Source organism: Vigna unguiculata, chromosome 4, assembly GCF_037176805.1.
Source record: "Vigna unguiculata cultivar grain cowpea cultivar isolate G323 ecotype 2 chromosome 4, ASM3717680v1, whole genome shotgun sequence".
Taxonomy (NCBI): Eukaryota; Viridiplantae; Streptophyta; class Magnoliopsida; order Fabales; family Fabaceae; genus Vigna; species Vigna unguiculata.
In genome coordinates, this window is record NC_140795.1 from 44,836,526 (window position 1) to 44,897,010 (window position 60,485).

A 60,485-nucleotide genomic window follows, 5' to 3' on the forward strand; every position below is an offset into this window, starting at 1 on the left:
GTAAAACTGTGCCTAAAATTAATGCCACCGTTGTTGTTGTTGTTGTTTTTTTAGACAATATTTTTAATTGTTGTTTAAATTTAAAAAATGGTGCTGTGATTTGCTTTAATAAGGTGTTGGTTAAAAACAAGAAGTTAACATTGTAATAGTAAAATAAAAAATAATAATAGTAACAGAAAAAATAAAATAAAATAAAAATATTATTTCCATTAATTTTTTGAAGTACAATATTTAATGAATAAAGTAAATATTGAAAATAAGATTATCATTACAATAAAAGTATAATAAATAAATATAAAATTATTTTTTTATGTTAGACAGAAATCATATGTAAAATTGTGTTCTATTATCATCTAATGGTAACTGTTCTTTTACCATACAAATACAGGCATTATAACATGGAAAAGACATTCATCCTTAGGGCAGACTATTATTCTGCCATTCGTTTTGTATCTCTATATTTCAAAAACTTATGATCTCTACTTGGTTAGACGAGAGTTCAGAACGGTTCAGAGTTCTGAAATAATTCCTTCACGAAAGCTTCTTGTTGAATGTTTTCCACCGTCAATGTCTCCAGTCTAACAAAGCACGGAATTGGAATACTTGGAGGTCGAAATAGCTGACCCTACACAATCAGAGAAAACTCAACACATGTTTTAATGGATACTATGCAACGTAACTAAAAGGATTATGATCATATTAAAAAAATTGACTTAAGAATGCAAACAAGGGGAGAAAAAAGCACAAAACAAAAGTAACTCACGTCTAGTATTACTGTAAGGATATACTCAGAGAGTGCCAATATCTTTGCATAGGATAACATTTTCAGCAACCCATGAACGATTGCATGAGAATCAGACCAAGTGATGTCGATGTTGGCTTCTTCAAGAAGTGCAAGATCACACGTGGAGGAGACTTCACTAAAGAATATTGAACTTTTGATAGCAAAATGGGTGAGATTCGGAGTAGAAAGCACAATCTTGTACTTCACTTCAGAGTACCTTTTCATGGTGAAACGAGAAAGGTTTGGATTTGATATGCTGAGGACTTTGGCAGGGTTGCTCAAAGAACACCTCACAAGGACCAAACTGTTCAACAACAAACAGGACGAAAAGGGTTCAGCGCACTCATCCCTTGCGGTGAAAGAGACATTGGTGAGATTCAAGGTTTTTAGTGCTGGCAGTTCTAGAGAATGTGGAAGCTTAAAGACACGACGAACGCATTGGTTTGCGAGAGCGAGAGTGAGAGATGTGAGAGAGTGTGAAGCAAAAATTTGAGGTATGAGACAGTAAAATCTTTTAGAAGATATGTGATCGAGATGGATTCCCAAATGTGGCACAGAATGCAGAAGAGGAACGACAAGGTTGAGAAGATCTTGTGCTATGATGCGTGCTTCCAAATCAAGACGGTTCAAACGAATGGAAGTGTCTCTCTGGGAGACAACGTGGTAGATAAATTGGTTGTAGCTGACTACGTTGTTGAAGTCGCGGCGTCGGAAACAGAGAGTTTTGAGACATTTCCAAAGGTTGTTCCATCGTTTGGATAAGAAAGAGGTTCGAACTGCGGTATCTGTGTCCATGAAATGCATAATGTGAAGAAGAACATCGTCAGGTAACAAACTCAGCAAGTCCCTTTCATCTTCTCTCTCTCCTCCAGTTTTCTGTTTCTTGTTGGGTTGTGGCTTCAACTCTACCATGGTTTCTTCTGCTGCCATGGATGAAGAGAAAAAAGGTGTTAGATTCATGATATACCTTTCGTATATAAACTCCCCAAACCGAAAGCGAGGTTTTCTGTACACAGTAAAGTATATTTTCGAAGATTCAAGGTGTTTATATATTAGATTATTGAGAATATTAAGGTAATTTGGAAGAGGTTTCTTCTGTTTAGATCTTCACTTTGTTGTTTTAGAGATTATTTCTTCTGTTTAGATTCTGACCTGCAAAACGGGATTAGGATTTTCAGGTGGAAACTGAGAAGATATAGTCGAACTAGCTAAGAGCCTATAGAAAAACGGTATATTTGAAAAAAAAAAATCTTTTAATTTTCAAAAATAAAAATATATTTCACAATATTTAAATACGTAACACAGATGACTGTAGCAATTACCTTTTAATATTAAAAAATATAACTTTGTCATTTATAGCAATTCATATCTTTTTTGTTTTGTTTTTCTTTCTTATAAATTTATAGCATATGAAAATTGGTTGTTCTGATATTAAATATGGAATGAATGAACCCTTACTATTAGATTAAAGTTATAGGAAATAGTTAAAGAAAAATTATTTTTATCTACGAATGTAATTTTTAAAACTTTCTCTTCCCAAATATTCTTCTTAATTATATTTTAAATTTCTATTTCTTGTTAATATATAAATAGAAAATATAATCTTATTTTAAATGAATTAAAATAATAAATATGAATTAATATTTTATGAATTTTTTTGGTTAGTATGATTTTTATAAAGTAAACATAGTTATTAATTATTTTAATTAATATATTTATTGATTTTAAATACATAAATTTTTACAATTTTGAATTGTCTGTCTCGTTACTTTTAAAATTGAATATTTTTATTTATTTTATTTGTAGATTAATTATTTTAATTTATATATTGTCATATTTTTAATTATATTTTCTACTTTAAAATGATTTCAGTTGTCTCGTTAACTAAGTTGTTGGTTAAAAACAAGTAGTTAACATTAAAATATTCAAGAATAATAATAGAAAAAATATATATTATTATTAATTTTTTGAAGTATAATATTTAATGAATAGAATGAATATGAAAATAAGATTATCAATACAATAAAAGTACAATATAAAAATTGAAATAAAAAAGTTAATTTTTTTTTTTGTGTTTGACATTTGAAAATAATTTTTGTAATCAAAATTTTGCTGAAAAACTGAAATGATATATAAAACTGTTTTCTATTATTATTTAATGCTAATAGTTATCTTTTTTTATACAATTTAATGCGTTATAAGATAAGACATCTATCTTTTGAAAAGCAGTACACTGTTAATTTGATAATTGGCAGTTTTTTTTTTCTACATCTCATAAATTATTGTCTTTTGGTATGTAATTTAAGATGCAAATATTGTATTTTATGAATATAAAGTTTGGAATACACTTTTAATTTTGTATTTTAAAATGTGCAATCTTAAATATGAATATATTCTGAATTATATAATTGAAAATATATATTTTATTTTATTTTTTGGTAGAATAAAATTAGAAATGCAGAAAGAAATAACATTGATAACGTTAGCAGAACATCACAGTTACATGAACCACGACTTCTCCAAAATTTTTGAAATTCTTTTTATATATTTATATATATATTTTTAATTATAATTATACATTATTTATATTAAGTTTATATTATGGAAAATAATAATAAAAAATAAAATAAAAAATTTAATGAAAACATTGATTTATAAAAGAGATTAGGTTTTGTTTTTACTATAAGATCTTTCTATCATAGTATCTTATAATTATTTATGTATGTTAGATTTATGATTCTTCTTAGGATGTTTATCCCTTATAATTTTAGGATTCTCTTATGAAATTGGTATGAATCCTACTTATATTTTTTTTTTCAAATTAGTATAACCCTTAATTATGAAATTTAGGAATTTTGTGTTCTCTTCCCTATGGTAAATTTTTTAAAGTTTTGAATTTATAGGAAGAGATGATGATAAATTTATATTAGAAAGATTATGATAAAGAGCAGAAGAATTAATTCTTTTTTTAAAGGAAAAAGGTTTGTGATAAAGATGAAAAAAATTGCATTAACTAAACTTGAGAAATTTCATAAGAACCTAGAACTTAAGATAATGAAAAACAAATCTCTAAAGTTCCTAAAATTATATATAATGAATTTAAAATTTCATTAGAACGTGATTCCCAAAAACATCCTCAGATTTCACAATACCCACCAAATCAAATTGATAAGATAGGAAAGGCTTATCTAAAATGGTATTCAATGATTTGGTATCATGATATAATAGCAAATGATAGTGAAATTTTTAAGCAGAGAAGAAATGTAGAGAGAAAATGATGAGTTTTTTATTAATTAAAAAAAATTATATATAAAAATCTAATTTAGCACCCCTAAATTTTTTGTCCAAGTTTCGCCACTAAAATTGACCTACCGACCCTTAGTGATGATAAATACAGAAAAACTAATAAATATTAGTTTGTAGTACTTACTTTTTTTTATCATTTAAATAGAATTATATATATATATATATATATATATATATATATATATATATATATATATATAATATAATCAAGACTAAATTTGTTTTCTCTTAATAATAATTGTTTTATCTTATGATTGCACTTGGATAAGAAATATTTACTTATCAAAATTGATTATTTCTTAGAATTAAAATCATATAACATCTTATTAAAACTGTATTGAATCCTGAAGGTTAGACTTTCATTGATAAAAATATTGATATAAGACTCTAGCTAACTTCGGCTTTCATTTTTTTTATTGTTTGTTTTTATTTTCCAATTTTGATAGTATTTTCTATCTCTAGACTAGATAAGATAAAAGTTGTTTTCATCAAAAAAGGACCAAATTTATAAATATAAGAAATATTTGGGTATTACAACCCACATATCAACAATACAACAAGACACTATACCTATGATAAATATATGAAAATAATACATATTAGGAAATAAACAATTAGAAGCCAAACCAATCAAAAAGTCAAATAAAACCTTCATACTAGATTAAATAAAAGTAGTAGAGAATAACATACCATATATCTATCACTTTCAAAACCAGACCAATGGATAAGTCAATACAAAATAAAATGTGCAAGATAAAATTTAATATTTAAAATATTTTTTGTTCCATAAAAAATCAAACAAAATAAAAAACACATACAAAAATAATAGGTTAAAAACAATTTTTTTTTTATTTTTTTTGGCCAATGAGGATTGTACCTCACTCCTACGTATTTTTATTTAAAAATCATCGATAACATAGTTCTTTATAAAAAAAATAGTTTGATAATTATTATTTCCTAAATTTTAGATATATATATATATATATATATATATATATTAATATTAAGAGATCCTACATGATAAGAGATTTAGTTATCAAGCAAATCTGAGACTTGATATGATATTCAAAAATAATTTTATAATTTTTATTTTTTATTATTATTAATTTTAAAAAAAGAATAAAAAGCCTATGAAGGCTGTATTTTGATTATCAAGCAAGTTTGAAACTTGACATAGTATTCAATACTTATAAAAGAAATAATATAATTTTTTATTTTTTTTATATATATATATTTTTTTAAAATATAATTAAAGTCTACGGAAAAACCTTTCTAATTATTAAGATAATGGCATCCCAAATAAAAGGAAAGAGAAGTGTTGAGCATATCAATGACAAATCCAAACCCAAAATCACCGAATGACAACATATCAATGGATCATACATTTGATATTATAAGAGAAGAGAGTATGAGCATGAATAACATTAGGAGCAGAGAGAATAAGAGAATTTACCTTTCAGGAGCAAGACAGTCTGAAAGGATATATAGAAGGATAGTAAAGTGACTCCTTTTGCATGTGTGCTCTGGTAATAAAAAAAAGAGAGGTTTCCAAATTTGTTTTGTTATGTGTTTTGCATTGGAGATGTTTTGTGCTTACATAGGCTCTTTAAGATACCACTGAAATCCTAGTCTTTAATTATAATGAAATATATGAGGAAGGAATTTGTCCAGGTGAAACATAGTATAGAAATTAAATCGTTACATTGTAATTACTAGAATCATATTTTCCGTCACATAAAGATTTTGATCAAATCATAATATATTATTCATATTATTGATGCTAATTATTACCAGGAATATTTTTGTTAACTATTAAGATCGTATCATTCCCTACAAAAATATTATTATTGGGAACATTTGCTTCTAATCATTAAAATAATATCTTTCCTGACAAATCATTGAGACACGTCATATAAGCGTAAATTCAAGGTATTTATTCAAATTATTATAAAAAAGTGCTCCTAATATTATACCTTCTCTAACAACAAAAATTATAAAATGTCCTTTTCTTATTTGACATATCATGTGAAGAGTGTAAATAACACACTGGAGATGAAAATATGTACAAAACATTTGGACTCATGAGGAGGGTGTGATAACAAATTAGATTCTCCCTTCTTTTCATGGTATAATTAAAATAAAAAAAAAAACTACCATCAATCAAAAACATATTTTTTATTTTATTTTATATATATATATATTATTATTATTTATATTTATTTAGTTTTTTAACAAAACAACTGTATTTAACCGGGCGAAATTGGATATTGACCCTATCCACAACAACCACATTGATATAGTTATCAACAACAAATTATGATAACTTGGTATCTAAAAGATTGATTTGTTTTTCATTTATGTTCATTCCTTTGATCCAATGTATATATGAAATAAATTAATCCAAAATAAAATTTTGGCTTTGAAATTATTTTATTTTTTTGGAGGAGTGCAAAAAGATAAATGTTGAATGAATACTCAAAAACATTATTCACGTTTGATCGGAACTCTCGAGTTCATAAACACACAGTAAAAAAATATGTATTTTAATACTTTTAATATTGTGCCTTAATAAATAATTGATTGGTATGCTTAATAATCTCCGGAACTACATAAAAGCCAAGATAGCAAAGTGAATCTCATGCCATTGTGAATAACAAAGTTAGCTTGTGTTTGCTTTGATATGATAGCTTCTTCTTTTTTAATTCCTTAGCTTTATATTTTTGTGGTTGGTCAATTAATGATTTCTTTAATGGAATAAATTGTTTAATGTCCTGATATACAATATTGATGTAGAATTTAGTGTAATGGCTTGTTAGGTGATGAGTTTATATATATTTTCATATATAGGGTTATGGTTATAGGCATGATTATGGTCATTGGGAGATTGTGGTTTCATATGGTTATATGACATTAGTCTTATATATATAAGACCTTAGATATTACTTTGATACCAAAACTTTAAGATAATATTGTTATGGGTCTTTATTTTTATATAGTGTTTAACTTTGTCTTTTCTATCCAATGTAAAACTTTTTGACTCACACAACTATTCCCGATATTCCCGATATTAGGTATATATACGATTCAGCGAATTTATTTTTCATTCACTTCATACGAGTTTTTACTCTAGCGGTGTGTATTATATATACACTACCAATCACCATCACCATTTGATGTCGATTCATTTGTTCCAATATTGGTTGGTTGAGCACACTTTTTTTGGTATTTGGTACCTTTCTACACATCTTGATTCTTTTCATTTGCCACACGTCTTTCTTTTTTTATTGTTTCTGGATTCATCTTGAAAAATATTTATAGTTGATTGTTGATATAATAAGGAGTTCGAATCCTAGGCAAGGTTTCAAATTGTCATAAATTATGTTATTTTCGGAATTACTAAAAATCTCAAGTAATTTGTTAGCATGCTAGTATTTCCAAAAAAAAAAATATCAAACAGTAAAAAATATCTTTAACATGTTAAAATTCCATAAATGTGAAATATAATCTCAGCTAAAAATAATTACTTTTATAATAATAATTTATTTCAACTAATCAAATTAAAAGGATTATCCGATACATCAACAACTTTGGAGCTGCACATTAATTATATGAAAAAACTTTGATCCATCTACATGTCTATTAAAGCTTACATAAGTTTTTAATCTGTAATATGATTTTTTTTAAACTGGTTCCTATGTATATTTGATTTCTTAAAGAAGAAAATGAATTTAGTCTTTGATCGGGAGTTAAAATGGCATATATTTTTTAAACATGTTAAAAAATATAACTAATTTTTAAATAAAGACTTAAAAAACAATTTTTCATTTTTAAGTTTAAAAATCGTTTATCGAGAAGAAAAAAAGAAATGCTTTGTTGAAATTTATAATATGATATCAGATTCCTATCATAAGATGATCATAGGCTGGACGGCAGTGAAAGTTCATGCATAGCATATCCAAAGTTCAAACAATACAAAATGATAAAGTAAAGAAGTTTGCAAGAAGAAATATATATATATATATATATATATATATATATATATATATATATAGTTTAATCTGGTTTTGATATTATGTTAGAAGTGAACTTTAAGTCTAATTCAATTCCACAAAATTGAATTATAGAATAAGGTTTGCTCCCCCATTTATAACCTTATCTATGATCGATGTGAAACTTCTAACAAGTATGGTTAAAATTATATTATTTTTCTTTAATAAAATTAATGACGAATTATATTAATGGAAATATTCTAAATTTTTCGCTTCACTACAAAATTCTCAGATTTCATACAAAATTTCAAAAGAAATTCTCTATAAATTCGAACACGACGTAAGACTAAAGCCAGACTTGAACGTATACTTTAATTTGAAGCTATTAAAACTTTGAATCACAACGCTAAGAAAAAAAAGAAAAAGACAAGAGTTCTAATTTAAGAGCATTTTAATACCTAGAACCTTGATGAATTTTCTAAAACTGCATGCGTGCTGTCATTGGAAACAAAATCTAGAAACGTAACCTTCACAAATATACTTTCATAATCACCACATGTTAGTTCAGATACAAATAGATAATTATGGAAACACGTGTTAAAAAATAAGTGAACGAAAATTCAGATAGCATGTCATTCTTCATTACGTGACTTTCTTTTCTGTCTTTTTTTTATTACTCAACAAAATTTAAAAAGTGTTCAATAATATTGATAATAAATGAGAAAATAAATAATTGATCAGTAAGACTCTCTCCCATGTATTTAAGAAGGTTGGTTAATGTTATACATCGCTTCAGATCTTTAAAGTTGAAGCATGAGTTGCTTATACAATATGAACTTCAATTTTTTATTATTTATTTCTTGTCCTAAAAGAAAAGGACCATGTTATAATGACACTTTTTTTGTATACTCCCATTTAATAATTTAAAAAAAATATTATTTTAAATTTTATTTATATTTATTTGTATTAATTAATTATAATATTTATTATTAAAAGGGGTTGTAAAGTAGAAGAAAAAGAAAACGATGATGTCAAAATATAATTTTCCAAAAGAAAATTAGGTCGTGTACGTAGCACAGTTACAATCCCTGGATTCAAAACAAAAGAAATTGCATGCAGATTCAGCTCGTGTGTAAAAATCATGAAACGTATACATATTTTTCACAAATACACGTAGCGTATTAATGTTGATGACTTCCAACGCTTATAAATACCACATTCTCTGCATTACTAATTAATTACACAGCAAATTAAAGAACAATGTCCACTTCTCTGCATGAAAACTCTTCAATCTGGTTTTTCCTCCCAATCGCTACCTTAATCATCCTCTTTTTACGTACTGTCATCAATCTTTTAGCCAAATGTAATCATAATTTCAGTTCTTCAATGGCCAGAAAAACATCACCACCATCTCCTCCAAAGCTTCCAATAATAGGAAATCTCCACCAACTTGGCACTCTCACTCACCGCACTCTCCATTCCTTTGCTCAAACCTATGGTCCTTTGATGTTACTTCACTTTGGAAAGGTGCCAGTTCTTGTGGTCTCAACGGCTGAGGCAGCTCGTGAGGTTATGAAAACCCATGACCTTGTTTTCTCCAATAGACCACATCGTAAGATGTTTGATATCTTCTTGTACGATTCCAAAGACGTGGCATCTGCTCCATACGGCAACTACTGGAGGCAGATAAGGAGTATATGTGTGTTGCATCTTCTGAGTGCAAAAAAGGTTCAATCCTTCGGTGCAGTGAGAGAAGAGGAGATCTCCATAATGATGGATAAGGTTAAGCAGTGTTGTTCTTCTGAGATGCCTGTGAATTTAACTGAATTATTTTGTACAGTCACAAATGACATAGTGTGTAGAGCTGCTCTCGGGAGGAGATACAGTGGAAGAGAAGGGAGGAAGTTCTGGGGGCCAATGAATGAGATGATGAAGCTGTTGGGTGCTCCGTTTATAGGAGATTATATAACTTGGCTTGATTGGGTGGGAAGAGTTAATGGAATGTATGGTAGGGCAAAGAGATTGGCTAAACAGCTTGATGAATTTTTTGATCAAGTTGTTGATGAACATGTCAATAGAAGAGGGCATGATGTGCATGGTGATGATGATGATGAAGAACAGAATGATTTGGTGGACATTTTGCTGAGGATCCAAAAGACAAACGCATTGGGGTTCCAGATTGATAAAACAATCATAAAGGCTATAATCCTGGTACGTAAGATTGAAGAGTTTCTTCAATAGACAACCACTGTATAGTTTCTAACAAAATCTTAATACATGTTGAGTTTATTTTCCTTCATGGAATTTGAAAGTAGAGAATGAAATTGACAGTTGATGGGTATTTGTTTCAGGACATGTTTGTGGCAGGCACTGAAACTAGCTCCACAATCCTAGGATGGATAATGACAGAACTCTTAAGGAACCCAAGTGTGATGCAGAAGCTAAAAGATGAAATAAGGGATGTGGTTGGTGGTAGAAGTCACATAACTGAAGAAGATTTAGGTAGCATGCATTATTTGAAAGCAGTGATTAAAGAAAGTTTTCGATTACATACCCCAGTTCCCTTGTTGCTTCCAAGGGAATCCATGGAAGATGCGAAAGTGATGAACTATGAGATTGCAGGAGGCACACAGATAATAGTTAATGCTTGGGCAATTGCAAGAGATCCTTGTCATTGGGAGAAAGCTGAGGAGTTTGAAGCAGAGAGATTCTTAAAGAGTTCAATAGATGTGAAAGGACATGATTTTGAAGTGATACCATTTGGAGCAGGAAGAAGGGGTTGTCCAGGAATAATGTTTGCCATGAATGTGATTGAGTTGGTGATAGCAAACCTTGTTCATCAATTTAATTGGGAAGTGCCTAGTGGAGCAGTGGGGGATCAGACACTGGACATTACTGAATCTGCTGGGTTGACCAGTCAGAGAAAATTCCCTCTCATAGCAATTGCATCCCACCATGCATAAGTTGATGTTAAAGATAAACATAGTAACTTAAAAGCAAAATATTGAATATATTCTCAGTCCTCATGGTAAAATGTAGGGTTATATAGTAGGTTGGTTTATCTAGTTATTGTTGTTTTGATATTGCAACTATTTTTGTTGTCCTCAATTTCTTCGTGTAAATCATATGTACGCAATGTTTGATTAAGTGATATTTGTAACTCTATTTTAATATTTTGACAACTTTCTGTTACAACATTTAGTGTCATTTTCTAAGTGGTTTTGGAATATTGAGAATGAAAAAATGAAAAATCACTTAAAAAATGTCACCTAAAGTTGTAAGAGAAAGTTATTAAAATTTAGTAATCAAAAAATCATTTTCCTTTACAAAATTTAGTAGACCGAAATCTCTCTTAAGGAAAGTTTTCTTTTCTGCACAAAGGATGACTTGCTGCTTCCTTCACTTCAATACTCTTACAACCCTCCTGATCTGGAAAAATACCAAGCCATTGTAGACAACAAACTCTATGTTGAGAAAAAAATTGATTCACCTCATGTTCTTGGGTTATTCATGTAATCAACAATACAATTTATTGACCTATAATTTTGTTAGTGTTGTGCTCCAAAAAGACAAAAATGACTATAATGACTAATTCATTAACTACCTAAACTTGAACAACTAGTACATTAACTATCCACAATGGCTAGTTACCTACAATGATTAATTACCTGCAATGGCTAATACCTCCAATGCAGCTCTCAAATCCTTCTCAGCTTGCAACTACTTTTGCAATCTTGATACATCTTGTTCAAGTTCCAAGCGTTGTTTATAATGCAAAGCATGTTTTCTTCTCTCTAAACTTGCTTGTAACTCTACATTGCCTCTAACCTCCTTTTCAATTCCATGTTACAAATCACCTTTTGCAAGCTCTAAGTTTTGAATAACAAGCTCGTCTTTGCACATGTCCGAGCTATATGAGATGTCCAAAGCACCACTGAGCTTTCTAGATGCCTCATCGAGCTATCTGAGCTTTCCAATGACTTATCCAAGTTATCTACATGCTCTGTTGAGATACCTAGGCTCCCCACCAAGTTTTTCAAGATGTTTACTTACTCCACCAAGATATTTGGGCTATTTGGATTCCCTACCGAGCTATCCAAACTTACCACTAAGCTATCTAAGTTGTTCACCTGCTTCACCGAGATACTCAAGCTTTTCATATGCTCCACTGCATTGTCTGGGCTATCTGCATATCATACCAACCTCTCCAACCTACTTGGTTGTCTAGCCGACCTCTCCTCGTTACTTGGTTGTCTAGTCGACCTCTCCTCGTTACTTGACTGTCAAGTTCTCCACTCTACTCAATTGTCTTGCTAAGTTCTCCTCTCGCTTGTGCTCGACCTCCAAGCTACGTGTCTACGTGTCACCATCAACATCACTGCTTCAATTTCTTATATGAGGTTTGTTGTCTCTTCTCTTCCATTCTCAAACCGGAAATCTTTGGCAAAATGTCTGACCTTACCACAACTAAAAAACTTGTCTAAGTAATACTTCTTTGCATAATGGTCATACTTGCCATACTTAAAGAACTCAACATTTGAATTGCACGACCAATCTCCTCTTCATAGACCTCATCCTCTTGTGTACCAATTTTGTTGACTGGATTGCTCTTTTTCTTCTTTTTATCCTCAACTTCTACCACCAAGTTCGCTTCTTATACCTTCACTACTAAAAAAACTCATATTTCCTGCTAATTTTGTTTTGAAATTTTTTTCGTAGGAAATACTTACAAATTTTGTTGTGAAAAAAAATTTGCAAGAAATTACTACCAATTTTTTTGCAAAATATTTTGTATTAAATACCTTTCACAACAAATTTTATAAAAAATACTTACAAATTTTATAATTTTGTAAGAAATGATTACTCACAAAGGAATTACCTGTCAATTAAAATTTTTAAGAAAAATGACAGAAAAAAATCTTTTCCTGTAAATTTTTTTAACAGATTTACAAAAAAAATCTTATATAATATAAAAATTTCTAATAGTACTCCTTGATATCATCCTCTACTTGAGTGTTAAGAACCTCTCCCTTCATGACTAACTAAATTTATAAATGTTTCTATTTATGCCTACAAATCAAAATTTTGACAATAAATGTCAAGTAATTAAAAATAATTGTATAATTTTGTATATTTATAAAGACTGTATATTTTATAAAGACAGTTCAATATTGACCGCCCACAAGACAATTAATCACTATTAAACATTACGATAATCTCATAATTCTATTAATCATATTTATATTTATATGTACTCATATATAATTACAATTATAAATTAGGGTATAATTAACTATATTTTCATATGTAATTTAACCACAAGCTTACATGTATGAAAGATACACAAATTCAATATGATCAATACTCGCTTTCCAAATCTGATATAGATTTATAAATTGGGGCATAAATCTCCCACACAAGTTGCAACAAAAACAATGAAATAAGAAATGCAATGTTGTTAACTTTAAGATTATACCCTCCCTTTCACAATCCAACTTCAATTACTCAGAAAAACCAGGACGAAATTCACCAATAAATCACAAACCAAGTACAAAAAGTGTAAGCGGTGCAAAATAAACATGGTCAAGAAAGAAACTATTTACATACAATGATACAAGAATACAGTGGAATCATCTAGCTTTTTCTCCACCCACAAAATAAACTATCGAAAAGACAGGTTTTATTTGTTGATAACTATCTAAGAACCATTAGCTGGAGACGTTGAAGACTTCTTTCCCTTAATCTCCATCTCTTTAACACTATCACTCAGTGAAGAAGATTCACATTTCTCCGCCTTACAACGTTCAGAATTACTGTCCTCATCACTTTCATCCTCAAGAAGAGAACCCTTCTGTCGCAGCTCTCTGACTTTAAGAAATTCATCATAGTGGGCCTTTCTGTGTTCTTTAAAACTTACGCTCCTATCTGTTTCAGAATCTAACAGTATAGCCAACCAGGAAAAGTCAAGTTAGGTTACTAGAAGAATAATACACTACAGCAAATTTACTCGATAAATTACTCCGAGAAAAAAGGGAAAAAAGCTTTCATGTTCATCCAAATGGAATAAACTCCATTCGTAAGAGAAACACATGACAAGATTCCAATACTTTTTGCCTTTTCATTCTATAAATAGATCCTAACACATTACCACACAATTTACTGAAATTTAAGAGAGTATAATGATTGGATATTATAGTAACCATCACTAAGTCCAACATTTTGCCCAGGCCAATGTATCAGAAGTAGTTATCAAGTTTGGGCAGAACATGATCAATTAGCCAGTTAGTCACCATCAATGAAGATAAAAAAACCTTCAAGATCTGACAGTGTGAATGATATGCATAAGAAATAATTAATCCTGTCATGTTCAACCCAGAAATGACTCACTCGTATAAAAGCATTTGTAAAAGGTGGCTTCCATAAAATGTAGAGTTAATCCAATTGAAGTTAATATTATATATATGGTCCATGAAAGTAACAACTTGTAATCATGTATTGGTTTGGTTCCTGAAATATGTGTTATACGAATTAGTGCCATTGTAAGATGAAACTGTTTGCTCACTGTGAATATAAGGTAAACTAATTAGAAAGTTAAAACTTTTGGAGAACAAGTTAAGAAAACATACACTTCTACAGACCAAAGTTACAACACAATTTGCCACTTTTCCAGGACAAAATGACATTGTCACCCATTTTCTAATAATATTATGTTTACATACGTATAGTTTCTGATTTAGAAATATAAGAAAAAATTATAGCAGTAACAAGCGACTTTATATACATGTTTATGATATTAAAACAAAACAACACAAAATAAAAACACAAGCAGCATCAACCAAATTCATTTATAGCTCTATTCCACATTGTCTGTCAGAACCCCTGGTTCCAATATTATCTAGACAGGAATAAAATAATAAACGTCAGATCTAAAGGAAACAACCTGACATCTCAACTTTATAATCCTTACATGTTAAAATACGCAAATTAAGATAACACTACATAATTATTTAAAGATTTCAATTGTTTGAATTAGAAATCAATCATTGAAACTAAAGTTCTCATAAAGGAGAAGCACAAGCACCCATCAAGAGTAACAATCAAAATAAAAAGAAACATGATATAATAAATGTGTAAACAAATGAAAGTGAAATAATAGTACACCATACCATCATCATCTTGCTCCATTGCTTCAGACTCGTCCTCAGATGATGTCCAACCACCAGATTGCCCAGTGCCTTTTTGGCTACTGGAGGCTACATCATTCAGAGCAGTCCATATTGCTTCAGCATGCATTGTGCGATTTTTATCATCGATACATGCATCAAAACTTCCTCGTACAGGCGATAAAGAACCTAAAAAAAGCAGGTTCTTTCAGAAGAAAAGTTGCTGCATATGCATTGGCTTTATATTTAAAAAATGACCATAACCACGTACTATATCAACAAAATTGGATTACTATGTTTCATATTTACAACCCAGACCTTGTTGAGCTCCAGATAAATGTTTGAATTTAGCTATGAAATGAAACCGTTTTAAAATACTTAATATCCAGCCCAAGAAGAATAAAAGCAAGATCACAGTTAGAAATCATATATACCTCTTAAAAATAAAATCAATAAATTATTTGTATGAAAGGCCTAACAAGCAGACATAAAAATAGAAACACGAAGTTTAAGTGATATTTACATACTGTCATCATCAATCATAGGATGATATGGAGTCTTGGGCTCAGTAATTTTTTGCCTCACAGGTTTGTTTGCCTCAATTTCTCCAATATTAGCCTCATCCCACCTTACACGTCCTCTACAACAAGATATCAAAAGGAAGATTCATAGCAATAAGAAAGGGTAAGATGATGAGATTCAAAGCAGGACTGTAACAGATCTATGGAATACTTAATAGAACATATTGTCAGTAGATAAAGGGTGGAAGTACAAATGCTCCATCAAACATTTTCATCTTTCAATCAATAAGCACACATTCACTCAACAGGCATGCAATATCCATTTAAAACTTCAAGTCTGATCAAGAAGATTTCTTAGACAATAAAAAAGAAATTGAACACACAAATGTCAGTCCCTTTTTTTCCTTTAGTTTGATGTCAGTTCGATGCAAACACGTTTATCTACCCATCCCTTTAATTTTGCCTTTGAATAGGCTTTCTCCGTAAAGAAAAAAAAAAAAAAAACAGACTCGAGAGTCATTGAGAAATTTTCTGTGGACTGAGAGTTATTTGGAAAATCAGAGCTCTATTGTTGGAAGAAAACAGAGAAGAGGGATCTAGATGCGTATAACTTGGTTGGTGATTCATATACAAACATACTTTCCCTCATAACCTTTATTAAGATAATGGTTTTGGTAAGACACTCATATTTTGCACCATACTTTTGGCACTAGTTTCTATTTGTTAGAAATATAATCATAAGCCTCCATCTAATATTGTTGCTTAAACAGTCACACTCCCAAGAATATGAAATTAAACATAAAGGGATCTGTGGCTGGTACAGAATGTCATTTAGCATAATTTCTCGTTTGCAAGGTTTATAATAGCATTACTTTTCTGTAAATAACACTGGACCAAGGGTAAAGTTCAACCTCAATCTACTGATTCAATTCCGAAATATATAAAGAAGAACCTGAAGGTAAAAGGAGGGTTGCAATGTTCAGAATAGTATGGTAACAAATTCAAGATCACTTAAGATAGGTTGTTTTTATTTTTCAACTACATTCCTGCTAATGCATTTTCCGCACAAATCATCTAAGTGACACTGAAAAATAAAGAAATTTGGAAGGAAAGATTGTCTTGTTGTCTCCTATTCACATTTCCATCCTTCTCTATGAATGTCAACAATGGGTACTTCTCCTGGCCTTTCACGGTATTTCCTTCACCATCAAGTTATCCTTTATAGAACAAGTAAGGACCAAAGCCACTCAGCATGCTGATGTTTTCTAATTGAGCAGTTGCATCTACCACAAAAATATAATTCAACACTGGTTATTATGATCCGCCTGAAGCCATCTTGGTTGGCACATTATACCAACAATCTGGTGAAATACTGAAATACAAATAGATTTCTTTTATAATTCCCAGGATAGTATACTCCAGGAATCCAAAGCTCTCCCTTGTAATGAATTCCTAAAATACAAGCTTCCACTTTCCCTTGGTTTCCCTTCTTTTCAATAACAACTTACCCTCTAACTTACATAAATATAGTTAATATTCTGTAAACCATTGAATAAGGCCCATTGATTCCCTGCGGTCCAATCTTTTCCTCCTCCTATAGACATTATTTATTGGAGGTACTATCATAATCATACCAAACATAAAAATGACACGATTAATTAATCATCTGAACTGAAGCACCTTTTACCTTGAAAATAATTTGCATAAAAATAGGCTTAGGACACCACAGGAACAACTATTAACAACCCAATCACAAACTTCCAATACCCAAAGTGGCTTCTAAACAACTCTAAAACCAGTGGAGCAACCCTATCAGTCCAGTCCAGGCTTCACAATCAACACAACATTATTTCTATAGACCTTGGACTTTCTATTTCTGAAAATTTCAAGACCAAGAAAAGAATGATTTTGAAATGTTATACAACCTCATTCTAACTTAACATAGGCTGTGTCTAGTTACCCATTGGGAAGTCACTGCATGTATTACGAAGAAAGAAACGTGAAAGGAAAATATTTTGCATTGGGATAAATATCCGTTAGGCTGTATGCTAACAAAAATGAAACACAATAAATAATGTTGAACCAAAAAGTGTTTCTTTCCTCCCACTTCAAAAATAAATGTCCCAGAGAAACTAAGCCACCTCCCCAGTATTTTAGGCCTAAGAAAAGGAAAAGTGTCCACAACTTGTGCTACAGCTTAACATAGTCTACCTTCTTATTTTTTATTTATGATGTGTTCCCTTAAATATATCCATGCTTCTTTTCTAATCAACCAAAAAATAAAGCAGAAAGCACAAAAATATATGAACTGAGTATTTGACCTCTATTTTAACAATATACATTTTGAGACATGTGTTTAACTGTTTCCAACAGCTCATACTGATAAGAAAGAAATATAACTATCCGAATACTGTGTTTGTATTATTAATACTGTAAAGAAAAGAAACATGAGAAAGGAATAATTTGCCCCAACCCAAAGAGACTTTCTCAACCCACAACTGAATTTGCACCAAAAACCATACACCCAACCTCCTCACTCATTCCTTCATAACAAACTTGGCTAAATATCTCTCTCTATAACTAACTTCCCATTCCCTCTCTGATGTAGTTTTCCACAAATACAACTCAGATAGACTTTTGGACCTTCACGTAAAAACCTTAAGGGCCTTAGCGGGCTGTTAAGATATTATTAGCCCTAAATAACTCACACATTCATCAATTGAGTCTAAAAATTTTACAGCATAAAAAGTAGACTATTATCCTCGTAAAACTTCCACAGTCAGATTACATTATCCCAGGAGAAGAAGAGATTCTTTATTTTATCTCTCCATGATATATAACATGCAATAAGCAGGACCATTCAATTCCAGTGAGATTAAGAATTTTCTTGTCACAAACTATCTAAGCAAATGAACATATATATTTTTGCTTGCATTACTTCATTTTGGTAGACAGATGAGCTCTTCAAACACCAGATGTATGCAAAGAATCCTCGAGTCGCTGATCAACTGGGAAAACCATATGTTATTGCAGTAAGTTATTGAGCTTCAAGACCACAAACAATTAAAGGGGGGAAATAATCTAAAGGAGAAATACCAAAGTGAAAAATCTACATAAAAACATCCTCCAAAACAAGTCAAAAGAATATGTCTAAACAACTAGAAAACAGACAAAACAGTGCGAGTTCCCGGAAGGACGGTAATTTCATTTACAATCAAAAAGTTCAAAACCCTGAATTTCACAACCAAATTGAAAATCCACAAATTAATGCGAAAAGACTTCGTGATCGAAAATAAACAGTTTCAATTTTTGATTGAATTCTGTGAGGAATAATTTGAATAAAATGAGAATAAAAGGAATCCCTAACAAACAAAACCTTTAGAAAATTCTGTTTGAAAATTGTTCATTGAAATGAATCAAGTTGCGGGTTACTAAGGGAGTCCAACCCATCAACAAAAGAAAAACGAAACCGGAATAAAACGAACAGAGAAAATCCATTTTATAGGAAAACAAATAGCGAGTGAAGGAGTTGTACCTTGGAGAAGAAAGGAGAAGAGCGAGAGCTTTAAGCTGTGAGAAGTTGAAAAAAAGTGATTTTAACAAAACCATGTTTTCTATGAAGGCATCTAATTTTTCGTTTTTTCCACATTGAAATTATCTCAACTCGTCCCTTTTTTTTTCTATTTTTTTATTTCTGGTTTTAAAATTTTATAAAATTACATATTCATATACATTATTTAATTTATAATAACTAGTATCTACACTTCTATAAAAAAAATTAAAAAAATTCAATTTTATCAAAATTATTAAAATAAAATAAAAGTTTTTTATTTTATAAAAAATAATTATAATTTTAATAATTTTTTTTATTGTTAATATATATTTATAAAAATGTAAAATGTAAAATTATAAAATAAACTATATTAGTAAAAGTAAAATTAATAATATACATACTTTTTGTATGTAATAATAGATAATAGATGTTATTTGCTAAGAATAAGAATATTAATAATAATAATAATAAATAAATAAATTTGAAAATAATTAGATCCTTTTGAGTTTTAAATGGATAATTAGACCTCTCTTTAATTATCACTTAGTAAACTTACAATTGCTTAAAATATCATAATTTTAATTCAAAACCAGTCAGATTAAAGGACTATAAAACACTGAAAAGACATTTCAAAGCGCAAACAAAGTTAAAAAATCATATTATTTTAACATTGAGCAAATTTAGGTTAAATCATTTTAAGGTTCCATATTTGTAGTAAATTCTTAAGTAGGTCTCCCAATTTTAATTTGACTCAATTGGGTCCTAATTTTGAAAAACAACAACAATTCAGCCACAACCGTTAATGGTTGTCATTGACTATTAAATGAACAGTGACTGGACATGCTGAGGTGTTGTTTTTCACTGACGTGGCTCGATCAGAATTAATTAATAATTAAGTTTTAAAAACTATATTTGAAAAATGAATAATAGAAAAGGACAAGAATACGAGAGGACAACTGTGTTTTGAAATTGATTTGGGGGAAACCATCGAGCTAGGGTTCTTGCACGAAGAGAAGCGAAGAGAATAGAAGGGGAAGAATATGCTGGAATCGAATTGCACTGGAGATTTTCCATCATCTGAATCGCGATTTGCTTTAAATAGAAGGGCAGAAGGTGAGTTTCTCTCTATAGAATTTGGGGATTTGGGAATAAATTTTTTGGTGCATGTTCTGATGTTTGTTGTTTGGGGAACCAGAGTATTGATTGTGGTTTGTCGGTGTTTAAATATGCTTTTTTTGGCCCACCATGTGTAAATGGTTTTGCGTTGTGGTCCCCCATGTTTAAGGTGTTGTTGTAGTGTCTTTTTCAGTGTGTTATGTATTTAATATATGTTTCATATTTTTTTTGTCGGTATATGATTAATATATAGGTTTATGTATCTATCTGTATACGTGTTTGCGTGATGGATGAGGAATTCAAGGTGGTTTTTCACCATAGAGGTAAATTCATAAGTGATGGGAAGTTGCAGTATGAATATGGGGAAAGTACTAGGTTATCGTTCGACCTAGACATATGGAGCTACTTTGTTGTTTTAAGCGTGATAAAAAGGCTCGGGTATGTTGGAGAAAATAAATTATGGTTCTCAGTTGGAGGTTCTTCAGTATTGGATGATAGATTGCAGCTTCTGTGTGATGACAGTGGTGCGTTGCATATGTTTAATATCGCAAGACTGAATGGTGAAGTTCATTTATTTGTGGAACACTCATTGTTTGAACCCCAAGTCATTGAAATGCTGGAGTATTATCCGGATGAACCTGACACACAGGAGGAGGGTGAACCTCAAGTTGAGAATCAGAGTGTTCCTGTTGTAGTAGATGGTATTGAATGTGAAGGTGAATGTGATGTTGAGATAAGGGAAGTGGGAACTGAGGCTGATATTGTGTTGTTTTAAGTGACGGTTTGCAATGTGAAGCTGAAGGTGAGGGTGAGATCAGGGATGATGGAGTTCAGTGTGAAGTTGAAGGTGATGGTGAGATGAGGGAGGATGGAGTTCAGCGTGAAGTTGAAGGTGATGGTGAATTAAGGGATGTTGAAGTGAACTGTGAAGCTGAAGCTGAGGGTGAGATGAGGGAGGATGGAGTTCAGTGTGAAGTTGAAGTTATGATATTCTCAGGGCCTGCTACCAGCCATACAAGAACTTCTGCCTAGAGTTGATCAACGTTTCTGTGTAAGGAACTTATATGCCAATTCTAGAAAGAAATTTCCAGCCAAAAGTTCAAGACGTCTTATGTGGAGAGCAGCTGCAGCCACACACCCACAAGCATGGGAATGGGAGATGAGGAATATAAAAGATGTGAATGAAGATGCATTTAAGCATCTGATTGCAATCCCACCCACGTAATACAATTTCCATTTCCATTGCATTGTTTTCAATGGTCAATGATTTTATTTCCAACCAAATGGGATTGTATACTATCATAATTCGAATATTTATGTTGTACTTAGATATTGGTCCAGATCAAGATTTACCACAAAGGCTCAATCTGATACCTTGGTAAACAATATGTCTGAGGCCTTCAATAGTGTATTGCTACATACAAGGACTAAGCTTGTGATAAGCATGTTGGAGGATATTCGGGTATACTTGATGAGAAGGTGGGCAAAAAACAGAATGAAGATACAATCAATATCAGGATCTATTTGTCCTAGAATTATGAGCAGATTTGAGAAGGAGTCAGAATTAACAAAGTATTGGATTCCTAGGTAAGGATTGCATTTTGTTTAATTTGAAAAAATGAAAGCTATTTAATTATTGGTGTTTATGTGTCATTGCAGCTGGTTAGCAGAGAAATTATTTGAAGTTAGGCACATCTCGCAATTAGGGGAGATGTTTGTTGTCAATATAGACGAACAATCGTGCACATACAGAAAATGGAGTATAAGTGGTATTCCCTGCTGCCATTCACTGTCTGCAATGAAGTTTCTAAACCTCAATGGAGAAGACTTCATCCCAGCAGTCTTTAGGAAGTCCACTTATGAAGAGATATACACTTCCATAATATTTCCTATCAATGGCCAAACTTTATGGGAGACAACTCCATACCCTGATGTCTTACCCCCCTCGAAGAAAATTTTACCAGGCAGATCGAAGAAAAAAAGAAGATTAGAGCAATGGGAGATCAGAAGAGATGAAATAAGACTGAGAAAAGGTGGTTTACATAAAACATGTCGTATCTGTAAGCAAATTGGGCACAATAGAAGGGCTTGTCCTAAAGCAATTGAAATTCATCTGGCTCAATTAAGGGAAGCCCAACAGCAACGTCCAACTGAAGGATCCCAGCAGCCAACACCTACTGATGCATCTGAACAGCAAACTCAACCATCCCACCACCTACCTCCGCCCCAACCATCCCACCAGCCAACTCCAACTCAACCATCCCAACAGCCATCTCCACCTCTGCCATCCCAGCAGCCAACTCCAACTCAACCATCCCACCAGCCACCTCAACCATCCCACCAACCACCTCCACCTCAATCATCCCAACAGCCAACTCTAACTCAACCATCCCATCCCCATTACGAGGTGCATTAAATGCCAAAGTGAAACGGAATGCTAAAAGGGGTCAAATGCCATGAAGCTACATGTGTTGGTTTTTTTTTTGTGCTCTCGTTTTGTAACAGCTGTGAACCTTTAAGGTCACTTTGGAACTTTTTTAATTTCTTTCGTTGCATGAAGACATCTTTTAATACTGCTAATGAGTGGCTAACCTACCACTTTTGTTTTGTATTTTGATATTGCGACTCAGTGGTTGGATCACTTTTGTGATGTACTTTGCGTGAATTCAAGACCTCTTGATATGGAATCTATTATGAATTACAAGTATGATGCTTTTCATTAATTGTATGCAGAATCAAATTTAAAATTAACATATGTAGATACACTTAAAACAGTAAATGTAAATAACTTCCAAATTCATTGATACTCAAATATAAATACAGTACATGGAAATAAGCATTCTAAACAACTAATTATAACCACCAAGGGACACTATAACAACTAATCATGCATTATTTATCAGCATTGATAGCACAATTACATTAACCACACAAACAAAGATAACCATCCCAATCAACACCTTCATCCATTTCTCAAATATGGCAACTGATTTCTCCAAGTTAGTAATCGTTTTCCTATCACCATCACTTTCTTCAGTCTTCACCAAAATTTCACCCCTTCCTTCACAATTCTCACTGTTACCAATCTCTTCAATGGCATCTTTAGTCCACCATTTAAAGTAATTGCATCCACCATCTTCACTTCCACTCTGCGACAAAATTAGAAAAACAATTATCCTATATACCATTTAAAAACACAAAAAACATACCTTCAACCTCTCTCACCTTATATTTTGAACAACCCCAAAATTGTTTCCTCCTATTCTTTGTTGTTTTCGCAGTTCTTAAAACTGATTTCTCTCCACAGTAGCAAATGGGTTGTGAACCTAAACTCCTCGATCCTCCAACACCACGTGAAGATAAACTAGGGTTCATCTTCTCCCAACCATTATAAGTGCAAGAGGAACAAGAATGGCAAAGCGACATTTGAAGATGAAGAAAGAAATGCACCAGTTGAAAGAAGATCACTACAAGGAAGAAAATGAGTTCAACGGAGAAGATGTTGAGGAGAAGATGAATCCATTTAGGGTTTCAATCAATTTATTTCACATTTGACATGTAGGCTACAGAGAATTTTTTAATACCACTGACACGTATCCGTTTTACTTGTCCACTTCATCATCTAAAAACACCGTTTACGCAACTTTAACGATTATGGCTGAATTGTTGCTGTTTTTCAAAATTAGGAACCCAATTGAATCAAATGAAAATTGGGGAACATACTTAAGAATTCGCTACAAATATGGACCTCTAGAATGATTTAACCGCAAATTTACAAGTACACATTGCGATAACAAATTAATCAAACACATATAATCTCAATCCACAGCATAGTACAATTACATAAAATCAACCAAATAATTTCACTTAAAATGATTACAAAGATTCATATAGATAAATCAAATAACACGTACAAACAAAATAAGTTCACACGCAAAACAAAAGCAATTGAACAGAAGAGAAAGAAAGAAAACTGATAGGACAGAAATGCTGAGTTAGTAAAAAAAACAATTTATCATTTTTATATTAAAATAACTAAGTTTTATTATTTTGAAAACATTATCTCTTTTAAAATATTATTTATAGCTAATTATAAATTTTAATCTGTTTTTTAAAAGTAAATATATATATATATATATATATATATATATATATATATATATATATATATATATTTAAATAATAAATAGAACATAGATAAAGTTTTTCGTCTTACTTATTGAAATTTTAAACCTATTCTTATTATGCATGCTACTAGTTATAAATTAATATATTAATATTTTTACATAAAAAAATTGTATCAATATTAAGACCTAAAGACTCAATGACTAAATGAACTATTTAATATTTAATATATATACATTTATACTACAAATTATACAATTTATATGGATAAATTCTTATTAAAATGAAAAAAATGTATCAAAACAATCTTAACAAATAATATATAAAACATTGTTAACAAAATATCAAAACTTTTAGTTGTATTATTGTCAATAAGACATTAGAACCGTGAAGATGTATTAGATAGTAGATTTGAGAGAAAGAAAAAAGAAAATAAACACAGAATAATACTTTTTAGATAGAAAGAAAATGAGTGAAAAAAAAAAGAAATTTTTAAAAATTTTTAAGAATATTTTAATTGATATTTCATTTATTTTATTTTAATTTAATTATTATTTTAATATTTCTTTTTAATATAAAATATATATTAATATAATATTAAATTTAGTTTATTAATTTTTTTAATCATTCATTTTATTATAACCGGTGGAAATATATATATATATATATATATATATATATATATAATTATTTTTATTCTAAAAAGCTTTTTAAAGTATAAAATAATTTTTATTAAAAATAGTTTTAAAAATAAATAATTTGTATAGTTTTTTATTATTAAATAGTATTTTTCATAAATAATTATTTTAATTTAAAAAAAACTAGTTATTAAGAGAATAAAATGGTAAATAATTACTTTAATTTATAAAATAACTAAATTCAGGTAACTATTATTTAAAGAATAAAAATAAAAATGTAATTATTCTAATTTAAAATAATGGTTATTTAAAGAGTAAAATTAAAAAAATTATATAAAAAATGAATTCTCTTATAACTAATATAATAGATTTATAAATTTTTAATTATTAGTTACATTTATATATTGCAATAATTTATCATGTTAAAAAATAGACATTTTATCATATTTTATTTAATTTGAATCAATTAACATACTTCTTTAATTGAGTATGATTGAGAAAAATAATGTGGAACTTTGTTTGCTATAAATAGTAGAAAGTCATAGGTGTAATTTTTTCTAATTTTTCTACTTGTGCATCTCATTTTCTATATTTTAACTCGTTTTTCTGGTTATTTAACTTCTCGTCCTAGTAAACAAATGCACCAATGCAAACTGCAAATTATCACACCATGTTTTTCTAAAAAATCTTATACTACCATATCTCATCGTATATTAATATTTAATACATTGGATATCAGTGAAACTATATAATAAACTAACATAATACATCAACTCAATTATACAGTATCCTAAATATCAATCTCAGCACACACCTCGTAGTGAGCACATCCCCAAAAAATATCACACATCCATAAAAGCTAACATAATCATTAAATTTATAAACTTTATATTCTTTATTCATTTAAGATTTATTTATAAGGAAACCTTAAGTCATATATATATATATATATATATATATATATATATATATATATATATATATATATATATATATATATATATATATATATATGAAATTGAGATTGTATAAAAGGTTTCACTAATTTATTTATTCAAAATTAGAAATAAGAATATAGTTATAAATGGTTTTTATTTATTATTATGTTCATTCAAATTAAATAATGAAAAAAAGAGTACATTTCCAAACACTTCGATTATATTTTGGATTTAGTCCCATATAATTTGTTAAAAGAATAATACAAGTATTAATAATAATTTATTATATTTTTTTTATATTCATGCTCTTTCTTTTTTTTTCCCACGAAAACAAATTATACTTTTAATTTGTCTCATTTTTTTTTTCTCTTTCACTTCTTCTTTTTATTTTTACGATAATAATAAATATGTTCCTTATCCTTTTTCTAATATAAAATATTTATTTATTTAAATAACCTCTATTTTTACCTTCTTTTTTCATTAATTGTTTTTGCCTCATTCAGATTTTTATTTTCCTCTCTTACTAAAATACAAACAATCGCACCCTCGCCAGACAAAGATATTGTACCACACAATCTTCTACCGATTCAGACCCCAACGGAAAACTTTTCGGAATTAAGACGAAACTTGAAGCACAAAGGCAAAGTGTTGCAATTTGAATGATCCAATCCCCAATCACCGCACAAGGTAATATTTTACTCCCTGCTTTCTCAATAATTTTGGATAGTATTTATTCAGTCATCCTAAAACGTCAATCCCAAAATTTCATATCTCGTTGGAAATGGAATGTGTAAAAAATTTTGTACTTGACTTCAAATAGGGTTTTCTTTCGATAGATCCAACCCTAGTATTGACATTTGACAGTTGTTATTTTTTTTTGTTGACAATTTTTTGGTGAAATTGTGACAAGTTTGAATTTCTTAGATCAGGTGTGGTGGAAGGAAAAGGGACATAGGGGAAATTGAAGTTGAAGACGGAAAAAATGCGGAGTGATGGAGATAGAAAAGAGGACAAGGACAGGCTCAGTGACATGCCTGACTTTGTCTTACTTCATATAATGAAATTTATGAGCATGAAACAGGCTGTTCAGACTTGTGTCCTGTCTTCAAGATGGAAGGAACTTTGGAAACACCTAACTGATTTGGCTTTGAATTCCTCAGATTTTACCAATCTTACACATTTCAGCAAATTTGTGTCTTGGGTTATTTCCAATCGAGACAACTCTATTTCACTGCATAGTCTAGATTTGAGGCGTAAAGGCTGCATTGATCATGAACTTCTGGATAGGATTATGGTGTATGCTGTGTCTCATGATGTTCAGCAATTGACAATTGAAGTTAATTTAAGTGTTATACTTGGTTTTAGGTTGCACCCTAGTATGTTTTCTTGTTCATCTTTGACATATCTCAAGCTTTCCATTTGGGCTGTACCTTGGATGACCCAACTTCCAAGTTCCTTGCAGTTGCCAGCATTGAAAAGCTTGCATCTTGAGCATGTCACTTTTACTGCAAGTGAAAGTGACTGTGCTGAGCCCTTTTCATCTTGTCACATGTTGGATACTTTGGTTCTTGATCGTTTTAACTTGCACCAAGGTGTGAAATTCCTCTGTATATGTAATTCCAACCTTTCTAGTTTGACCATTGGTAGTACCATTCAAGAAGCACCTTACAAATTCGCGCTTTCCACTCCAAACCTTAGATATCTTAATGTGATGCGTGATCCTCTTCACCAACTCTCTGCATGCAGACTTTGTTATCTCGAACAAGTAAGCATTGACTGTGAAGCTTATTTTCATACTCATTTTGAACGGACATATTCAGCCCTTATAGGTCTGCTGCAAGTGCTTGCTGATTATGTAAAGATAATGATACTCTCTTCAAGTACCCTTAAGATTCTTTTACATGTAAGTTACTTTATTTTGTTTTTCCATTGTATTTTACTTTTCATATTGTCCTTTATTTGTTCCATGTGCCAAATTCCATTAGTCAATCTTGCTTTTCAAATTATCTTTCAAAGTGTGTCTCCAATCAACTTTCGTTATGCAGGGTCTCTCAACTTCTGGTTCAATGATTACTCAAATTCCTTGTTTTGTTCAATTGAAGTCGTTGAAATTGAAAATGAAATCTTCGACAAACATATCTGATGAGGGAGTTGGCAGGATAGTAGAATACTTACTTCAAAAATCCCCATTTGCTAAAGTGGATATTATAAATTGCTGAGTGATATCCATGCACACTTAAATCTTCAGGTAGCGTGTTTTACATATTGTTCAGTTCATGCTTCGTTTATGTTTCCTTCTCTTCCTGATACTCTGCCTATTCTCAATTCTTAGAGCCACAGCAAGTAAAAAAATTTCTATATTATGAGGTCCTTTTTGCCCCCTTGTAGCCTTGTTTTTTCCTATATTTGGCTTTGCAGATGACAATTTTTAGGCATTGCTGTATGATACATGCTATTTCTCACTCTTACCTCAAATATCTTCCCTATTTGCCTTATGCAGGCTAGGGAAAGATAATATCTTATGATGTTTTATCCATTAAGAATTAGTGGGGGGATAATGAATTGAGAATGCACGAGGAAAAAAGGTTTTTTGTTTTGATGCATTTTAAATTACAACTAATATAATTAAGTGCCGGTTTATTTGAACTATCTCTGAGATTTTGTTGTTATATAAATATATTTACTGTAGTTTTAATCATCCTTGGAGAAAGAACGGTTGAAAGGGGGGAAAACCAAAGAGACTGCTCAATATTCTGATGAATATGAAGTTTCTTTGTTTGCTGTTGTTATAGGCTGCATAATTGTCAAGTTTTATTTAATGAAAATGGATTATATCGTGCTTTTCTGTCATTCAGGCTAGAATATTCTTGAGCATAATTATGTTCAATTTCATATTTTGGGTTTGGTTTCAAGGAAGGTGTAGATACGACTATTTGGAAAGCATTTCAGTAAGATCTAGAGGGAGTTCTTCAAAATAGAAAAGAAATCATGGAAACTTCTATAATCTAGATTTAATATGACAGAATAAAACCCCTGTAGTTTCATAGGTTAATGATTGCAATATTTTATCAGACAATTAGTAAATGTAGAATAAGATGCAGTTGGATAGGCATGGTTGTTTCCTTTTTTTTTTGGTGCTTTTGGTTATGCAGTAAGATTCACCTATAACTAGTAGCATGTGGATGAATTTGGATTTCCGCTTTTTGGTGAAGTTTTGTTTCGCGGTGTCTATTGTGATGTTGGCTGATCTGTTTTCACTAATAATTTCAGAAGTACTTCCTTATTTCTTGTGTTATAGATTTCATGATTTTGAAAAGGGGATGGCGTTAATAACAAAAATTTTGTTTTCACCATTTCCTTTACAAAATTTACAGAGTTTTGCGCGAAATCGTTTTATTTTGCATATTTGAGGATTTTGAATATACCGGTTTGAACAGAGGATAATACTGCTAAAAAACTGAAGTTTGATGTTTCAAACCATGAAAGTGAATTGCCTAGTTTCTCGTCCTTAGTTTATTTTAAATTCCGAACTTGATTTTATTGTTCTCTGCATTTTGTTTGTGATTATAATATATTATTTGTATACCATGTTGTGATTGAAAATTTAATTTGGACAGTCCATCACAGGCGCCACAAGAAGCATGATTATTTTGGAGTCTAAACATGACTTCATACTATTTTCTGTTACATAATAAATTTAGACTCCAACATGATATGGTGGATGATATTAAACTGATATGTCGAGCAGAAAAACTCACACTGATTTTTTTGAAAAGAACCATTTGCTACTGCTATACTTTCTAGCCATCTAGGTTGCTACTCTGTATAAATATTTGCTATCTTGTGGTACCTAGTCAGAATGTTATGCCAAAAAACATGGTAGTTGAGCAACAAACTATGTAAATCTTGGAAGATAAATGGAATTGCGATTCATGCCATGATTAAAATGCTTGAGCAAGAATTTTGGTTTAATTTTCACTATTTTTTACTCAAAAATCTTCTTTCATAAGCATACATTTTATGTTTATATCTACTTACATGGTTGAAACCATTTTTTTTTCCATTTACAGAAGGTACTCTTATTGAGCACTTAGACTAATATTTTTGGTTCTTTTGTTTTCCAGTGATATCAAAATATCAAAATATCTTAGTAAGGACAACACAGACTTTGACCATCATAATTGAAGTGGCTGTATCCAGGCCACTTATGATGTCTTCTATAGCTCAAGCTATTAGAGTGCTATTCTTAAGGTCTATTAGCTATTGAATCTTTGGATGAAAGGATATGCTAATGATAATATTAATAGTCCAATTGCAATTCCTGCCACTCTTTTTCCTTTTGAATGTAAATAGATGAGCCAATTCTGTGTATCATGCCTCTACCAGTGTTTGGATGTAACTGAATTACTAGACTTTGCGGTTGTTGTTTGAACTCATGTCAATTTTATAATGATGAGTATGTTTACCATGTCTTATCAATTCCTGAGGAACTTACTAAAAGCAAGTGAGGACTTTGTTTATGATGTTCTATCATTTGCTGAGACATGTATGTGATTGGTTACTCACAGTAAATAGTCCCTGTGAGAAATATTTTCCTAGCATGAACATCTGAATTGAGCACTTCTGGTTATCTCTGTGATAATCAGATGCATTAATATAGTGAAAGCATATAATGTTTTAGACTCGGTCACACTTTTGATGTCAACGTTCACTGCATCACACATTTATGACACATGTACCCTAAAAGCATCGAAGTGCATTACATGGAACACCGTACTCTCACATCATTCACTTTTGGGAAGCAACAAGATCAACTTTCAGAGTCCGTCTAAGGCTTGCAATTATCAAAGGATTCTCCTTCCACCTAAGGTAGCTAGATCAGATTCTTTTATTGATTTTTTTGGTGTGTACTTTTAAAATAATTTAGTATATTTTAAAATATCAAAATCATTATATTTTAAATAAATAGTAGATTTCTTTTTCCAAAGACATTATGGATAATAACTTTTTTTTTTCTTTAGTTTGAATGATATATTGCATTTCAGTAAACATAAATAATTTTTTCTTTACTTTTCTTGATTTGATTCACTTTTGTTCCGATGGAATTCATTTATAATTCATTTCATTACAAATTCAATCTATTTAAATTTCATTTTATTAAATTTGGATTTCAATTTGATCTACATTTTATAATTTTGTGGATTGAGTATCATTTCTTTGAATATTGATTTTCAAATACAGAAAATCTATATATCTAACCCAAAATTTTAATCTAAATTTTTAGTTGGACTAGACTGAATGTTGAGAAGGACTGACCCAAAACAAAGATCGAAGCTAAGGATCAAGATTGATTGGACTGAACCAAAGATTGAGTCAAGTTGAATCAGGCTACAACATAAGTTTTAGAAAATTTAATTTAATTTTTTTTAAGAAAATGAATTTTGTATTCTAAACTTGATCTTAAATTTGGATTTAGATTTTTAAAAAAATTCAAACTTATTCTATAACAAAAATAAATTTGGATCTAAAATTTGATCTAATTATATGGATGGATGTATGAATTTGCATTAGATTTTAAAAAATCTAATTCATGTCCATCGCTTTCAATTTAATACATATGTCTTACACGTGGAAATTGAGATGCAATAACAAAATAACAAGAACTAGATAAACCGACCTACCATAACCCTACATTTTACTGTGTTTATCTTTAACATCATCTTATGCATGGTAGGATGCAATTGCTATGAGAGGGAATTTTCTCTGACTGGTCAACCCAGCAGATTCAGTAATGTCCAATGTCTGATCCCCCACTACTCCACTAGGCACTTCCCAATTAAATTGATGAACAAGGTTTGCTATCACCAACTCAATCACATTCATGGCAAACATTATTCCTGGACAACCCCTTCTTCCTGCTCCAAATGGTATCACTTCAAAATCATGTCTTTTCACATCTATTGAACTCTTTAAGAATCTCTCTGCTTCAAACTCTTCAGCTTTCTCCCAATGACAAGGATCTCTTGCAATTGCCCAAGCATTAACTATTATCTGTGTTCCTGCTGCAATCTCATAGTTCATCACTTTCGCATCTTCCATGGATTCCCTTGGAAGCAACAAGGGAACTGGGGTATGTAATCGAAAACTTTCTTTAATCACTGCTTTCAAATAATGCATGCTACCTATATCTTCTTCAGTTATGTGACTTCTACCACCAACCACATCCCTTATTTCATCTTTTAGCTTCTGCATCACACTTGGGTTCCTTAAGAGTTCTGTCATTATCCATCCTAGGATTGTTGAGCTAGTTTCAGTGCCTGCGACAAACATGTCCTGAAACAAATACCCATCAACTGTCAATTTCATTCTCTACTTTCAAATTCCATGAAGGAAAATAAACTCAACATGTATTAAGATTTTGTTAGAAACTATACAGTGGTTGTCTATTGGAGAAACTCTTCAATCTTACGTACCAGGATTATAGCCTTTATGATTGTTTTATCAATCTGGAACCCCATGGAGTTTGTCTTTTGGATCCTCAGCAAAATGTCCACCAAATCATTCTGTTCTTCATCATCATCATCATCACCATGCACATCATGCCCTCTCCTATTTACATGCTCATCAACAACTTCATCAAAAAATTCATCAAGCTGTTTAGCCGCTTTCTTTGCCCTACCATACATTCCATTAACTCTTCCCACCCAATCAAGCCAAGTTATATAATCCCCTATAAACGGAGCACCCAACAGCTTCGTCATCTCATTCATTGGCCCCCAGAACTTCCTCCCTTCTCTTCCACTGTATCTCCTTCCGAGAGCAGCTCTACACACTATGTCATTTGTGACTGTACAAAATAATTCAGTTAAATTCACAGGCATCTCAGAACAACAACACTGCTTAACCTTCTCCATCATTATGGAGATCTCCTCTTCCCTCACTGCACCGAAGGATTGAACCTTTTTTGCACTGAGAAGATGCAACACACAAATGCTCCTTATCTGCCTCCAGTATTTGCCGTATGGAGCAGATGCCATGTCTTTGGAATCGTACAAGAAGACATCAAACATCTTACGATGTGGTCTATTGGAGAAAACAAGGTCATGGGTTTTCATAACCTCACGAGCTGCCTCAGCCGTTGAGACCACAAGAACTGGCACCTTCCCAAAGTGAAGTAACATCAAAGGGCCATAGGTTTGAGCAAAGGAATGGAGAGTGCGGTGAGTGAGAGTGCCAAGTTGGTGGAGATTTCCTATTATTGGAAGCTTTGGAGGAGATGGTGGTGAGGTTTTTCTGGCCATTGAAGAACTGAAATTATGATTACATTTGGCTAAAAGATTGATGACAGTACGTAAAAAGAGGATGATTAAGGTAGCGATTGGGAGGAAAAACCAGATTGAAGAGTTTTCATGCAGAGAAGTGGACATTGTTCTTTAATTTGCTGTGTAATTAATTAGCAATGCAGAGAATGAGGTATTTATAAGCGTTGGAAGTCATCATGCATTAATAAGATACGTGTATTTGTGAAAAATATGTATACGTTTAATGATTTACACACGATAGCTCAGCATGCATGTATTTTCTTGTTTTTGAATTTAGGGATGATTAATATCCTACCTAAATTTAACGACCTAATTTTCTGTTAGGACATGGAATAAATAAAATTTGAAGTTCATGCTTGATTAGTATAATGAGTATGAGATACCATATTATTGATACATTAATCGAATCTATAATTGATACTATTTCAATTTAAAATTTTATATAAATAAGTTTTATGATTTTATACGATGTTCAACTTTTTTATCCCTAGACTTCTTAGACCGAATTTCCAACCAAGTAAACTCATGCTTCATGCTTCAAGGTTAAAGATATAAGGGTGTTTAACATCAATCAACCTTCTTAATTACATGGGAGATATTCTTTACTACAATAAAATGTTTCACTAATAACTAATTTTTGTTGATTAAAAATTGTTAGTTACTATAATAATCAATTTAGATACTAATTTACAAAATAAAAAAATATTGGTTACTACAATAATTACTATTATGAATAAAAAATTATAATTGGTTGGTAAATTTGTCACTAATTAATTCGAGATTAATTTAGAAAACAATTCCTTTGATAGCAAAAACTTTGGTAACTAATATTTAGTGACCAATTTCATTTGATAGATAAAATCTTGGTAACTAAACTATAGAAACCAATTTAGAGATCAACTACAATTTTTTATTGGTAATAATGACTATTTTAGTAACCAATAATTTTTTATTTAATAAATTAATATCTAAATTGGTCATTATAGTACCTAACAATTGTTGATTATTAAAATTAGTTGTTAATGAGACATTTTTTTGTAGTGCTTACTAATCAATTATTCATTCTCTCATTTATTATCATATTATTGAAAAATAATTAATTTATTACTTTGAGTAATAGTAGTAATCTTATCACCGGTGTCATAGTGAGTTAATCCACTTCATATAGAGATTGACTCATTATAGTTTGAGTTAAAAATGAGTAAGCTAAGCCCGACTCGCTTTTTGAAACCTTTTGGTAAGTCAACTTAGCTTACCACAAATCGGTAGACTAGTTATTTAACTCACTTAAAGATACTTTATTTTTTCTATTTATTTATATATATTTATTATATAGTGGATTGATTTGACTCATTATTTAATAATGGTGCGATCAAATTATTCACATATTTTACCAAACATTATTATAAATATAATACTTAAAAATTAAAATGTCAATTAGCATACAAATAAATTAAAAATTAGTTCAATTTGATCCATATTTAAAAAGCTAAATATTGTTTAATCCAATCAGACTAAAGTCATGATAAACCAAAATCTCACGAATTAAAACTCATTGATATCTCTAATCTTTACCTTCGGTTCCATAATTTTCGTAAGAGAATTATCAATTTGTCCGATTAAAAAAGACAGAAAGAAAGTCAACGAAGAATTTGTACACTTATTTCTTAACACGAGTTTCCATAATTTTCAATTTGTGTCTGGACGAACATGTGGTGATTATGAAAGTATGTATGGAGGATACTTTTCTAGATTTTGTTTCCAAAGACAGCACGCATGTAGTCTTTTGTTCCATAATATTTAGAGATTACGTCCATTAATAGAAAATTCTTCATAGTTCTAGATATTATAAGAAGCTCCTAAATTCAATTTTCCTAGAACTCTGTTTCTCTTTTCTTTTTTCTTAAGTAATCTTTCATGCAACAGTATCTATTCAATCTATTTTTTTCAATTGTTTTGGTTTATATAGTGATAATCTTTTCCATTTTATTCGATGTTCTATATTTTCCTGACAAAAAGTATAACATAAATACTTAATTAAACATATTATTTACGAGTTTTTTTTTCCTTATTAAGTTTAAATTTATATATTGTCATGTTTGAAAAAGTAGAAAAAGAACTACGAAACAATGGCAATAAAAGAAATAAACACAAAAGTTGAACAAAAACCCTAAAGTTGTTTCGTTTAAAAAACCCTAAATATTTGAACCCAGAACTTTCTGTAATTGATGTGCCAAAGTAAGTTTTATGTTTTAAGAATAGAAAATATGTACAATCCATTTGGTAATGTTAACCGTTTCTTTCACCCTAATAACATGCATGTACTTAAAAATTACTCATACCATACTATTCCAAATATTTACACAATTAATATTATTTTTAGATTAGAATTCGTTTTCTGGACGTGGAATTTCGAACTATGTTATTTTTTTAAATATTTTTTCCAAAAATCTTTTTTTTAAATGAAAAAGAAAAAAAGGTTTAAAATCCAATTTAAAATTGAGTTATCGGTTTTTGATTTGTTTTTCTCAATTTATTTTTAATTACAATTTAAAATTTGATTTTCAAAAAAAAATGTTTTATTTGTGGAAATATTTGAAAGAGTATACTATCACTAATTTTTGGATCATGTGTGTAAGACTTATGGGAGAGAAGAAGAAAAATAGAATGGTAATATTCTGAGGTGATTGTATATTCAAGAGAAAGGAGGAGAACCCTATATAAAGGGTTGTAAGTTTTATACAACTAATAACAGAAAACTAAACTAACTATAACAGACTTAACAAAAGCTACTTAACATCCCCCCGGAAACTCATGGTGGATAGACAGTAACCACTGTGAGTTTCTGACGAAAGTCATGAAAAGCAGATCCAGAAATGGGTTTAGTAAAAGCGTCTGCAATTTGGAACCGCGCTGGGATATGACGAACAAAGACTTGTTTGTGTTTCACTTTATCACGTATGAAATGAAGATCTAATTCAAAGTGCTTTGTTCGTGAGTGCATTATTGGATTGGCTGTGAGGAGAACAGCTCCAAGGTTATCACAGTGTATGATCGGAGTGGGAACAACAACATGAAGTTCATGTAACAAGGACTGTATCCATGAGATATCGGTCATTGCGGATGCAAGGCTTCGATATTCTGCTTCGGTTGAGCTTCGGGAGACCACTTTTTGCTTCTTGGATGACCACGAGACAATGTTGTTGCCAAAATAAACACAGTAACCTGATGTTGACTTACGGTCGTCTGGGTCAGAACCCCAATCTGCGTCAGTGAAAGCTTGTAAGGATTTTGAAGAGGATGGAGAGAAGCGAATGCCATGGGACTGAGTGCCTGCTATATATCGAAGAATTCTTTTCACAGCTTGCCAATGATGTAGTTGTGGATTGTGCATAAACTGGCACACCTTATTAACAGAGAAGGTGATGTCAGGTCTGGTGAACGTAAGATATTGAAGAGCTCCGACGATTTGTCTATACAGAGTGGGATCGGAGAAGGCTGTTGAAGCATCAGCAAGAAGTTTTAAAGAAGAAATCATTGGCGACGGTTGTGGTTTGGCGTCAAGCATTTTTGCTTTATCTAGAATCTGTTGAGTATATTTTGTTTGAGTTAGATGAAGAGCCCCTGTGGGTGACCAGTGTGCTTCAATGCCAAGGAAAAAACTGAGCAAACCAAGGTCTTTCAAAGCAAACTGACTGTGAAGAGTTGAAATCAAAGATTTGATGTGTGTGGCATTGTTTCCTGTGATCAAAATATCATCAACATAGATTAAAATTAGTAATATAGAATCTTTATGAAAGCGTGTAAATAATGAAGCATCACTGATAGAGGATGAAAAACCCATCTGAGTAAGTGTTGTGTTGAGCTTATGATACCACGCACGTGGGGCCTGTTTAAGGCCATACAAAGCTTTACGCAGAAGACAGACCTGCGAAGTATTGGATGCAAATCCTGGTGGTTGACTCATGTATACAATTTCTTGCAAATCACCATGCAAAAAAGCATTGTTGATGTCAAGTTGATGAATTGGCCACTTTGCGGAAACTGCCAAAGAAAGAACAATACGAATAGTAGTTGGTTTGACTACAGGACTGAAAGTCTCAGTGAAGTCCAAACCTTCAACCTGATTAAAGCCTTGAGCCACTAGACGTGCCTTGCGTCTTTCCAGAGAACCATCTTTATTATATTTATTTTTGAAAATCCACTTACAACCAATAACATGTGAACCGGGTGGGGGATCAACAAGAGTCCAAGTATGGTTAGCACATAAAGCATCAAATTCAACTTTCATAGCTTGATACCAATTGGAGTATGTGAGAGCAGCTTTGACAGAAGTAGGCACAGGATTGGTGACAATGGTTTGAAAGCTTTTGGGTTTGAAAATACCAGATTTCGCACTGGTTTTCATTGGATGGATGTTTGAAGGTGGGGGAGGTGAGGGAACATTACTGTCATCTATTTGAGAAGGTGCAGAGGCTGAAGAAGGATTAGAGGTATCAAGGGAGGTGTTTGTGTTGGGCTCAGTAATGGTGTTTGGAGAGGAAAAAAGAGTGGAAGATAAACAAGAGTTGTTAGAATGGTCAGGGTGAGGCGGAGGGGTAAAAGATTTTTCTGAGGGAAGAACAATTAGCGAAGGTGGTAGAGAGGTAGCGGGTTGCGAACAATCAGAAGGTTCAAAGGGATTGGGTGTAGTCTTATAAGGAAACATTTGCTCATTAAACAAAACATTACGTGAGATGTAGATTTTTCCTGAGGGATGTAAACATATGTATCCTTTTCTATTAGAGCTATAACCAAGAAATAGGCAACCAGATGATTTGAAATTGAATTTGTGGTTTTGAAAAGGGCGAAGTAAAGGAAAGCATAAACAACCAAATATGTGAAACATGCTGTAATCAGAATTTGTGTGAAATAAAGTATGATGTGGTGTGTTATTATTCAAAATACGTGTTGGAAGATGATTGATAATGTGTGTAGCACTGAGAAAAGCATAATTCCAATATTTAAGAGGGAGACCAGCATATGCAAGTAAACTAAGACCGATTTCAACAACATGTCGATGTTTGCGCTCAATAGAGCCATTTTGTTGATGAGTGTGTGGACATGTATAACGGTGAACGATGCCAGCAGCTGCAAGAAACTTATCAAAAACCTGAAACTCTTTAGCATTGTCACTTTGTATGGCTTTGATCTTTAGATTCAATTGATTTTCAATAAAGATTTTGAATCTTAAAAACATTGTAAAAGCTTGAGATTTAGAATGTAAGAGATAAATCCAAGTGTATTTTGAGAAAGCATCAAGAAAAGAGATATAGTATCTGTCACCCGAAATTGAATTAACATGCGAAGGCCCCCATATGTCTACAAAAACAAGTTCAAGAGGAGTAGTATAGATAATGGTGGAAGAGGGGAAGGGTTGTTGATGAATTTTAGAAACCGCACATGCATTGCAAAATTCAGAAACATTGTTAATATGCAGATTACAAGAGTGAAGAATATGTTTGATAGTATTGTGGGAAGCATGTCCCATTCTTGCATGCCATAGAGCAAAAGTATTAGAACTTTTTACAGTGGAGTTCATGGTGGGTAGCATGGTGCGTGAGGTAGTTGACTGAAGAGGAGGAAAGACGTATATCCCGTCTTTAATTCTTCCTTGAAGTAGAATCATTTTGGAGTCCTGGTGTTTAACATTACAGAAGTCAGGATAAAATTCGAAAAACACATTGTTATCGCGTGCAAATTGAGATACACTTATAAGATTCTTTGTAATGTTAGGGACGTGTAACATGTTTTTCAAAATAAATCGTGCATTGTGATTATCAGAGGACATAATGGCAGAGCCAGTGTGAGAAATAGGCAAACCTGAACCATTGCCTAATAATATGTGTGCATTACCAGTATAGGAGTTTTGAGATGAAAAGATTGATGGATCACTTGTGACATGGTGTGAGGCACCGCTATCTGGATACCATAGTGAGTCAGCGACCGTGGAAGCGGAGGAAAGCTGATCAAGACTTTCGCAAACAGGTGGAGAGGCTTGAGCATTGTGGACTTGTGGTTGAGGTTGATAATCTGGAGTAAGTCTGTACCAGCAATCAGGGGCACCGTGACCCATTTTTAAGCAAATTTGACATTGAACGTTTCTTGAATTGGATGAACGAGTTTGATTATTTTGAAAAGATCGACCACCACGCGTTTGAGATGAAGATCTTGATTGAAAACGTCCACCACGATTATTTGAGCCACCACGTTGCGAAGGATTATTCCAAGAAGAAGAGGTGACATTGATTTGAGAGGAAGTAACATTGGTTTGTAAAGCGGGATTGAGTTGTTTGTGTTTTTCCAGACGTTCTTCTTGGGCTAGGAGAAGCACTTCAATCTCATCGACGGTGTAGGGATCAATGCGGGACAAAACAGAAGTGATAAATGGGTCATACTCTTCTGGGAGGCCATCCAATATAACCTCAATGTGATCTTCATCCGTAATGGACGAGCCATTAGCTGAAAGGGCGTTTACTGATTTCTTTATATCAAGAAGGTATGCAGGAACATCATGTTCACATTTGGGTGTTTTGAGTTGCAATTTGAGCTTCTTGACTCTGGCTCTGGAATGACTTGCGTAGTATGTATTCAGTTTCTTCCAAATCTGAGCAGCTGTGGTAAGGCCCACCATTTGGTTGAGCATTGTGGGAGACATAGAAGCTAGTAGCCATGCTACAAGAAGATGGTCTTGACGTTGGTGATGTAGAAAGTGGGGATTAAGGGTTGCGGTGGCAGTGTCGGGGTCTATGGAAAACTGGGATGGAATGTTATCACCTTCAAGAAAGTGCAAGAATTCTAAGCCTTGAATGGTGGCGAGAATTTGCTGTTTCCATACCAGGAAATTATCTTCAGTGATTTTGAGGGAGACTGGAGTTGTGAAGAGATGAGGAACGAAGGTGGAAGTATTCATGGGTGATTGGGAAGGGTGGGATGTTTGAGTGGATGTAGTTTCGGAAGCCATGGAAAAAGATCAATGAGCTCTGATACCATGTAAGACTTATGAGAGAGAAGAAGAAAAATAGAATGGTAATATTCTGAGGTGATTGTATATTCAAGAGAAAGGAGGAGAACCCTATATAAAGGGTTGTAAGTTTTATACAACTAATAACAGAAAACTAAACTAACTATAACAGACTTAACAAAAGCTACTTAACAATGTGTGTTATTTGGGTGAAAAAATCAACCCAATACACATAGAGTTATTAAAATAGGTTAAATCTCTGAACGAACTCAATCCATCATGGGTTAAAGTTAGACCGGGTTAAAAGAGATTTATCAGTCTTAGTACGAGCCAAAAATGGACATAATCCACTAAGAATCCATGTTGAACCCGTAGTGAGCCAGGTTGACACATGAACCTGGACAAAACAAAAAATACCTTACTCTTAACTTATAATAGTCCAGTCCAAAATGTAAACAAACTTTTTTTTATCGAAAATTTGGGAGAGAGATCCAAATTTGAGATTATTTAAAATTATGATTTAGTTTTGGGATAAATAATTTAATCATTGTCTAAAATCAGAATATTAAAATGTGTTTGGACTTTTGGATTTTGATTATATATTAGAAAAAATGTGAGATCGAAGAAAAAAAATTGTAATTTTTTTAATTAAGAGACTCAACCCGTTTAACCCACTAAATTGTGGTGGGTCAAGCTAGATTCAAATTTCTTAAACTTACTAATAAGTAAATCGGGTTGGGTGAGCTTACTACGTGGCCAACTTGTGGTGGACCAAGTCAGGTGACCCACTTTAAAAACTCTAAGTGTAGGGGGCTTATCCCTGCACCTCCAACCACTTCTCCTGTACCCCTAAAAATTTTAAAATTTCTACTTTGACCCTCAGATCTTTTTACTCTATGTAACTCACCCACCTCCAAGTTTTTTTTCCAATAGATGTCGATATCCGGTTCCTTATTTTGTTCTATGGATGTTGACATCCAATATTATAACACCAGATGTCGACATCCGGTGAAAAAATTATAATACTGGATGTCGACATCCATAACGGGCAAAAACTGAAAAAATAAAATAAAATATCAGATATCGATATCTGTAAAACAAAACAAGATACTGAATGTCGATATTTGTTGAAAAAAAATTTAAGAGTGGATAAAAATAGAAAAAAATAGTTACTTTTTACTAGAGTAAAGTGAGAATTTAAAAAAAAAATGGAGGTGCAAGAGAAGTGGTTGGAAGTGCAGAGAGAAGCTCCCTAAGTTTACATGAAAGATATGTGAGGCCTAGATGTTGTTAAATGTAGAAGCCTCCCAATAAGCCTTTGGTATCGACCATGATCAACCAATTTTGTGCCAGATATTAGCCTACGAGCTTTAAATTTGGGTCCATAGGGATCGTAGAAGGTTTGCATTCCAACATTCCACAATCCTTTAAAAGAGAAAAATCGTAATGTTTTTGATTCATAAATATTTCTTCTTTAGATATAGACAATTCTAAACCAAGAAAAAATTTAAGATCTCCAAGAACTTTTAGTTTAAAATGTTGATGAAAAATATTTTTGGTTTGCAAGATACATCCTTATTACATCCAGCAATATTAATATCATCCACAAGAATAATCAAATTTAGATTGTTTATAATTATGTGAAAGAAAAGTATTACTAAACTTAGTGAACCAACTTCTTGAAGCTTGTTTGAGAGCATATATAGATTTATTAAGTTTGCAAAACAAGAAGAGTCTTAAATTAGTTATAATCGGAGATTTATAACCTTGAGGAATATGCATATAAATATCTTCTTTCCCATCAGAATTTAGCTTGAGTTTAAAAACCCAGTTATAGCTAATAGGAGTTTTTCCCGGTGGAAAGGGAACCACATCCCAAGTTTTATTTACATCCATAACATCTAATTCAATATAAATAGCTTGTTGCCAGGATGTAAATTTCATGGCCTGTGTATAACTTTGTGGTTCCAAATGTTTAGAAATTTGACAAATATAATATCTGTGAGAGTTAGATAATTTTGCATAGGATAATATTTGATGGAAGAATGAGTAATATTAGAGCAATGATAATCAGTGAAAATGTAATAGTAGGAGAAAATGTAATATAATCTGCAAAGGAACGGTAAAATCAGATATATTAGGAAAAACAAAGGAGTTTGTAATTGAAGATTGATTAGTGTTTTTATAAGGAAAGATGTGTTCAAAATATTTGACGTCTCTAGAGATAAAAGTCTGTTTGGAAGAGAGATTAAGAAGTTTTTGTAACCTTTATATCCTTTGGGATAACTAGAAAAACATCATAAGTAACTTTAGGACTAAATTTATGTTTATTGGTAGAAGCATAGCACAAAGAGCCAAAAACTCTAAAATCAACATAGTTAGGTATTTTATCATACATGATTTCAAAAGGAGATTTATGGTTTAAAACTATGCTAGAAGTTCTATTCATCGTAAACATAGTAATGTTAATGCATTCACTCGACATTGAAATGAAATAGGTGTAATTAGTCGGATGGTATACACTTTTGTTCATATGTGTCAGTTTGGTATCCGTGTTTAAAAAAATGTCAATTGAATCTCAACTTTTGAAAATATATCTCAATTAGATCTCTTTCAAACAAAAATTACTAACGTTGTTAACTTTATTCATGACTTTTTGTGTTTTTTTTATTGTTTTTTTATTAAGGTTTTCATTGTGTGTAATTTTAATATAGAAAATTATATTATAACAATTAAATTTTAACAAACTTTCGGTTATAATTTGAGTTGTAATTTTTTAAGTGGTTTTTAATTTTTTAATTTTTTCATTTTCCTATATTTTAAACTCACTTAAAGTATGTCAACTCAAGTTATAAAAGAAAGTTGTTAAAATTTAGTTGTTATAATATCATTATCTTTTTAATATGGTATCACATAATAAAATTTATAATGTTTTCTAAATTTGAACTGCATACAAAATTAAAAAGAATAATAATAAATATACTAAAATGATACAATAATTAGTTACCTTTATAAAATTTAAAAAAATAAATAAATAAGAGAAATCAATTACAAATAATAAAGAAATATATAAAAATATAGAAAATATTATTATAAAATAAAGAAAATTAAGTAAACTACATATTATCAAGTAGTTTATATCCTATAAAATACTTAACGTAAATTATTTTAAATTACTTATCAAACATTTTTGTACTAGTTAGACTAATTCATTATAAATCGCTAAATAAATTGGTAGTTAATTTATTTGTGTTACAAAAACAGTCTCAAAGTCAATTGTTTCCATTATGACTAAGGTAAGACAATTCAAGTATATATTTTTACCAACGTTTCAGTTCCTTTATTGTCAATGCAACATGTTTATGCATAATTTACTCATAGCTTGAGTTACTTTGTTGTCTGTTAGGTTATTTGGTTTTTTCAAACCTCAAAAAAAATCCCAACCGTCACCAAGGAACTAGAACTGATCTCAATTTTTTTACTGTTATAAAACAGTTTTAAACTTTATTCATGGACATACAAACTGTAGACAATTAAGATTTTTTTTTTTTTTTAACTGAACTCTTCTACCGGTCATACAATTTCTTCTTATGAAAAACTGATTTTTTATCATGCTTTTTCTTCTTTTTTTTTTTTTTGCAAGTGATTTGTTATTAAAATTTTGCTTTTTAGAAACGAATTCTTAGCGATACTCTTTTCTAGTTTTATAAATTTATATATTTATTTATAATAAATTACTTTATTAAAAAATTATAACTTTTATAAACTCGTGTAAATATAAATTTTAAAAAATATATTTAATTTAATATTTACAAATTAATTGGAAATAAAGAATTTAAAGAATAATTATAATAAATAAGGTAATTTAAATAAGGTTAAAATAATTGATGCAATAATTATTTTTTTATTGAGTTAGAAAAATAAAATAAAATAATGATTGTAAGTGAAAATATTTGAAAAGATATTTAATTTAAACTTAAAAATGAATAATACAAAGGTAAAACATTTAGATATATCTATAAAAAATATTTAAAAAGTATAGAAATTCTTTTAAAAAAGCTTTATTTAGAAAAATAATATATAAATTTAAAATATAACAAAATAATACTTTATCATCACTAAATTCACCATATTTTGGAGTATAAGCATGAATCAGAAAAGAGAAAGAAAGTGACGAGTGTAATGAATAATATGTTGAAACGTAATGAAAGAGACACAGATTAGATGAGATAGATCGATGGTTTTATTCATAAATTTTTTTGTTTATTTTGATAATGAAGAATTATTAATACCATTTTTTTACTCTCATCCTTTAATTTTTTTAGGTAACTTAGTGTGAATCATTGATTCTTTCAAAAAAAGAGATAGTAATATAATAATGATACCGTATGACCTATCGACATTCCTAGTCAGACCCTCGATTAGGTAGTTCAAGGATAAGCGGTCGAAAATGCCTACTACAGGTGGATAATCTTATGAGTTGTTGATGTGACAATTTCTTTGGAGTGATTTTAGGGAGTCCACGACCTAAGCGGCTATAGCCGCTCATTCTAGTGGAACTTTGTCGTCATAATTATGAAAACTAAATTTGTAAATTAAAGTAATACAAGTCAGTAATCAAGTTTAAAAAGCAATTAGGTTATGATTAAGAAAACATTAATCAGAGGCCTATGTCAAAAAAAACATTATAAATAGGAACTCAAAGTAAGTTGTTAAGGATTTTTACTTTGTATCTATTACAGCATTATTACATTTACCTAAAGAGATTTTATAGACAGATATCCGATCATCTGGACAACCGAGCGGGAAAGAGCGAAAGGAGATCGAATGGAAGCGAGAGAAAGGAGATTGAACGGTAGAGACTGGTAACGAAAAAAGAGTAAAGACACTTGGAATCTAATTTGGAAGAGTTCAGAGATGAGGAGATGCAAGTGCGAGAAGAGGTAGTTTTCTATGAACAGTCAATCCAGTAGTTTCAGACAAGCAAAACGTGTGGTCTCCCAGCACTCCACCAGGCACAGTCCAATCAAACTGGTGCACAATGTTTGCAAGAACCAACTCATTCACAACCATGGCGAAACCTATTCCTGGACAACCCCTTCTTCCTGCTCCAAATGGAATCAACTGGAAATCGTGGCCTTTGATATCTATGGAACTCTTCAAGAATCTCTCTGGTTGAAACTGTAGAGGTTGATCCCAATAGGAAGGGTCTGTGGAAATTGCCCAAGCATTCACCAGTACCTGTGTGCCAACTGCAATATCATAACCCATCACTTTGGTGTCTTGCATGGATTCCCTTGGTATCAGTATAGGAGATGGTGGATGCAATCTCAGAATCTCTTTAACCACTGCTTTCAAGTATGGCATGTCACTCAAATCATCCTCGGTCACATGAGTCTTTGCCCTACCCACACTTCTCACCTCAGCTTGTAGTTTTTGCATCACATTTGGGTGTCTCAGCAGCTCTGTCATCGCCCATTCTAAGACAGCAAGGGTGGTATCAGTTCCTGCACCAAACATATCCTGAAATCAAACAATCAAACATATCAGTAATGGTTGATAATCAAAGGTTGTTGTCTGTTAATTAGTTTAAACCACTTTCTATTTATGTTTGGAATAAATCAGTTTTCTATTGATTTATATGCTTATATTTGTGCCAGCTGAGTTTTCAAACCATATGATTTTGGATAATAATATTTTAAATTACTTTATTTATTTATTTTTAATTTATTACTCCAATATTTTTAAATTATCACATCATACTATTAAAATAAATAATTAAAATGATAAATTAAAGTGCATTAAAATATTATTACTATATTGATTTAAAAATGCTGAAGAAACAAGAAGATCTGACATGATTGTTGTTGACTTAGTTTCTCTCTCCTACTCATTGAGTCGACCCTTATCCTCATTGATGAATGCAACTTTTGCAACTTTTGTTAGTTAAGCTTTTCATAACAGATAGAAGAGTTGGTTTTTGTGGATGAAATTGGATCGGATAATAGGTATTGCAGTCCAAAACAAAGAAAAAAAAATCATGTATTTTTGATAAGAGAATATTGCTATTTTGGGTATTATATTTTTATTTGGTAATTAATTTTAAAATTTGAAAATATCATTCATTGTTTTCTATTGTTTACTGGTTGACTATTCATCTAATATTTGACTATACATATTTATTGTAATGTTGGAATAAAAAAATAAAATAGAAATAATTTAAATAACTTATAAATCTATTATATATGGCAAATTTTTATTTTTTAAGTATCAAACTATTATTTTTACTTCAAATCAGATATCTATAAATTAACAAAAAAAAGATTATTCAGGGCTTTTGCATGTTATCCCTATCAATTATATATGTATATGTTAAGCTGAAGGATGTATGCTAGGTCTCTTTTATTTTTTTTACTAACAAGATAATTACCATATAATAAACCACATATCAATTTTATTGTGATAAAAAAAGTTTAAAAACCAAAATAAAAATATTTTAGAGATCATTTAAATGAATTAAAATAATGTTATTAATGAAGTATAAATAAATATTTTTTTGAATGATTTAAATCCAATTTTTATGAAATTAAGTATCTAATTTTAAAATAAATTATTGGATATTATGATAAATTTCCTATTAAAATATATCTAAACCAATTATTTTTATTGAAATTAATAAAATTCATTACATTTCTATTTAAAAAGAACTTTCCACCACACGAAAAAAGATAAGATAAGGTGGGAATAATATTTAAAATAAAGACAGTCCAACAATCTATCTTGCATTTTATTAATACTCAATTATTTATTACTTTCACTAGTTTTTTTTTTTTGTTAAATCATATTATTTCTGATACCTATATACTTTTTCTTTTGTTTCTCTCACTTTTCTGAGAATGTATGCCACATAGATTCTGAGAGAACTTTTGTATAATTTAACCCTACGTAGTTTTAATGTTCAGCAGAAACAAAACATAATAAAAGCTCAATCGAGAATCCTAGCAAAACACAAAATGTATATAAGAAGTAAGAAAATTGTAATATGAGTTTTATTTTTTGTAATATGAGTTTTTTTTTTTTTTTACTCTTATCTTTCATTTTTTTTAGTATGATTTAGAATGGATCATTAATTCTTTAAAGAAAAAGATAATGATATTTTAATCAATTATGCATTGAAACATGTCAGAAAATAAAAAATAAAAATAAAAAAATAAAATTCATAGTATAATTCTCATAAGAAAAGTAAAACACAAAGCATGATAGATCCTCTTACCATGATCAAAGCCTTCATGATAGTCCTATCAACCTGAAAATCTGTGGTGGAGCTTGTTTTCTGAATCCCCAGCAAGATATCCACAAAATCATTCTGCATATCACCATTAACACCATCACCATCATGGTTTCTCATACCAACATGCTCATCAACAACCTCATCCAAAAATTCATCAAGCTGTTTAGCCACTTTCTTTGCCCTACCATACATTCCATTAACTCTTCCAACCCAATCAAGCCAAGGTATATAATCCCCTATAACAAAAGCCCCCAAAAACTCTTCCAATTTGCTCATTGGCCCCCTAAGCACACTCCCTTCATATCTTCTTCCAATAACACTCCTACACACTATATCATTGGTCACATCAGAGAACAAATCAGTTAAATTCACTGGCTTCACAGAACCACAACTCTCCATAATTTTCTCTATCATTATCATAACTTCCTCTTCCCTCACTCTACGAAAGCGCTCAACTTTTTTCGCACTCAGCAGATGCAACACACAGATACTCTTCACCTGCCTCCAGTAGTGCCCATATGCAGCAGATGCCACGTCTCTGGACCCATACCAGAAGACATCAAACATCTTACGATGTGGTCTGTTACAGAAAACGTGGTCTTGGTTTTTCAGAATCTCACGTGCTGCTTCGGTGTTTGAGACCACCAGAACTGGCACCTTCCCAAAGTGGAGCACCATCAAAGGGCCATAGGTTTGAGCAAAGGATTTGAGAGTGTGGTGAGTGAGGTTGCCAAGTTGGTGTAGGTTTCCTATTACTGGAAGCTTTGGTGGAGATGGTGGTAAGTTTTTTTCTGATTTGGAGCTGAGTTTGGATAGAAGATTGAGTATGGTGGGAAAGGCTAGTAGCATGAAGAATGCTAGCATGGGAATGAAGAACCACAAGGAGATGGTTCCATTCAGAAAATTCGTCATTGGCTTCTGCTTCAAGATTGTGATCACTCGTGGATTTTGTAAACATGTGCTGGTAATGTTTTGGTTGGTTTATGTATATAACATGTTCAGAAGGATTGCAACCTCTCACATTTAAAAATAATTTTCTAATAATTAAATTTTGATAACCGACAGCCAGAATATATATTTTAAAGTGATTATTTATTTATTTATGCTTCAAAATAATTAAAAAAATTCTTAAACACTCTTTGATAAATTTTATAAAGATAAAATAGTTTTACCAAAAAGTTAATTTTTATATTTTTAGAAAAAAGAAAAAGTAAATAGTAATAAGAGACACTATCAAATGATAATAAAAATGAAAATGATTTTTTGACTACTAAATTGACAACTTTTTCTTACAGTTTTATGTGTCATTTTCTAAGTGGTTTTTTATTTTTTGATTCTCAATATTTTAAAACCACTTAAAAGATATCACTTCATGTTATAAGATAAAGTTGTCAAAATTTAGTAGTTAAAATATCATTGTCCTAATAATAAAAATTAGATCATGATATCATGACTTCTATTTTTTTAATTCATATTCTTTATTTTTTGATTTAGTGTAAACGATTGATTAATATATTTTTTTTCTTTTAAAATTAATGATCCACATCCATGTTAAAAAATAAAAAATAAAAGTCTAAAGATCATAATATAATTTCCATAAAAATAAGTAGGCTATTAAATCATTGATGTGGTTGAAAATATGTCTATTATGTTACGTTGTTGGATGGTTTTCATGACAGAACTTGTACAGCAAAAGTCGTGATGTGAAGTTGAATAAAGAATCTGGGACCATAACATTGATTTTCTGCTTCTCTCATCCTCTGAATTTAACACAAGATTACATATAATAAGATATGTAACCCATCAATGTTTTTGTCTTTAAAGGAGTAATTATCTGTTAATAATTTTGTAGTCCTTAATGGTAACCAATCAGGAAATGGCCTCATTTTAACGTATTGAAGAGGCCATAATTTTTTTTTTTTTATTTCAACGTGTCAAATCACGACTCCTTATAAGGAATGATTGAAGGTAATTGTCCTCACTAGTAGCCAATAATGGTGATAAAATCCATTCCTTTCGACAATTTTTTTTCTTCTTATTATGGATATATGAAAAGAGACAAGAGTTTTGTAATAGTGAAGTGGAAACCGTTAAAAAAATTGAGAACGAAATAATCGTGACCTTGACACAATCATACTAATTATTTAGTCAAAAATTATAATTATTATTTAGCACAAAACTTTTTTTACTTAAGAATTAAAAATTTAGACATAAAACTAAAACTTGTAAAGAAACGGCAACGTGAACCGACACTCGTGTAACACTCGTAGTCGTAGTCGTAGTCACGTAAAACACGTGTTACTCTTGGTCATGAAACAAAACTAGTATTAAAAATAGACACTCACGACAGTTTTAAATGATCGCTACTTACAAACTGATACGCAAAGTTGAGATGGTAAATTAGACCACGGCTTGGTAAACACTGGATCGTACTTCAAAAATTGACCATAATGAAAATTAATGTTATAATTCTATAATATGAACTAATTTTATGATTTTACAATGTGTTACATACACAACATAAATTGGATATGATTTATTAATTAACGTTAGCTTCTATTTAAAGTTAACTGTTTGACCAATCTTAAAAGTGTATTCTTTTAGTGTAGATTTCGATATCAAAAGTTGTGATTCATGTTATTTCGGCCACTATGTTTGAATTTTTCTAATAAAATAATTAAATTTGTTCAACAACAAATATTTCTTTTTTGGATCAATTTGATTTGGTCGCAATGAATTTTTTTTTTCCATTACTAAACTAATGTTATAAAAGAATTATCTTTAAAAAGTATGTTTAATGGAAATTAAATCCTAATATGTTGAGGGCTTGGTAGACCGCTAAATAAAACTTTTATTAATATATTTAAAAGATAAAACTTATATATATATATATATATATATATATATATATATATATATATATATATTCGTAAACTATATATTACTTAATTAAAAATAATATTACTATATTTATATTTATAATAAATATTATTCTCATTTAAAATTAATAAATAGTATGATTATATATAGATGTATTATATAAAGAAATTTTAAATAGGAACATGGGAGTTTTATATATATATATATATATATATATATATATATATATATATATATATATGTATATATATGGAAGGCTATAATATAGGACATTTGGAATCATAGAACTACTGTTATTTTTGGAAATGCAAAAATAGATGAAAAGGAAGTTTTCATATTAAAGTATACGCCTAGATTACGAATAAGTATTCTAAATTCACTTTCTCTTATTGAGATCAATGCTTATGTATGATTGGTTGTTTACTTCTACTCTAACATAACTAAATCTCTTAGTCAGAGAGATTGTAGTTCTATATGGTTATAAGACATTAATCTTTTACACATATAAGACCTTAGACATCACTTTTACACCAAAATTTTAAGACAATGTTGTTATGAGTCTTTATTCTTATATAGTGTTTAACTTTGTCTTTTCTATCCAATGTGAGACTTTGACTCACACTTGGACTATTTCCAACAACTAACAACTAAGGGCTGATACAAAAAAGCACTCAACACCTATTTCTTATGCTTTTGAATGTTTCATGCAGGATAGTTGGTGGCAGTGGCGGAGCCACGTTAGAGCAGGCGGGGGCCACGGCCCCCCCAACTTTTTTTCTTTTTTTTTAAGTTTTATGTGTTTAAAATTTTTTAAATTATATATTTTTAAATGTTTTAAATTATGTGTATCATTTTAAATTAGGCAGTAATATATCAAAAATTAATAAAAAATAAATTAGATATTTTTTTATTTTTTTATGAAATATATAATTTAATTTTAATAAATAGTACAATATAAAATTAAATATAATAAAAAAAATTGTTAAGATAATTTTTATCTTTTTTATATTGTTTTTTGTGTTTTTTCACGTTTTGTATTCGTTTCTTACTCTTATCTGATTTCTTTTATTGAAAAAAAAAAAGTTAAGCAAAAACGTCATTACTTTTGTCTTCATCTTTTTCATATCTTCTCTTATTCTTAAAGGAAAAAAAAATTCTCTTGTTTCACTTGGTAGTGCAACACTTGTTTAATATTTAGTCCTTTTTTTTTATCTCATTACCCTTTTGTATATTCATTTTTTTATGAAAAGAGAAAAGCAAATAATGTATTATGTGATTTTTTATAGAGGATTTTTAAGTGTAACTTGATTATCATAGTTATTTGTAGTAATTATGTCTCTCAATTTTTGATTAAATTATAATAAATTATTTTTTTAGTCTTAAACTTGTTTTATAGACAGGTATATTGATAAAAAAAATTAAAGAATAAATTTATTTTTTAAAATTGATAAAAAAGAAGTGAAGATGAGAACAAAAACTTGTGATGACTTTTGAATCGATATGTACATATTAGTAAAATGGAAAATCAATATTTTGCAGATAATATGGTTATTTACATTGAAAAAAAAAAGCTAAAAAATATAGTTATGATTCAATTATTTAATAAGTTCAAGAATATGAAAAAATGAATGACAATATTATTTAGATATATGTATTTTCTGTTATAATTATAGCTATATTAAATTATGTATTACTTTTTCCTGAATTAATGACAAAAATCTTAAATATATAAATTGAGTATATTATTTTGGCTCCCCCATAAATTTTTGCCAAGATCTGCCACTGGTTGGTGGACTCTCGTTGTAACACAAATGGTTTGGCTTGTATTCTCAATGGACCTTTAGGAGTGTCAATTATCGGAGAAGATAATATAGGTCAGTAAGTAATTTTGTTAATTAAGACCTCTCAACACAATTGGTAATTAAATTATTTCCATATAATGGACTCCCATTGTCTCCCTTATCAAGGGTTATATGTGTATTTTGTTAGCAATTTGGTATATATATATATATATATATATATATATATCATAGGACATAAGCATGATGAAAAATAATTATATTGAATAATAATATTCACAAAGAATTAATAATACATTACACTCAAGGAAGTTAACTATTCCTAAATAAACATTCTGAATACTAGAATAATGATGAAAATTAATGTTTCTAATCCAAAAGAATCATTTTTATTTCTCTCTCCTTGAAAAAATAGTTTTCCTAAAAGGGGTGTTTATTTCCCATAAAGGTTGTTTTTCTAACATTTTTCAAACTCCTTATTTATAATTTTTTTGTAACTCAACTTGTTGGACGAGTTACACTTAATTCACTGGGTGAAAAGACCTTCATTGGGTGCATGACTTGGATTGGATTGGATTGGACCTGTAATTTTGTATTTGATCTTGTATTAGAATAACCAATTTTATTAATATTTCCACTTGTTGATAATCAAATTATGTTGATATTTTTCATAATTTCTTTGATATTTTCACTTATCAACAAAATATTGAATATGTAAATCAATTTATCTTTTTCAACTTTATTAAATAAAACCTAAAATATATAAAAAGATAATAATAAAATAACGATAAAAGATAAAAATAAATAAAAAATAAAAGATATTTATTTCTTTTTAAGTAATATTTAAGGTTTTTTTAAAGAAATAAAAAAATATAATTTTTCTTAATTTTAATAAAATATTTATAAGATATTGTATTGTACCTTTTGTATGTTTTTTTTAATAACCATACACTTTCATTAAATGTGACTGAAAGTAACTAATTTAAAGTCAATTTGAAAAGAAAATGGAAGGTCCCAAATAATCCACGTCTTCAAAAAAGTAGAAATGGAAGAAGCACTTTAAAACTGATATCACTAATACCCCACTATATATAAAAAATAATACATTGTGAGATTAAAATTACAAAAAAAAATCCTTTCACATGGATGGCTGTTAATGAAAGAAGCTTGAACATTGTCTACTCTTTACAATTATTTCCCTGCCTAATCAAAAGGATTAACTCCATGAGTCACTTTTATTCTTTTTTATTGCATTATTAAACAAAATCAAATTTTGATCAGTTATTTCATACATTTGTGCTTCTAATATATTATTATTTTAGAAAATTATATAAATAAAGCATAAATAATCTAACTATGACATCTCCTTCTATACCCTTCTATCGACTATATTCCCTGTGTATGATGGGAGGATTTCAATATCTTTTCTCAAAAAAAAAAAGTGATCAAGAATTTTAACTAACTCTACCAATAAATACACCAAACAAAACTACATTGTCTTTTTGTAACACATAATTTATCTATGGTAATAAGTCATACATACTTTTACACAGTAAGCAAGAAAATAATGTTTTGCAAGTGCAGAGTTGAGAAGATCCTAACATAGATCATAATATGTATGCCAAATTAAGCTAAGTCGTGGAATATTCTAACATACATGTCAAATTCTATGAAAATTATTATTAAACGATGATCTCCTCATAATATTGACACTTCTTGTCTACTTTTTTCATCTTGTAAAATTAAAATTATATTATGATAGCATAACTAAAATTATTAGAGGTGTTATGAGAAAATCTTTGGTTTTATTAGTGTTACAGAAATTGTTAGAGGGGTGTTTCAGAATACATAATTTTATCATTACGAGGGAAGACTAATCTTCTGACTTTTTCTTATTATCAACTAGATATAATAGTTGACAATGACACAAATGGGTGATCCCCTTCGGTTAACTACTCTTGATACCACATCTACTATACTCAATGAGGACGAATACATTAGGTCCAAAAACTACTGGTTTCAAATGTGAGCATTCTCATGGATGTGGTATGTTTCACTCCTTTACTCTACTTCAACAATGTTTATTCTATGTCCTTCACTGAAGAGAACGAAACAAAGTTATTTGAAGTTCTTACCATTAACTTCTTATTATGCATGATGGGATGCCATTGCCATGAGAGGGAATTTTCTATGACTGACCAATCCAGTAGTTTCAGTCATGTCCAGTGTCTGATCCCCCATTACTCCATTAGGCACTTCCCAGTTAAATTGGTGAACAAGGTTTGCTAGGACCAACTCAATCACATTCATGGCAAACATTATTCCTGGACAACCCCTCCTTCCTGCTCCAAATGGAAGAACTTCAAAATCTTGTCCTTTCACATCTATTGAACTCTTTAAGAATCTCTCTGGTTCAAACATTTCAGCTTTCTCCCAATAAGAAGGATCTCTTGCAATTGCCCATGCGTTAACTAATAATTGTGTGCCTGCTGCAATGTCAAAGTCCATCACTTTGGCATCTTCCACGGATTCCCTTGGAAGCAACAACGGACCTGGGGGATGTAATCGAAAACTTTCTTTAATCACTGCTTTCAAATATGGCATGCTACTTAAATCTTCCTCAGTTATGCGAGTTCTACCACTAATCACATTGCTTATCTCATCTTTTAGCTTCTGCATCACCATCGGGTGCCTTAAGAGTTCTGTCATCATCCACCCCAGGATAGAGGAGCTGGTATCAGTTCCTGCGACAAACATATCCTGAAACTCGAAAAGTATATAGAGAGATTTTAGAAAACTTGGTGTTTGACTCTACTATAGACTATACCATGAAGTTAGAAAGTCTGTTAGAGAATATTAGGAACAATTAATAATGGGGATACTACATTGTGCTAATCTTACATACCAGGATCAAAGCTTTTATGGTTGTTCTATCAATCTGAAACCCCATAGTATTTTTCTCTTGGATCCTCAACAAAATGTCCACCAAATCATTCTCCTCTTCATCATCATCATCATCATCATCACCATGCACAGCATGCCCTCTTCTATTGACATGCTCATCAACAATTTCATCAAAAAGTTCATCAAGCTCTTTAGCCACTCTCTTTGCTCTACCATACATTCCATTAACTCTTCCCACCCAATCAAGCCAAGGTATGTAGTCCCCTATGAAGGGCGCACCCAACAGCTCCATCATTTCATTCAATGGCTCCCAAAGCTTTCTCCCTCCTTCTCCGCCGTATCTCCTTCCGAGAGCAGCTCTACACACTATGTCATTCGTGACTGTAGAAAATAAATCACTTAAATTCACAGGCATCGCAGAAGAACAACACTGCTTAATCTCTTTCATCATTATCGAGATTTCCTCTTCTCTCACTGCACCAAAGGATTGAACCTTTTTCGCACTGAGAATATGCAAGACACAAATACTCCTTATCTGCCTCCAGTATTTGCCATATGGAGCAGATGCCACATCTTTGGAATCATATACGATGATATCAGACATCTTACGATGTGGTCTGTTGCAGAATATGTGTTCTTGGGTTTTCAGAACCTCACGTGCTGCTTCAGTATTTGAGACGACAAGAACCGGAACCTTCCCTAAATGAAGCAACATTAAAGGGCCATGGGTTTGAGCAAAGGATTGGAGAGTGTAGTGAGTGTGGTTGCCAAGTTGGTGTAGGTTTCCTATTATTGGAAGCTTTGGAGGAGATGGTGGTAAGTTTTTTGCTGATTTGGAATTGAGTTTGGATAGAAGAAGATTGAATATGGCGGGAAAGGCTAGAAACATGAAGAATGCTAGCATGGGAATGAAGAACCACAAGGAAATGGTTTCATTCAGAAAATTAGTCATTGGCTTCTGCTTCAAGATTTTGATCACCCGTGTTAGAAAGAATGTGTATGATGCAGGAGAAGGAAAAACGATATGGTGTTATTACTTGAGAAAGAAAGAGAATTCACTGATGTATATATAAATAGCAACCATGCACGTACAACTGGTGTGCATGTGGCAGGCAACTAACCAAACGAACCGGTACATCTCTTAACTTACAGTGGATTTCGCAATTATTGTTGGTTTATTATGATATAAGAACATGATCACGTGGATGATTGATTTACGAAAGCAACTTAAGACAGCAAAAGTCATGATGGGACCAGAAGTGTTGAACAAAGAATCTGGACCATAATAACTACGAGAGAAGAAAAAAAAAATCCACAAAAATCTAACCACATTATAGTCTTAAGGTGTTTGGTGTTCCGGATGGACCCTAAGGGTCACAATATAATTCCTCAAACTAGATTTTTCTTTTATGGTAGAGCTTGTGGTTGTGGTAGAGTCTATGGTGCAATCTTTGTTCGACTGTTACGAGTAATTTGTTATTGGGGTGTAACCTCTTCTTCTCATGTACAGAGTCTTGATACTAAATTGGTCGTGTGTATGTGGATTCTGACTATTGAAAATAATGTTCCAATTTTACGACAAATTCATTCACACTATAATAATTCTCAAATGGTCCCTAATTTTTTTATGTATGAAGAAGCTCAACTTGTGAAAGAAATTGAAATTAGTGTTTAATTAAGTTGATATCGTGGTTGAAGGGAACGATTCTATACTAAAGAAAGAATATATATATATATATATATATATATATATATATATATATATATATATATATATATATATATATATATATATTATATAAAGAGATTTCGTTTGGTGTTTGTTTTCAATTTTATTTTTTAAGATTTTTTTAAATAAAAAATAATTAATTTATCAATTTTACCCTTTTAATTGGTATTTTTTTTTAATTTATCAATTTTTTTAATTTAATAATTATTTTTCTTCTAAAATTTAACTAATCTTTTAAACTAAAATAACTGTTTATAATAAAAAAAATTATCCAAAAAAACTGAAAATTACCTCCAATAAAATTGTATTACTTTTATAATAATAATAATAATAATTTATATTATTTATAAAAAAAATCACGAGTATTACAATAAGAACATTTAAATCTATATAATACAAAATAATATTAATAAATAATTATATTATTAATAATATAAATAATTATTAATCATTACATGATTTTTCAAATGTATATATTAATCACAAAGCACTCTATTTATTTCATCCACACTCCTTCAAATAATCATTTGGTTAACTTCCATTAATTTTTCCGCTTTGCTTATTTCTTTTGGAGTCGCGTACTGAGAATAGGAAATTTAAATTTTGCATCATTTTCAAGCCATATTTGGTATGTGCGATTTTCAAACCACTTTTTTCCTATTATAAAACTAGTGTAATTCAAAATAAAAAAATAAATTCAAAAACCAATCGAAATAGATTATATTATAATTTTTTTTGAATCTACATTTCTGAATTAATCAATTTATTTTTTAGTTTATGTTGAAAGTCAAGAATAAAATCAGTTGTGTGAAAACACATGTAGATGTGTGGCACACATAGTGCCCAAATCACGAAACACACTTATACAAATATCTGATAACACAAAATTTGAACAAATTTTAATTTGTTTACAACAACCGTGTTAGTGCGGCCCGCTGCTGGTCCCTTCAAATAAAATAAATTGAAAATATTTTGATTTGTTAAATTTTTTGTTATCTTTTAAAATATTTTATTTATATATATTTTTAAAAAAATATTCAATTACAAAAATTAAATTAAATTTTTATTGATAAATTAATGTATTTAAATAAATAAATTAAAATAATTAATATATTTACTAGTTAAATTATTATCATAATTAATAATTAGAAATTAAATATTAATAATATAAGTTGTAATTTAAATAATGTAATACAAAAAATTTAAAATAATTAAAAAAAACTAATTATTCATGCCAGCTCTCTATTAGTTTATTAAGAAGTGTTAAAAGAAATGGACAGGTTGGAGATATCAACCTAATCCGTCAAATTTTGATAAATCGATAAAAAATTGACAAGTCAAAATTTCCTTTATCATTACTAAATTTATCTTACTTTTATTTATTTCAAATAAATTATTTAATAGTTCTATCTTTATCAATGATTTTCAAACTAAAACATAATAAAATTAATAGTAAAAATAAGATCTATGTTTTTTATCATTTAATTTCTGCTTAATTTCTATTTTTATATTGATTTATGAAATAGGTCAAAAGAAAGAAAAAAGAACCATTGATATCTAAAGGAAAAGCCATTGATATTTAAAAAAGAAACTTTTAACTCTAGCATTGTAAAAAAGAATTGTTGTAACAAGAAGAAATTTTAAATATTTTTTACTAGTAATAGAATTTAAATCAATAGGGTAAAATTAAAGTTTAAGGACTCTATTTGTAAGACCCTAGAAAATGGCATTTTAAAAGTGATAGTGGTTTAAAAATAGTGAGACTCGAATATTTTAATATTAAAAGGCTTTAGTATAAATAGAATTGTTATAAACGAGTTTCATTATTTTAAAACACACAATCTCTCTAGAAACCACTTTTCTAGAGTTCTCTGACTTCTCTCTAGAGGTTCTGTCTCTCTGGTCGTCTGATTGAAGAACCGAGACCGTAGGATTGATCCTCTCGACGAGCTCTTCAAATTGGACCGATCAGTTTCTCCGTTCGCGTAAGTTGAGTTTTCGCTCTTTATTTTAGTCTTTTTCTGTTTTCTGTTGCATGCAGGCCCTCTTCCGCTTGCATGCGACGTTTTAATCATCAGTATGAGTCTCTGCTGATCAGCGATCATAACGGTATGTCCTGATCGTTCTTGTGATGTTTCTATGTGTAGATAGAGCATCCTGTGGAGTTAGAGGTGTTGACGTTTTTAAGGCGTTGACGTTTATAAAGTTGTCTAAACAGGATAACAGGTAAGGGAAGCTAACTGTTTTACTTGAATAGAAATCATTCTGATGACTTTGAATTGCATGATTGATTTTTGTATGAGTGCTTGAACTGTGTAATTGAGTGTATGCTTGGATTGTGCTAGATTTCTTTACTGTTGCATATGAGAACAGATTGGGAATCTGGTATTTTCGCCTAAGCGAGCAGCTCTCGCCTGAGCGAAAACACCAGAAACTCATCTCCTGTTTCTGCGCGAGATCTCGCCTAGGCGAGCCAGTCTCGCTTGAGCGAGAGTCACTCTCGTCTAAGCGAGACAACTTAGCCTGAGCGAGAATTCGCCCAGAGTTTGGGTTGTTCTCTGTTTCGAGCCTCGCTTAGGCGAGAATGACTAGCCTAAGCGAGAGAGCCCTTTTCGCCTGGGGAGACCTTCTAGCTTGGGCGAGAACCTCTGCAACTGAGTGTTATTTCTCTGTTTCTAATGGATGAAGCTATGTTTGAATGTTAAAATATGAACTTAGTTATGATATGCATGAATTGTTATGACTGGTAATATGTGCGGTGAAATTGCATGAAGTTGGAATATGAGAAGAAGTGGTTGAACTAGGATTTCAAGGGAAATTCTAAGAGGAATGTTTTAGTGTATGTAAGGACATAAGGACTCAGTTTTGGTTGGTATCCTGACGCTCCTAGTAACCATTAAGACTCATGTAGAGTATGATGGATTACGTCGGGGGGAGTAGCAGGAGGTCCTGGTCTATGGACCCGATCCGCCATAGAGGTGATGGGACTTACCTTGGGAGTGGTTGGGTGATAACCCCTTGTGTCCAAACTCTGCAGAGTTTGGGAACCATCGCAGGTGCAAGCCACCAAGAGATCCGATGTCGCTTACATAATCCGGATATTGAGTCTAGAGTCATGTAAATGTGTTGTGGTGGTCTATATGATTCTGGTGATAATGAGAAAGATTGCGTGGTTTCTGTTTATAATTGAACTGCATGATTCCTTAATCAGATTAGCTTACCCTTGCTTTTTGTGTTCCTGTCTTGTGTTGTATGTTTCCTTTTGCGATGATCACCTATTCGGTGGGAGCAGATGTGGTTGCAATGTCAAAGACACTTCTGGAGGATGAAGAGCCATCGTGTTAGTGTTGAAGAGGAGGTTTCCAGTGGGAGCTTTAGCAGTGGTCAGTAGTACAGAGTTTATTAGTTTAGTTTAAGTGTATAA

General features: G+C 30.8%; 8 protein-coding genes across 13 annotated transcripts; 3 read left to right on the forward strand and 5 right to left on the reverse strand.

The window, feature by feature from the left end:
- Window positions 1–499: 499 nt before the first annotated feature.
- On the reverse strand, window positions 500–1,714 carry LOC114180885 (putative F-box/LRR-repeat protein At4g15060). Its single transcript, XM_085672085.1, has 2 exons — window positions 776–1,714; window positions 500–625 (listed from the first exon to the last, which is right to left on the reverse strand). Exons 1-2 carry the CDS (start codon window positions 1,712–1,714, stop codon window positions 500–502), a joined length of 1,065 nt encoding a protein of 354 aa, XP_085528211.1.
- Window positions 1,715–9,320: 7,606 nt separating this feature from the next.
- LOC114181527 (cytochrome P450 736A117-like) lies at window positions 9,321–11,261 on the forward strand. Its single transcript, XM_028068000.2, has 2 exons — window positions 9,321–10,290; window positions 10,431–11,261. The coding sequence occupies exons 1-2, from the start codon at window positions 9,340–9,342 to the stop codon at window positions 11,040–11,042; spliced, it is 1,563 nt and encodes a 520-aa protein (XP_027923801.1). The 5' UTR covers window positions 9,321–9,339; the 3' UTR covers window positions 11,043–11,261.
- Window positions 11,262–13,520: 2,259 nt separating this feature from the next.
- Window positions 13,521–19,414, reverse strand: LOC114182490 (protein phosphatase inhibitor 2-like). The gene is made up of 5 exons (XM_028069365.2): window positions 19,299–19,414; window positions 18,702–18,771; window positions 15,770–15,882; window positions 15,246–15,431; window positions 13,521–14,016 (listed from the first exon to the last, which is right to left on the reverse strand). Exons 2-5 carry the CDS (start codon window positions 18,704–18,706, stop codon window positions 13,778–13,780), a joined length of 543 nt encoding a protein of 180 aa, XP_027925166.1. The 5' UTR covers window positions 18,707–18,771; window positions 19,299–19,414; the 3' UTR covers window positions 13,521–13,777.
- Window positions 19,415–21,543: 2,129 nt separating this feature from the next.
- Window positions 21,544–22,848, forward strand: LOC114180886 (uncharacterized). Its single transcript, XM_028067178.2, has 3 exons — window positions 21,544–21,653; window positions 21,762–22,019; window positions 22,092–22,848. Exons 1-3 carry the CDS (start codon window positions 21,544–21,546, stop codon window positions 22,846–22,848), a joined length of 1,125 nt encoding a protein of 374 aa, XP_027922979.2.
- A 3,785-nt stretch (window positions 22,849–26,633) lies between these two features.
- Window positions 26,634–33,818, forward strand: LOC114181820 (putative FBD-associated F-box protein At5g22720). 6 transcript variants are annotated; one of them, XR_003603936.2, is made up of 6 exons: window positions 27,080–28,036; window positions 28,179–28,381; window positions 30,881–31,002; window positions 31,868–32,060; window positions 32,133–32,263; window positions 33,011–33,818. XR_003603936.2 is itself a non-coding variant. In XM_028068396.2 (4 exons), the coding sequence occupies exons 2-3, from the start codon at window positions 27,116–27,118 to the stop codon at window positions 28,350–28,352; spliced, it is 1,095 nt and encodes a 364-aa protein (XP_027924197.1). In that variant the 5' UTR covers window positions 26,634–26,820; window positions 27,058–27,115; the 3' UTR covers window positions 28,353–28,381; window positions 30,258–30,612. The 6 variants fall into 6 exon arrangements, 2 of the variants coding, with proteins under 2 accessions (XP_027924197.1, XP_085528639.1); XR_014994550.1 differs by having other exon boundaries at window positions 31,868–32,263; XR_003603932.2 differs by having other exon boundaries at window positions 32,133–33,818.
- On the reverse strand, window positions 31,751–33,560 carry LOC114181819 (cytochrome P450 736A117-like). Its single transcript, XM_028068395.2, has 2 exons — window positions 32,607–33,560; window positions 31,751–32,466 (listed from the first exon to the last, which is right to left on the reverse strand). The coding sequence occupies exons 1-2, from the start codon at window positions 33,558–33,560 to the stop codon at window positions 31,855–31,857; spliced, it is 1,566 nt and encodes a 521-aa protein (XP_027924196.1). The 3' UTR covers window positions 31,751–31,854.
- Window positions 33,819–45,129: 11,311 nt separating the features above from the next.
- On the reverse strand, window positions 45,130–48,734 carry LOC114181376 (cytochrome P450 736A117-like). The gene is made up of 2 exons (XM_028067815.2): window positions 47,732–48,734; window positions 45,130–45,981 (listed from the first exon to the last, which is right to left on the reverse strand). The coding sequence occupies exons 1-2, from the start codon at window positions 48,659–48,661 to the stop codon at window positions 45,370–45,372; spliced, it is 1,542 nt and encodes a 513-aa protein (XP_027923616.1). The 5' UTR covers window positions 48,662–48,734; the 3' UTR covers window positions 45,130–45,369.
- A 5,410-nt stretch (window positions 48,735–54,144) lies between these two features.
- On the reverse strand, window positions 54,145–56,356 carry LOC114180242 (cytochrome P450 736A117-like). Its single transcript, XM_028066529.2, has 2 exons — window positions 55,334–56,356; window positions 54,145–55,188 (listed from the first exon to the last, which is right to left on the reverse strand). Exons 1-2 carry the CDS (start codon window positions 56,282–56,284, stop codon window positions 54,577–54,579), a joined length of 1,563 nt encoding a protein of 520 aa, XP_027922330.2. The 5' UTR covers window positions 56,285–56,356; the 3' UTR covers window positions 54,145–54,576.
- Window positions 56,357–60,485: the final 4,129 nt, after the last annotated feature.

Excerpts from the sequence above, each read along its gene's own strand:
- LOC114181527 (XM_028068000.2), top strand. The coding sequence starts at position 9,340 with ATGTCCACTTCTCTGCATGAAAACTCTTCAATCTGGTTTTTCCTCCCA. Across the intron at positions 10,291-10,430 it reads TCATAAAGGCTATAATCCTG|GACATGTTTGTGGCAGGCAC; the intron begins GTACGTAAGATT and ends TATTTGTTTCAG.
- LOC114181376 (XM_028067815.2), bottom strand. The coding sequence starts at position 48,661 with ATGACGAATTTTCTGAATGGAACCATCTCCTTGTGGTTCTTCATTCCC. Across the intron at positions 45,982-47,731 it reads TCATGAAGGCTTTGATCATG|GATATGTTTGGTGCAGGAAC; the intron begins GTAAGAGGATCT and ends GTTTGATTTCAG.
- LOC114181819 (XM_028068395.2), bottom strand. The coding sequence starts at position 33,560 with ATGTCCACTTCTCTGCATGAAAACTCTTCAATCTGGTTTTTCCTCCCA. Across the intron at positions 32,467-32,606 it reads TCATAAAGGCTATAATCCTG|GACATGTTTGTCGCAGGCAC; the intron begins GTACGTAAGATT and ends TATTTGTTTCAG.
- LOC114182490 (XM_028069365.2), bottom strand. Across the intron at positions 15,432-15,769 it reads TCCTATGATTGATGATGACA|GTTCTTTATCGCCTGTACGA; the intron begins GTATGTAAATAT and ends TGCTTTTTTTAG. Across the intron at positions 14,017-15,245 it reads AATGGAGCAAGATGATGATG|ATTCTGAAACAGATAGGAGC; the intron begins GTATGGTGTACT and ends CTATACTGTTAG.
- LOC114180886 (XM_028067178.2), top strand. The coding sequence starts at position 21,544 with ATGTGGAGAGCAGCTGCAGCCACACACCCACAAGCATGGGAATGGGAG. Across the intron at positions 21,654-21,761 it reads CTGATTGCAATCCCACCCAC|ATATTGGTCCAGATCAAGAT; the intron begins GTAATACAATTT and ends TGTTGTACTTAG. Across the intron at positions 22,020-22,091 it reads ACAAAGTATTGGATTCCTAG|CTGGTTAGCAGAGAAATTAT; the intron begins GTAAGGATTGCA and ends GTGTCATTGCAG.
- LOC114181820 (XM_028068396.2), top strand. The coding sequence starts at position 27,116 with ATGCGGAGTGATGGAGATAGAAAAGAGGACAAGGACAGGCTCAGTGAC. Across the intron at positions 28,037-28,178 it reads CCCTTAAGATTCTTTTACAT|GGTCTCTCAACTTCTGGTTC; the intron begins GTAAGTTACTTT and ends TTCGTTATGCAG.
- LOC114180242 (XM_028066529.2), bottom strand. The coding sequence starts at position 56,284 with ATGACTAATTTTCTGAATGAAACCATTTCCTTGTGGTTCTTCATTCCC. Across the intron at positions 55,189-55,333 it reads CCATAAAAGCTTTGATCCTG|GATATGTTTGTCGCAGGAAC; the intron begins GTATGTAAGATT and ends TTCGAGTTTCAG.
- LOC114180885 (XM_085672085.1), bottom strand. The coding sequence starts at position 1,714 with ATGGCAGCAGAAGAAACCATGGTAGAGTTGAAGCCACAACCCAACAAG. Across the intron at positions 626-775 it reads TCTCTGAGTATATCCTTACA|GGTCAGCTATTTCGACCTCC; the intron begins GTAATACTAGAC and ends CTGATTGTGTAG.